This window comes from Zophobas morio, unplaced genomic scaffold (genome assembly GCF_036711695.1).
Source record: "Zophobas morio isolate AGI-343-1 ecotype UQ-CSIRO unplaced genomic scaffold, CSIRO_AGI_Zmor_V1 ptg000058l, whole genome shotgun sequence".
Taxonomy (NCBI): domain Eukaryota; kingdom Metazoa; phylum Arthropoda; class Insecta; order Coleoptera; family Tenebrionidae; genus Zophobas; species Zophobas morio.
In genome coordinates this window covers 5,770,077-5,842,165 of record NW_026972163.1, presented here as the reverse complement: position 1 = coordinate 5,842,165, position 72,089 = coordinate 5,770,077, and the positions used below count along the sequence as shown (strand labels likewise).

At 33.5% G+C, this 72,089-nt stretch overlaps 2 long non-coding RNA genes and 1 other non-coding gene across 3 annotated transcripts; all 3 read left to right on the top strand.

Moving 5' to 3' along the window:
* Nucleotides 1-18,351: 18,351 nt before the first annotated feature.
* Nucleotides 18,352-19,196, top strand: LOC135143341 (uncharacterized). The gene is made up of 2 exons (XR_010282760.1): nt 18,352-18,421; nt 18,512-19,196. It is a non-coding gene; the product is annotated as an uncharacterized LOC135143341 (long non-coding RNA).
* Nucleotides 19,197-35,577: 16,381 nt separating this feature from the next.
* Trnas-gga (transfer RNA serine (anticodon GGA)) lies at nt 35,578-35,651 on the top strand. The gene has a single exon. It is a non-coding gene; the product is annotated as a tRNA-Ser (tRNA).
* Nucleotides 35,652-63,288: 27,637 nt separating this feature from the next.
* Nucleotides 63,289-64,059, top strand: LOC135143327 (uncharacterized). The gene is made up of 3 exons (XR_010282752.1): nt 63,289-63,512; nt 63,565-63,794; nt 63,867-64,059. It is a non-coding gene; the product is annotated as an uncharacterized LOC135143327 (long non-coding RNA).
* Nucleotides 64,060-72,089: the final 8,030 nt, after the last annotated feature.

Genomic DNA, 72,089 nt, shown 5'->3' with positions numbered 1-72,089 from the left:
CTAACGAAGTATTGTAATCAAGATTAAACAGATAATCTCCGAAACTACTAGACTGATTGTTGTCAAATTTTGTATGTGTATTAGGAATGTCGTGTAGATCGTAAATCGCTAACCAAAATTTGGATAATCATCCATACCAACAAGAGGATGACGTCATCTCCAAAATTTACATTAGCAAATATTATTTAAATTTTAGAAAATAAGATACTCCTTCGCCTTAGACAAAAATGGACTGCTATGAAATATTGCAAATATTTTATTATTGGAAGCATCGTAAATCGTAATTAAAATTTGGCCGTCATCTTACAGTTTTGCCGGATAAATGTTCTTCAAATTTTTATGAGTATTTTTGGGAAAAAAATTGAGTACGCTTAATCAATCAATCCTCTCTTAATCAGTCGTCCCTTCTGCGTTGAGGAGACACAATCAAACAAATTTCATTCTCTTTTAACCGCCGATACTCGTAATCTGAACGTGCTAATAGTCGAATTCTTTCGAAGTATAAACCTAAACAGTCAAAGTTCAGCGTGCACTGACAAATTGAGAAAGTCAATATTTTTGTGCGTTGCTTAAAATATAAGTATTTCATATTGTTCACGCTTCTGCGGACCGCGTCCCCTTGGAATTTGCGCCCCCGCAGCGGAGAGGGTGTTAACTGCGTCACTAATTTTTACTTTATAGAAGTTATCACAAAACGGAAATCGAAAAACCAAATTTTAGATTTTTTTAAAGAAGCGAGATTTGTCGGACTATAAGAGACTTTAAGAGCGAAGCAAGTTCTGTTGAAATAACCTTGGACCAATTTTTTTATTAACTAAATCAGGAACAACAGTTGCTTACTCCATTTTCCTGAAAATTGAGGAATCCAATACTGTCATTATTACTATTACCTATTACACTTCAGTTATCCAAACTGATATACGTCGTGTCTTTGCAAAAATGTCGATGACGTCATCACAAAATTTTGAAAAGGAAAAACTCACTTGAAATACGCTCTTTTTGCATATATTGATTCAGTAAAGTGTTGAAGTCATCAACTTTCTAGAAAGGATAAACAGATAAATTTTACTAGATGTATCGTAAAAAACAGATTAAGCAAATTTCTTATTAGGTTCCAGTATGTAAGTTCTAGGACAAAATGTAAAATTTCATTTAGCAAATTTTATTTTTTTATAACAACCTGTAGGTATGCATACGGTATTAAAATAGGAACACATTTTTAAACCACAGCTGAAAAGCCTAATATAAATGTCGTGGAGGAATTTATTTAACCAAATTTTTAGATGACGTGTTCAAATTTTTACAGGGATTAACACAAACATTTTTGTTAGCGTTGTAAATCTAGGCGGTACAGATAAAACTTCACAGTGGTTAGTCCAATCACTTCGAAATTTGTTTCACCTTATTACAGGTCCTCAGCTTATGTAGCAAAAAACTTAACAAACACACCTTGTAAAAAACTGCAACACATAGTTTGTTAGCGATAAAAAACCGTATAGAAATTGATTTAATACAAATAAACAATGTTCTTCCAAATTCACAGGGGGCAATTCGTTTCATTATCATATAAAAATTCTGATATCGAGAATTTCAGTTCAGTTACTCTGTGTGATAGACTCCTCACTTCAAAAAAACTTTCCAAATCACAGCAGTGAGTGATTTATAAATAAAACTTGACAAATTGAACGTGAAAATATATATTTTGTGAATTTTTTTGAGAATCTGAAAAAATGTTGCGCTCTCCCCACATTCTCTCCTTTCTAGTCAGCGCCTACGTAGCAAGTATTTTGGGCTGTAGACCCGCTTTTTCATTATAAATGATTCTCTTATTCATAATAGATAGAAACAGATAACATAGTGATGTAGCATTATTTTTAATCTAATGAAGAGTTCACACGACTGCGGCGCCTGTGATCATGGCTTATCGATTCAAAATCAGCCGTGATCCGCCGCATTAATCAGAGCCTACGATTAGTGAGATATGAATCAATGTGTATCGATAAAGGAAATATCGATTCTCTTTCAGATTGTTTCGTGTGATCTTGAAGGTGAAATATTCGCATCTTCCGTGTTTCGTATTACCTGAATAACAAAACTGCAAATTTTCGATACTGCGTGATGTAGTATTAAGTGCGAAATTTCTTTCCCGAGCGCTGAGTGAAATGCTGCGGAATGTATCCATGGCAATTTCTTGTGGGCATTAGTTGATGTAGTTGATGGATACGAAAAGGTAACGCGAATAATCACACGTGATTTTCATTGTCACGTTCGAGTGACATGGCTAACTTGGCGAATTACGGCAATCCAACACAATACGTGTGGCTTGTCAAGGGTCACATGATTAGGCATGGACGAACGGAGGTCATGCTAGCACGATTAAGCTGAAACGTGTGTCGACTTTCAGTTGAGAAGAGAAATTTGTAATTTTGCAAATTAAAAAATATACATATGCTGTTCAATGGCGCTCGATAATTCTAGTTAACATATTTAAACACTGTAGCTGTACTTTAATGTAAACGAAACGTCTCAAAACTAATGAATACAATATAAACCCAAAGATAAGTGTTACAACAAAAAGAGAACCGATCTGTACTATGTTTTGTTATTAAAGAACCAGCAACCTAGCACATTTTTCCGAAATATAAGTGGCAACAGGGGAGTTCTCTAAAATAGAAACTTGTGCATGATACAGATGATAGAACTGATGACTGTCGTCTGTAAGCAAGACAAGTGTAAAATTTCCACTTTTGTTTACATCAACGCAAGTGCAATCGAAAAAACGATTTAAATTCTAAAATGCCGAATAAAAATTTCTCAAGGGCCTTTAAGTGGACTCAAACCTGGAAACCGATGAAACCCGAAAATTAACTACTTCTCAACTGCAACGATTAGTATTACTTGAACATTTACAGCTCATTCGGCTGCAAAGGCAATGAAAAAACGAAGTGTTAGACAAAATACGAGAAAAGGATAATTTTAAAGTAATAAATAATGATGGGACAGAATATAGTAGTTTATAAGCAGTGTTTGTTAATTTTTTTAGATAAAAATCATTATCGAAAATGGTAGACTATTATATTTGCAATGTCGTCTCTTATTTGTCGTCTACGTCTTCGAAGAATTAATTCTGTAGGTTCTATAACTTTTCTTTCAGCTTTTTGTCATCACTATTTTATCGTCTTCGATACACGGAAACTTCTCCTTTAGAACAGCACAACTAATTATCACCAACTCACATTTATCTAAGGCCACACATACACCGTATAGTAAAATCGGAAATCGTTGCTTCAATTTTCCAAAACATCTTTCAATGATTTCCACTTTTTTAATAAACGTTGTAATATGCAGTTTAACTTGGTGTCATAAGGTTTTTGAAGGGCGTAAGTATCCATGGTGTGATTCCATATCCTACAACCCTTCTAACATCCCACAAAGTGACTGTATATTGTTCATTAACATATATAAATTCAGCGTTTAAGTACATGGTTATCATATATAGATCTTGAGCCTACATAAATCCCTTCTTAAACGATGCCTCCAGTATAAAATGAACATTCTCTCCAAATTTCAACTGTCTATCATTAGCGGTTTGGGCTGGGCGTTGATAGGTCAGTCGGGACATTGCCTATAAAGATTATAAAAAGGAAAGATTTGATTGTTTGTTTGTATTGAATAGGCTCCGAAACTGCTGAACTGATTTGAAAAATTCTTTTACCATTAGAATCCTACATTATCCCTGAAGAACATAGGCTATAGAATATTTTCAGAAACGTTAGGGATCCGTATGAAAACTTCGATATTGTAACCCAACGTGTGAAAAAAATACCAAAAAAAATCCTTATATCGCGTACGCTGCGGAAAGTATTGTCGGGATACCATATGTCTAATTATTACAGTTATGTCACACCAATGTTAAAAAATAAAGTGTCGGCTCCCCACGTAGCGGTCGTGTGCGGAATCGAATAATTTTCGCTTGAAAATATTTTGAATTCACTTTAAATTCGTTTAGTAGATATTTAAACCCAACAAAAAAGTTCTTTTTATAATTAACCAAAAGTTCTTTTTAACGGAGTTCTCAACGAGACCTATCAAGCAGCTTGCCGTGACAGAGGTTTGCTACAAAACGATGACCATTGGAAAAATACTCTGAGAGAAGCATCGCTTCCGCAATGTCCAGTACAACTGAGAGAGTTGTTTGTAGTCATACTTTATTTTGTCACCCATCGGAACCATTAAAATCATGGGACAATTCCAAAGACGATTTATGTGAAGATATTAGACACAGAATCAGACAGCAAAATCAAGACTTCGCCTTACCATGCAGTGAAAACGTTTATTACGAAGGTTTGATACAAATAGAAAATAAACTATTGTATTAAATGACAAAAGCCTAAGTGATTTTGGATTACCTTCTTCAGTTTGTACAGAAAACAATGCTACAGATACAATAGCACATCACTATTATAGTACAAATGATTTGACCGCTTTTGTCAATGAAAACCTGCCAAAATTAGTGCCAGATCAAAGACATGCTTTTGAGACTATGGTTGATAGTGTGAATAATAACAAAAGAAAAATTTTTTTTGGATGCGCCAGGTGGCACTGGAAAGACATTTCTTGCAAATTTGATACCTGCTAAGATAAAACAATCAGGGAAGATAGCGATAGCAGTTGCTTCGTCAGGAATTGCTGCAACTCTCTTAAAGGATGGAAAAACTGCTCATTCTACTTTTAAACTTCCGCTATCCGTAAATCTTTAGCAACAATCTACATGTTCTATCCGCAAAAATGGGCGTCTTGGTAAATTACTACAAGATTGATTATGTGGGATGAATGCACCATGGCCATAGAGCACATATAGAGGTCGCGGACAGAACCTTAAAAGATCTTAGAAATTCCTCTGCTCTCATGGACGGGATTACTTTTGTATTTGCTGGCGATTTCCGACAGACTCTTCCGGTCATTAACAGAGGTACGCGAGCAGATATCATCAAAGCATGCTTGAAATCGTCTCCCTTATGAACTTCGATCGAAAATTTAAAATTACGGATGAATATGAGAGCTCAGCTTCATGGAATCACAGATAGTAATTTCCCACAACAACTGCTAAAACTTCCCACTCCCAATGTAAGCAGAAATTGTGACATCCATCTGGATGAGTTTTTAGGCAAAGTAGTTCATAATTTATAGTCCATAATTTAGAAACTTTAATCGATGCAGTATACCCTGACATCGAGAAGTTGCACGAAAAGGACTTTCATTGGTTGTGTTCTAGGGCAATAGTGTCACCTAAGAATGATACTGTCAACGAAATAAACAATCTAATTATTCAAAAAGCCCCCGGCCAAATAAAAAATTAGAAATAACAAATCGATCGACACCATCACTAATATTGAAGACGCAGTCCATTATCCACAGAAATGTTTAAATTCACTGAACCCTTCTGGACTGCCACCACACGAATTAACGTTAAAAATCGGAATTCCAGTCATGCTTTTAAGAAATTTAAGCCCCCCAAGCATGTACAATGGGGCGAGGCTGCTTATTAAGGAATTAAAAGACAATTTAATTGTAGCGACCATTATCACCGGCCCAGCAGCTCGCTACCTAGCTCATATACCGAGGATACCGATGATCCCAACTGATCTGCGAATCCCACTTAAACGGCTTCAATTTGCGGTAAGAACATTTTTCGCGTTAACTATTAACAATATTAAGTCCCAAAGCCAAACCTTCAAATTAGTAGGGATCGACTTACGAAAAAAATGTGTTACTCATGATGGCCGATTGTATGTTGGCCTATCGCGGGTCGGAGCTACTGAAAATCAATTTCTTTTGTTGCCACAAAATAAAACATCAAATATTATTTACACGGAAGCTGGACCCAATAAATTTAAAGGCTTATGTTTTGTAGATATGATAGTTTTACAAACATTAGAAATAAAAATAAAATAATCAAATATTAATATTATTATCATAATGTACTCTTTTTTAGTAACCCCCGACGCAAGAAGAAGGGTGTATATGTGTGTGTTAAAATTTATAATTTTTGAAATTTTTATTAAATACCCGTGCAAAGCCGGGGCAGGCCGCTAGTTTTCGATAAACTGATAAAGTTTATGAAAATCGCGGCTATAATTGTTTGCCCTACTATTATTTACACCATCCATTGGAGTTATTTTTCAAGCACTGAAAACTTGAGGAACCAACATGACGTATGACGTTAGGAGCATAACCTCTATTATTCTGTTGTCGTCATAGAAAATCCTTACCCATGTTACCAGTTGTATTTTTGAAAAATGTGCAGGGTTGCTGGTTCTTTTGTAAAAAAAATTTAAGAAAGTTATTTCGAGAGGACTTCCCTCGCCCCCGAAGTGCAGTGCCACAAATCCCGCTTCTTTGAAAAATTAAAAAACTTGATTTTGCGACTTTGTATTCGTGATAACATTAAAATAAATATAGATAAGTAATACCAATAATCTCCTAAGAAGGTAAATGACATCATATAAATTCGTTTTGATACCCTATAATTTTTTTTTGTTGCTCTACCACATATCACTTATTTTTTAATGACACATTATATATTTTTTAGAGATCTTTTAGAGCTTGTTTTTTTTTAATTTATTAATGTATCATACTTTAATCACCCATATCCCGCTACTGTCCACTGTTTAGCATTCCAACATATTATGTTAAGAAAAACACACTTGTTTATATTTGGTCGGCAACTCTGGAGTGACTTGATCGTCAACCCATGATAGGAACCGAATTAACAATTACTCTAAAAATATGAATGCATTCATAAAGAGCGATACTATACAGGGTGTCTTTGAAGTAGAGGTGGAACGTCACCCACGTCTTCAGCAAAATGCGTAGAAGAAATCTTTCACAAAAATTTTAATTCCCACACTCAAGACATATTCCCACTCAAGAAGCTTTGAGTTTAGGAATTGATCTTTAAGCAAAACTCTCTCAGATTAACAATATTGCCAGTCATAAATTGAATTTTGTCATTTGAATCTAACATCACTATTTTTGCTTCCCCACACTAGTTAATTTTTTTCGCTAAGTAGGTAATTTTCTTTTAATCAGAGCTACAAGAAGAGGAATCCGTTTAATATTTGTTTCTTAATAAATATTAATGTTCACTGACAATCAAAATAAATTCTTTTGTCATACAGTAGTGGTTTGGGGGTAGGTAGTTTATACAATTGTTTTACCAGAAAAAAATTCAACATTATGAACCAGTGAGGTAAAATGGTGACGGGTGATATAACGTAATATCTAAGTAAGTATGGATATTACTAAATACATATTATTTATACCGAATGGCAATACGATTTTTTAGGTGATATGAGCTTTCAGTTTGGATTAATCTTGTTCTTATGTAAAACCTACTACTGTAAGATAAAACATCGTATATCATACGTGAGCGAAATGCCATAAGCTCGTGAGATCAGTATCATTCCGCACTAGTGCACTCGTGATCCTAGATTCTCACCTACTTGTAATAAGTTTATCAGGTCTTTCACTTTTAACTGAATTTTTAGCCTCACTTACCAACCGTTTTAACTAAAATTTTATCCACTAGTGGAATAAACTTAGTTTATTCCACTGTCATAAAAATGGAAGAATAATTAATACAAATAATTTAACTTTACTGAATAATTACTTATTGACATTACAATAAATAACTATTTACTTTACGAGCATAAGCTAAGGAAGTATTGTATTATGGTGCATCCGGTAAATGGCTGTTTCATGTTTTCTTGACGTTTCATAACCCCAAGAATACGAAAAACTAGGTCCCGCGTTTCCATCTGCCTGTGCTGGCTCCGTCCTCTGTCAGTGTGTGTCAATTTTTATTAGACAGATAATTTCCGAAACTAATGGACAATTGAATTGTAATCAAATTTTATATGTAATATTATGAATATTTTGTAGGCGGTAAAACTCTAATCAAACTTTGACTATGTGAAAAATCAACCCAATCCTCTCGATCAGAATCGTCAAAACAAGTCGAAATATACTTCAGAACTCATAAAATTTGACCGACATTTTTTATATTGCAGTAAATCTGTTTTAGTTTACACTGTTCTCTTATAAGGTAAAAATTAATTTGTCTAATTCTCTTATGAAACCAATTTAAACTTCTTTGTGGTTTCGGATATACTATGATATATTTGAGTGGAACGCAATGATAAAAAGTATCTTGTGCTGTGCTGTGCTGGTTTATAGAATTAAAGTACTGTATCTTACTCAACTCTATACAGCTTTCTGTGTGGCCTATAATACCTTGATCTGAGCCAAATCTATCAGTGAAATCACCAATGATTAAAATTTTCATATTATAACCATGTTGTTCAATTGTACTTTTTAATTTGTCAAGAAATATGGAAAAGTGCCAAAAGGCGAACGATAGGTATACAGTTATTCTGTGCAGGTTGAATACTGCCACATAGATACCACATATTTTTTTCTTCGAAGAATTCAACCACATTGTCTGTGTCTAAAACACCTTAAAGAAGAATATATAATAACTACTAAAGTTCCTCTCTCTTTTAGAATCGTTCTACTGAATGAAGTGCCTAGAAGAATATTATTTTTTAATTTACAAAGAATGTATTTCAGAGTTTGTCAGCCCGTGATCACATATATATACCACAGTGAAATAATTATCTAGGTTAACCTCTAGTTCGTCAGTTGTATTCCTCAGGGACTGAGTATTCATGTAGAAGTTTTTAACTTATTATACGGTTCCTTCTTAGTCACATGATTTTCGCTTTTTTGGCTGGTGGATGAAAAAAAAAAACTGTTATGTAAGTATGTTCCACAGCGCATAGATTTATATTAAAGATTTTTATAACTCACAAATTGTAAAATTTACCGCATTTCCGCTGCCACAAATCTTACACCAGTAACCAAAAAAATATCTGAAAATGTATATTAAAACAAAATTTTTATTCCAAGAACTGTAGAATGGTAAGCATTTTTCTTTTATCTACTTCTTCGGGAATGGTGTGAAAGTACTGGTAATACGGCCACGAAATCTCCCATATACAGTGTTATTAAAAAATTCAACCAGAAATACAATTTCAAAGCCATCTTTGATATTTCATGCCATATTTAAAAAAAATTAAAAATAACTATCTGTTTTGTGTACACTGACGTAGTGTCGGATACTATTATGCTAAAACTGACATTTTGTCAGAATTAATACTCTGTATTACAGAGATATTAATTCTGACTGATGTAATTTTGATATATGGTGAATGGGACACGGTTGTGTAGCGAACATTATCTATACAGGAGATTTCCAGACGAGTTATTGGTTTGAATTCGTGAATTAATTATCAAAATAGATAACTATGTTTAACTTAACACAGAAATTATGGTAAATATCAACTACTGCCATTAAATTGTACTGTTGGTTGCGTTTGGAATTTTTCAGGCGTAGAGCTTCTCGTGAATGCAGTATAGTGAATGCATTGCCTGCTCACACATACACTGCCAACTAAACACGAACTGGACTTTGGATGTACAAATCTTATGAACTCTTTGTGCCTTTGCGCCACTTTATTATCATTTATCACTCTATAATATTCCTTTCAAGAAGTGACCAGGTCATAGGTATGTAACCAACATTACTGTAAAAAATTAATTTGATTTGAGTAACGTAATAAATAATACTTAATTCATAAGAGAAACCTATTCGCACTAGTTCTAAATATACCAGTATCCTATTTAGTTGTTCGTAAACTTCATGTGAACTTAGTAGGTAATGTGTGCGTTAATAAAGTAATCAATGATAAAATAAAATCTCCAACAGAATTTCAGTTTGTTTTCTCCATTTATTTAATGAGAATTTTGTACCGTAATTAAACAAATTCGAAATAGTAGCGACGTAAGTTCGAATTATAAAAAGAACTGCCAAAGTTTTCATTTTTATCTTAAGCGAAAACAGAACTGCTTCATTGTTTCCCACGTATTTATTTGGTTCAGCTGTCACTCATTTTATATTTTAATTCATGAGTCACAAATGGTTCATCACACAAGCGGTTTCTGGAGGTGTTTCTATTGTATTCGAATAAATAAGGCTAAAGCGAGCAGACTTCCTACGCATTCTTGTAAAGTTGCAAGAAATTTAATCTCATGAGCGCCTTTTCATCATCATAGTTGTGATCTAATTGCTCAGAAATATATAATTAAATCACTTCAGAAAGTTTTATTTCATTTATTACGAACGCTTTGTGTGTACGGTAATTATTTGCATTCATGGTGATTATCAACGCGCCGCTTGCAAATTATAACTAATTTTCAGTGCCTTTGCAAGTGCTTTCATTAATGAGATTTAGCAGGTTTCAGCTGAAATGCAAAATGATGAAACAAGTTTTAGAGTTTTTTATTTTTATTAATAGGTGTGCATAAAACTTTATTCAGTGAATATAAATAATTACAAAATCTAAACTGACAAACTCTAGTCAATAGTTAAATGGATGAAACAAAAACAAATACCTAACAAGAAATAAAATGAGAACGAAACTAAAACATAATGAAGTTGAAAAGTGACCCATCAGTGTGAGAAATGAATCTTTAAATTTAATGGTATAACATTAAGTTGTAAACAATTTGTCAGATGGGCGATAATTACTTCTCTTGTTATCTAAACGTAAGATTATTCCATCAAAGTTAATTATCACGTCAAATTTTAAACTTCACTCATTCGTTAAGGTGTCTACGATGAATACAATTACGTCAGACACATAAATACACTGACTTAGTCTACATCTAGAACACAAAGAATTAATGCATTGTATAAAAGGTCATGAAGATAATTTTAACGTTCATGTTAGTCAGTTACCGTTAAAGTAAAGGTGAATAAAGTAAATTAAATTTGGCAAAAGAAATTAGGGTGACATTGTAGTAATTAACAATTTATTTAATGTCCCCGACTGTTGACTTAGTTTCATAGTTGTCAAAATTATTGGTCGATAATATACCTACTCATGTGTTTTTTAGCAGCTATTATTTCGAATTTTGGACATATTATTTTAAATATAATACCATAGAATTTAATTTGTTTGTACTAACACTCCGATAAAATTAAAGTACACTAACAATTATTTTTATGTGTAATCTGGTAAATATTATTTTGCTAAACGAACACGTAAATTTCAGAACAAACCGCCTGTGAGTCCAGTAAAAAAATTTTACAATAATATAAAACGCCATTTTTTTGTGGGCATAGATTTTATATTTGAATAAGTAATAATAGCACATTAAAAAATTAGTCTAAGTTTATTTACGCAGAACTTCTCTCGCCCCTAAAGTAGAGTCCAATAGATCAAGTTTTTCCGAAAAATTAAAAAAAAATATTTTGAGAATTTTATTTTTTTATTATGATCCCGATAAATTTAAACAAAAGTATGTACCTATCTATGTTTCCAGTAAGTTTTTCTGTTAAAAAATTTTGTAATGGCGTCGTCAACATTTTAACCAAGACACACCAATTTGGATAGGTGTAGTGTAATACTAATAGTAACAGTACTAAGCAATTGTAAAAAATATGAATGCATTGATAAAACAAGTATATATTCATAATATTTTAAATATTTTAGAACAACTTTACTCGACAAAACTTTAAGTTGACGTCAGACAGACGACAGAAGAGAAACGAAAGCGGGGAAGCTAATTTTTCATACTCTCTAGAGTATGAAACATCGATAAAACATGAAAGTAGTCATTTGCCCTATGGACCCGTTTACAGTACTTTCTTCGTTAGGAGTAGTCAGTAGTTCGTTGGGTAAAAAAAATTGGTCTAAAAAGTTTAGACAGTACTTCCCTCGCTGTCGGAAACGTGACGACTGCATGTCTATTATGTTTTTTTTCGCAGTAGATTTAACAGCATTCAGTTTTTTAGTTCCTGAGTAAACCAATAAAATATATTTACGCATTCATTATTTTTTTTAATCACCCGGTATATGCAAATCCAAAAAATATGAATGGAATGATAAATCACAAGAAGAGACTCATCATATTTTGTACATTTTAGATAGGATTTATTCAGTAAAATTTTGTGGTGACGTCATAAAATTTTTAGGGGGATAAGCAAATACATCTTGATCAGAAACTTACCATGCTTATGACAACTTTAAAACATCTTCAAGAATTCAAAGCATTCGGTTTTGTAGTTCCTGAGTAAATCAATAAAATAAATTTACGCATTCATTAATTTTTTTGAGTCAGCCTGTATATGCAAATCCAAAAAATATGAATGGAGTGATAAATCACAAGTACAGCTCATCATATTTTGTACAGTTTAGATAGGATTTATTCGGCAAACTTTCAAGCTGACGTCATCCATTTTTGGAGGGGATAACCAAATATATTTTGACTAAAAATTTATTATGCTCTTTATAACCTTAAAACATTTGCAAGATTTCAAAACATTCTGTTCTGTAGTTCCTGATTAAATCAATAAAATATATTTACGCATTCATTAATTTTTTTGGGTCATCCTGTATATGCAAATCCAAAAAATATGAATGGAATGATAAATCACAAGGAGAGACTCACCATATTTTGTACATTTTAGATAGAATTTATTCAACAAAATTTTGTAGTGACGTCATAAATTTTTTAGGGGGATGAGCAAATACATTTTGATCAGAAAATTACCATGTTTATGATAACTTTAAAACATCTTCAAGAATTCAAAGCATTCGGTTTTGTAGTTCCTGAGTAAATCAATAAAATAAATTTACGCATTCATTAATTTTTTTTGAGTGAGCCTGTATATGCAAATCCAAAAATATGAATGGAGTGATAAATCACAAGTACAGACTCATCATATTCTGTACAGTTTAGATAGGATTTATTCAGCAAACTTTCAAGCTGACGTCATCAATTTTTTGGAGGGGATAAGCAAATATATTTTGACTAAACGTTTATTATGCTCTTTATAACCTTAAAACATCTGCAAGATTTCAAAGCATTCGGTTTTGTGGTTCCTGATTAAAACAATAAAATAAATTCACGCATTCGTTAATTTTTTTGAGTCACCCTATATATGGAAACCGAAAAAATTTGAATGGAATGATAAATCACAAGAAGAGATTCATTATATTTTGTACATTTTATATAGAATTTATTCAACAAAATTTTGTGGTGACGTCATAGTTTTTTTTAGGGGGGACGACCAAATACATTTTGATCAAAAATTTACCATGGTTATGATAATTTTAAAACATCTTTAAGATTTCAAAGCATTCGGTTTTATAGTTCTTGAGTAAATCAGTTAAATACATTTACGCATTCATTTTTTTTTTGAGTCACCCTGTATATGCAAATCCAAAAAATATGAATGGAGTGATATATCACAAGTACAGACTCATCATATATTGCACATTTTAGATAGGATTTATTCGGCAAACTTTTGAGCTGACGTCATCAAGTTTTTCGAGGGGATAACCAAATATATTTTGACTAAAGATTTATGATGCTCTTTATAGCCTTAAAACATCTGCAACATTTCAAAACATTCGGGTTAGCAGATTCAAAATTAAATTGCAAAATGTGTTATAATTTTGATTTTTTTCCAAAAATCTGGACGTTTTGGGTACAAACTCAATTCGGAGTCGTAAACTACATGTGTAGGACTATGTTATTTTATACAATTTAAAACCCATTTACTATGTATAATTTTGAAGTGATGTCATCGTATTAGTGGTGGGGATCATTAGATAAATTTTGGTTAGCGTTTTGCCATCTACATGATATTCCTAATATAAGTACAAAATTTCACAACAATCGGTCCAGTACTTTCGAAGATTATCTGTAATCCGGGATGGCAGACAGACGGACAGACGAACAGACGGACAGACGGACAGACAGACGGAAATGGGAGACCTATTTCTTCGTCTTCTAGGGGTCATGAAAGATCGAGAAAACGTAAAAGTAGAGAGTGGGCCGACGGACTCGATTACAATACTTCCTTTGCTTACGCTCGGGAGGTAAAAATCATGTTTGTTCTTTTTAATGCCTCTTGTTTTACATGCAAATATATACACCGTGTATTAAAAATGGCGCACTAACTGAACACCACGGAATAGAGCAGAATATAGTGAATAAGGGGTAAATTATGTAAAAAATTGTAATTGACTTAATCCTAGGTTTATAAGGCTTTGAATATATGGAAATGTGGCATCGCTGTTAGTATGTTTTAACAATTAATTTTCGAAAACTAACAATAATAGGTAAATGTTTCCATCATAATATTCAACAAATGTCAAAATGACTTTTAATACGGTAAAACAAATAATAGGAACATAAATAGTGGAAGTGGAGTAACTAGGTAATAGAAAACCATTATGATTAAGTAGGTAGGTAGGCACATTAATAATTACAACAAATGATAGTTATTCGCGAAGTCAAAGAAGTCTGAAAAACTTATTTTGTGTTATCAAAATTATAAGGGGAAAATTAACCCTTATCCAACCTTTTCAGACGCTACTGAATGATAAATAGGTAAAATTAATTATTATTTTAATAAATCCTAGCAAGTGTAACAATAAAACTTTTGTCAAGACTAAATGTTGCTATAGAAACGAAAGATGATCTTTTTATCAGAGGCGTACAACGAATTTGGACATAAATTTTAATAATTTTCATCTCTAAAAAGACAACACTTTTACCTGAACTTTCTTTTACTTTTTGCACTCATACTTCGAGACCAATTGCCGATTTTATTTTGTACATACCTTTCAATAACACGCTGTATATCTTGTTCGAATACTCTGTTGCTCATTTTCCAACATTTCTTCTGTAACAGTTGCTACAGCCGCAGTGATTCTATTCCGCAGATCTTCTTCATTTACTGATAGAGTGTCATACACTCTACTCTTCATAGTACCTCAGAATGCTCAATGCTATGGTCCTCCTCGCCCGATTCAACGATTGTTAAAATTTGTATTTAGCCACCGTCTGACGTCTACAGCAAAATGTGTAGGGGCGCCATCAAGTTGAAACCACATGTTGCACTCTCTGGCTAGTGGAATATCTTCTATTAATTTTTGGTAATCGTTGTTTAAAAAGAAGAAAACTTTCACCAGTTGGGTAATATCTGTGGTCCAAGATGTTGATTATTAATTATTCCAGCCCAAAAATTAAAAGCAAATTTATGTCCTTTTACTCGTACAACGTGTGGATTTTCTAAAGCCCAATAGTGATTCTTACGCATGTTGAAAATTCCTTCCCGCGCGAAAGTAGACTCATCAGTCCATAATACGTTTTTTATAAAGTCGGATGGAATAGTATATTACATATCGAGGGTGGTAAGAAGCTAATTACGAACGAAGTTTATACACGAGCGAGCGTAGCGAGCGAGTGATGTAATATGAGTTCGTAATTAGCTTACCACCAGAGTTGTGTCATATACTTTTTCTACGATCTATAATGAAGAATCGTTTTCAGAAGAAATTTTTTTCGTAAAGCAAATATTTATAGTTGCTATGGAAACTATTCAAACAGGCACGTAATATACAGGGTGTTATTGAAAGGTACGTACAACAAAATGGACAGTTCTTCGCGAAGTCTAAGAAGTCGGAAAAACTTATTTTGTCTTATCAAAATTTTAAGGGGAAAATTAACCCTTATCCAATCTTTTTAGACGCTACTGAAGGATACATAGGTAAAATTAATTTATTTTAGTAAATCCTAGCAACTGTAACAATAAAACTTTTGTCAAGACTAAATGTTGCTATAGAAACGAAAGATGATATTTTTATCAGAGGCGTACAACGAATTTGGACATAAATTTTAATAATTTTTATCTCTAAAAGGAGAACACTTTTACCTGAACTTTTTTTAACTTTTAGCACCCATACTTCGAGACCAATTGCCGATTTTATTTTGTACGTACCTTTCAATAACAGGCTGTATATATATTACGTGCCTGTTCATTCATTACATGCCAGTGGGTGTAACTATGGTTTTACTATGAGGCTAGACAGTTCGTAATTCATGGATTACTATGTGGGAGTAGAAAAATTTTTTTTCTTTAAAATTTTTGCACTAATGTAAAGTGAATTCCAACATCTTGTGCAACTGGTCTTGTGCTTCGGCGGGGTTGATTTTCAAAAATGTCGATAACTTGTTCTTCTACTCTTGGTGTTCTTGTTGTTCGGGGACGGCCTTTGTCGTGGTTACTCACTTGTGCAATGTTTCCAGTTTCTCTCAAACGTTGATTAAGCCTCACAAATATATTTTTGTCTGGGTGGCGTCTGAAGGGTAAGGGAAAGCGTATTTTCTTGCCGCAGCTGTAAAATTTCCATTGCAAGCTCCCAGAACAGAAAACATATCACAGTAATCATTGATAGAATACATTTTGAAATTTAACGACAGAATTGTCACAACTGGGTACTGACATTATTTATTAATTACTTTGCTTCCATTGTTTGTTTAATGTCATAACCATGGTAAGGCACCCCAAAAATGAAAGTATATCATTACCTTCTAATAATGTTGCCATTTAATTTACAACTAATTTCAAGGATTTTAAGGACCTTGCAGATTCTTTATTTTTAAAGCTTAGATATTCTCGGTGAGTAATCTTTTTTTTGTGATAATATGTACGATTTAAGGTAATTTGAAACAACATCAAATGAATAGATTTTTAATTATATACATTTTAATGCCGTGTTTAAAGACCAGTAAAAATAGGTGTCTTAGAATTTTTAAAATATTTTTCTAGTGATGACTGTAGTCCCTTTTAGTGGTGGAGCTCCATTAGTGTGCCATTTTTAATTATTATCATCTAGATGATAATCAAAAATTCTGATTATGAATAATGTAATATTTACAGAGGAGCATGTTTTAACTCCTCAAAAAGTTGAAAAGGTATATATAACTAATATTATATAGTTTTAATAAATTCTGCATTAAGAAAAATTATTATAAGATAATGTTACGAATATTTATTTATATTATAGTACTATAATATTTATTTCTGGATATTAAAAAAAGAGTAAATGCGTAGTTTCTCAATTATTGCTAACAATATTTAGAATTTACTTAGAATTCATTGTTTCATTAACGAGAAATTTCCCTTTAATTTAGTATGACAGGTAAGTATGTAATTTTAAATACAACAAAAAAAAATAAAAATAACATATTTAAGGTAATACGTAAAGGAAAAAGAGAAGAAAATAAAAAATTTAAACTGAAAATGTAAAACTCTGCACAATGTCTTGGAGCATCGCAATAATACACCAGAGAAATCACAATCCATGACAATTTACTTTTTGGACCAGCTATTCATGCAATCCATAATTGGTCCTATCGAGCTGGGTGTAAAAAGGTGATTAAAACCAAATCAACTGCAATCAAAAATACCATTAAATAATTTATACAGGGTGCCGCATCCAAGTCTGGATATAGGGAATTAACATGCGAATTGGTTTTTATTTTATAATATCTCCCCAGATCACTTTAAAGCTATTATTGAGTGATGGCTTTGTGGAGGTCGAAGAGGGCTATCGGCCAGTATTTTTTTCAAATCGTTGCATCGCGCTCATTCACTGTAAAAAGGTTTTAAAAATCGTATTTTGAAATTCGCGCCCGATCCGAATTGTCGCGAAGTGTTCCGTCGTACTGTCGAAGTTCGGCGATCGCGTATTTTCATTATCCATGCAAAATTCAAATGTCAAAGTGAAATTAGAAATTATTCTCATCAGAAATCAACGAACAAGTCAAACTGAATTATTTTATCCAGTGTGATGATTATTGTAGGACAAATTAAACGGAATAAATGCACAAATTGATCCATTCATTCGTCATAGTGCGCGACCCCGTCAAACGAGCCATCTCGAACTACAATCAGACCGTATCCAAAAAGCCCAAGATGAAGACTTCAAGACTTCGAGCAGCTGGTCTTCCTCAAAACCCCATCAAAGCCCATCGGCAGCATTGCGACATTTTCTGGGAGCCCTCAAGCTAAGAATGTACTCGGGCTGCCTCACTCAGTAATCACTGAACGACTCAAATTGAATTATTTTATCCAATATGACGATTATTGTAGGTCAATTTAAACGAAATAAATGCACAAACTGCACAAAATATTTTATTAGGTTATGTTGCTGGTGCTGATCGAGTCTTTATTACTAAAATCTCATTAAAATGCCATGTTCTACTGCGATTAGATGAAAAAGCGAGGGTCCGCTTTTCTTATTGTGTGATGATAAGATTTACCATCAAAATAGCTGGCGCTTTTGAAGAGGACCTTTTAATGAACCATTTAGATAACTACAAATAACAAAACTTAACAATTGTTGATGAATGAAGTAATGATATATTGTACGAATCTGGAGAAGTATTGCACTATTTTCAAGAATTGCTCAAAAAGACTGCTCTCAGCAGCTGTACAGTAAGTAAGCCAATCTTCAAAACTCCTACGCGTGTTGATCAGCATTTTAGTTGAAATCTGAAGACAATATTGCTGGATTGCTTGTTTCAGCGCTTCTCTGTTTGTATAGCTTGTCTGAATGCAGATGGTCGTGAAGAAATCCCCAAAGAAAAAATTCTCAGGGGTTTATATCCGGCGATTGCACAGGCCAATGGGGCGGTGCAAACTTTCCATTCCAACATTGCGGAAAAATACTGGTTCAAATAAACAACATTTATGCGAACTGTATGGCTGGAGATTTTGTCCTGGATGTAAAAGACCTGCTGCAGATGCCGCACCCTTCGAGTCCCAGGAAGTATTTGCTGAGCTAGCATATTATCCTACTTCTGAGCATTCAATCCGGATTCGATGAAAAAAGGTGCAATGACATGATGTCCTAGAAGCCCCAGTCATACACTGACAATTGCACGCCATTGATAACGAAGGTCATGGACCACGTGAGGGTTGTGTAATGCTCAAATTTGATCGTTCTGACGATTATAACTTCCCTTAAGACCAAATGAACGTCAGTAAAACAAATTTTCCTCAAAAACTCTCCATCAGCCTAGATTCTCTCAAGCGTTCCTTCGTAAAACTCTATATGTGAGAAGTAGTCCCCAGGCTTCAATTTTTTGTCATGATGCTTTTTGAAATTCTTCTATCTCATCTGTTTAAGACCCCTAGAAAACGTCGTGCCCACCTGATTTTATGTAATTTTTATCACCTTTGAAAATAAATGTAACTTTATTTTGCGAAATATTATTTTTATTTTTGTTGTTGTTAACACAATAAACAAATAAAACAGTAATACAAAAGTTTCTGAATCCCAAAACACATTCGTAATAGAGAAAAATACTTTAAAATGTTGATGAGTCAATGTTCTACATTTCTCTCTCAAAAATTTCCTGTAATGAAGATGCTTCCTGGAGGCAAAAAATCCATCCCTGCTTAACGAATGTAAAATCAATTGACTTCCAATCTTTAGTGATTCCAAAAAAAAGGGTGAAATTTATCCAAATTACCTACTAATTAAATTAACTGTTGAAGAACATGCAGGCCCCCGCTTTTTCATCTAATCGCAGTAGAACATAGCATAACCTAATAAAATATTTTGTGCAGTTTGTGCATTTATTCCGTTTAAATTGACCTATAATAATCGTCATATTGGATAAAATAATTCAATTTGAGTCGTTCAGTGATTACTGAGTGAAGCAGCCCGAGTACATTCCTAGCTTGAGGGCTCCCAGAAAATGTCGCAATGCTGCCGATGGGCTTTGATGGGGTTTTGAGGAAGACCAGCTGCTCGAAGTATTGAAGTCTTCATCTTGGGCTTTTTGGATACGGTCTGATTGTAGTTCGAGATGGCTCGTTTGACGGGGTCGCGCACTATGACGAATGAATGGATCAATTTGTGCATTTATTCCGTTTAATTTGTCCTACAATAATCATCACACTGGATAAAATAATTCAGTTTGACTTGTTCGTTGATTTCTGATGAGAATAATTTCTAATTTCACTTTGACATTTGAATTTTGCATGGATAATGAAAATACGCAATCGCCGAACTTCGACAGTACGACGGAACACTTCGCGACAATTCGGATCGGGCGCGAATTTCAAAATACGATTTTTAAAACCTTTTTACAGTGAATGAGCGCGATGCAACGATTTGAAAAAAATACTGGCCGATAGCCCTCTTCGACCTCCACAAAGCCATCACTCAATAATAGCTTTAAAATGATCTGGGGAGATATTATAAAATAAAAACCAATTCGCATGTTAATTCCCTATATCCAGACTTGGATGCGGCACCCTGTATATAAATCAGTCTTTAAATACTTACTCTCCAGAATTTCTAGTAAATTTCTAATTTTCACGTAAGTAACAATGAACTATCCGATAAGTGTCAAAATCGAAGTCTGACAGAGACCTATTTGTTAAACCTTAGCGTTTTAGATGCCTAGTTTGTTGCATATGTTGAATAAAACTAAATTTCGAATCAAATATATTTAACCTCTAAGTCCTTTATTTTGAATACTACATTTAAAACTGTATTTTCAATAGAATAATTAAAGTTTTTGTATTGACTTGTTCGAGAAAATGATATTATGTAATATTTGTGAAGATTTAGCTCCATGTCATTCTATTCACTGCATTGATGACAATATTGATGCATAAGTTCATACTTCACAGTGTTGTATAGATAATACTGATCTGAAAAAGTTTAAATCATTTGCAAAGAAAAGCAATTTAGAGTACCGTATCGAGGCAGATAGATATTAATTTAGTAATGTTAATTTAGCTTTACGTTGTTTGTAATTCTTTTGAAATCTATAAATTATAATATTAACTAGCTGACCCGGCCACGCGTTGCTGTGGCTAAAGTTTTTGTTATATTACATTATAGTAAACAATGTAAGAGGAACAATAAGAGAACATCAGTCACGGAGTCCACTATGCTTTTTCACAGAGATGGTATTTGTAAAAAAATATGGTGATCTCCTTATTTGACTTTCTACTACTATAACCCTTTAGTACAATGAAATTATTTACGAACAAAGACGAAAATGTTGATGTTGGTATACAAATTCACTGGATTGAGATTTGAAGGGGAAGTACGTTGAACACAATATTTCGTTCACTACAAAATAAATTTAATTAATTTTATAGCGTCAACAACACGTGGTAATTATGCTGTTAAAATGTAGCTTATATGACACGTTCGTAGATTTACCATAGCAGCGCCATCTATTGATTACTTACTCAACCCAGTCGAAAGGTATCGACATCTGTTAGAATCATTTGGAGTTAACAGATAATTGTGACTGTCAAATAATAACAGACAAATAATTAGCAATAAATTAAAATTGCGACTATAATTTGAGATTTAAACTATCCTATCTCTCAAGTTGGATCGAACTGCACATGGTGTGCGAATTTTATTATAATCGGTTAAGTGGTTTAGGAGTCCATTGAGGACAAACATTGTGACACGAGATTTATATATATTAAGATAAAGCTTCAAAAAATACATGCTTAGCAACGATTCACAAGGGTGCAAGCTTCTCTCCAAATATATTACCATTCCTAATAAAATTAGCAGTAAAATTTAACACTTAATTAGACAGTGAGTTACCCGATCAGTCCGTGCATACAAATTAAAAAACTGTTGCTCTTTCATGGTGGCTTTGTTATTTGACCCTCAAAATCTGGTTGGTATGATCTAGATGCCCTCTAAATTTTTGTTTAAAATTGAAAAAAGTTGGTAAAGAACTTACTGACAGCAAGTCTGCACTATCAGCCCTGGACAGCTGTATGGTTCGATCCGGGCTGGTTTGGGAGTGCAGACAAACGCTAAGGTATGTAACGCAGAGGAATAGTGTAGAACTTTGTTGGATCAAAGGACACAGTGGTAACTAAGGAAACGAGAGGGCAGATGAGTTGGCAAATCGAGCCGCGCGCATGCCCTTCTTGGGACCCGAACCGACGCCCTATCGAACGAACTCGTAAAGCAATATACCCATAGACGCCATGAGAAAATATGGACGACGTTGAGCAGCTGTCGGCAAAGTAGAGCTTGTATGGCGACACCAGACCGTAAGTTGACGAAATTTTATGTCTCACTTTCAAGGGACAAATTGCGTAAACTGGTAAGATTCCTTACGGGACATTACCAGTTTAACAAACATCTACATACGATAGGACTGGTAGCAGGCCCAATCTGTCGTGGATGCAATGAAGAAGAGGAAACAGCTGAGCACATTCTTCGTGAGTGTCCAGCCCTAGCCCCCTACAGGAAATCCATAGTAGGGGAGGAGCGGGAAAACACCCTGATATGGACTTGGGGAAGGTACCGTGTGCCCAAAGGCGAGGCCTAAGTGCCGGCTGGCTACGGTGAGCCCTCATAAATTAAAAATCCAGAATCCAGACCACCTCTAAATTCATTCACCCAAAAATGAATACTTTTTGACACTAGTCATACTCCCCGCGAATTTCATTCAACTTGGCTTTAATCTGCGCCGTCGTCCACTGCGTTAAATAATAGTTATTTATATTTCAAGGGAGCAAAGTGAAACATTTCCTCCCGCGGATTCAGGTTGAGTCCCGACGCGTAGCGGAGGGCCTTAAGAATCCGAGGAAGGAAATGGCACTTTGCTCAAGTGATATATATGTATATAAGGCATATATATAATTTTTTCTTCGAACTAACGTTTAAAATCAATTTTATAAAAGTTTAAATGAAAAAACTATTACCGCAATAAACTAACTCATCTAGATAGTTTCTATGACAATTTTCAAACAAACAAAAAATTAATCGCATTTGAACAAAGCGTCTCGTGAATTGTAGTTTTGTGTTCCTTAAAACGCATTAATTTTGGAAAAAATGGAGGATTTGGATGAAAGTAGTGCTTCAGATAATAATTGTACATGTCCGGACATTTTAGAAGAAGCCAGTTTATAAATTTATAAACGTCATTTTTGACAAAAATGTACTTTAGCTTCCGGCGGGAGCCAAAATGTTTACCTCCCGCCAGGAGGTAAAGTGACACTTTATGCCCTTAAATGAGGGAAGAAAATCACATTATATATATATAGTGAGTAAAAAAAATGTTTATTCATTGCGTGAAACTCTTGTTTTTCAATTTTTGTAAAAAACGAAAAATTCATCAACTCAAATGGATGCCACACTTAAACTACACATTCTCCAAGGTTAAAATTTGACAACAGGTTCTCTAACGGATCAGTCTTGGTAACTGCAATGAGATTTAGCGGATTATCACATTGCTTCATGTAAATTTATCACATTTCTCAAACAGACCTTGTAAAAGAACACTACGCGTAGGTCACTGTTTAACTGCTCTAGAGTTGCAATATCTATAAGGAAGATACGTTTGAAGATTATTGTTACGAAATAAACCCATACGCCTCCCCGGTACGACGCCTATGGCACGTCGAGAGCTTTCTCGTATGTACGGCAACAATGACTCATCATAGATGACGGCGGCTAGCGATCGCTAAAGAAAAACCTGGAAGTGGAAGTCGCGATGGGCAACCCAGAAAAGCCTCGAAGCGGAGTTCTCGATCCATCGAAAGGAACACGTAGGTTTAAATAGAGGCTACCGTCGGGAACGATTATTATTCAGTCAAACCGAGTCCAGTGATTGTTAAGAAGGGACCTTCGAGTTGTGCCGGAATTATTTTGTAAATAATCGCTGTGCAGTTAGTCGTGTAAACTTGAGTTATTAAGAAATAAATTGTATTTTACGCACGCCGATTTTATGCACCGAGCAACGTAACATTATGATATACAGAGTCTGTGACCAAAGAAGTAAAATGTTCCAATAGTGTCAATTAGTCAGTTATATTAAAACTCTAGAAGACGGAGAGATTTTAAATGCCAATATCAGTACAGATCATGTGGTCTGGTATTACAACAATTGTGCAGTGTATGAGAAAAGGGTAAATAAACAAAGCATTATGTCTTTGGTCTTCTGATAGCAGTCACAGTCTTGTATTTTGCTTTTACCGAACTTTTCGTGTTTTCATTCCTCTAAGTAATGATAATGTAATAAATGTTTTGAAAAATAGCCAAATAACAAATTCTGATAACCCGCCTAAAAGCAACCTAAGCAGTAAACTGTAAACTGTATGAGATGTGGTAAAGTTTCAATTTACTACCAAAACGTTCGCGGATTGAGGACAAAATTAAAAATTCCTTCTTGTAGCTTAGTTGTTGTTACATATGGCATTCTCATGTATAAAGAAACATGGTTGACTGACGACTTGTTTAAGGAAGAACTAGGAATGTGTGATGATAATATTAATCGCCAACATCGCAGGTCTTTTCATGTTATTTATTAAACATATTTTGTAGTGTAGCAGAAGTAATGCGAGTAATTCTGCCTTTCAGTTCTTCTATGGTGTGAATGGAAATTTTAAAAATAGTGTTTTTTAGATGACCGAACAAGAAGTAATCCAGAGGGGTGAATCTGATGACCTTGGGTGGTACTCAGGAACTGAATGTGAACAAACTTATCAGTCTATCATCAAAGAATTCACGTAAAAAATTCTAATTGTCTACTGTTGCATGTGCCATGGCACCGTCATGTTGAAAGAATCCGTCTTGGAGTTCATCATCCTAATATCCTATAACTCTCGAACAAAATCAGTTAGGATATTGTTTCGATATCTTTGTGCTGTCACAGTTTCCTCAAAGACTTTGGGTTCAATGATACGTCTGCGAGACATTGCGCACCATACACCAATTTTAACAGGATGGACTGATGTTTCACGAAAAACATGTGGATTTTCAGAACTCCAACATCTCATATTTTGAGAATTACCAAAACCTACAAAAAAAATCTCGTAACTGTGATTCCAAATTGACACAAACTCAGCACCGGAGAGATGAAACCAAGCTTCATCGGAAAAATGTTAAATACAGCACGTTATCATCATTGAGATGTTCAAGAAATCATCTGCAATGGGCAATACGTCTATTAAAATCAGCCGACAAAAGTTCGAGATATGCATGAAGTTTGTACGGAAAAAGGTAGAGCTTTTTTTTACAATTTTATGGCATGTACCCACGGAAAGTCCAACTTCTTGCAACAGATGCCTCAGTGAAGTTGATGGATTATTTAGCCATGTATTCTTCAACATCTTCTATGCCTTCATTGGTACACAATGTTGGTCACACAGTGTTTCTAACAACGTTGTAAAAATCAGCAACGATAAAATTACAGGCTGGAAATTGTTGTTGGAATTCTTGTAAAACAGCACCACTGTTATAATGCCATTCGCCTTCAATGGCAACTGGATTTCGGAAGTAGGACTCAATCATGAATGTTTTATGTTCCACAGAGAAAACCATTTTGCATTTTTATTTTTTAAAAATTCGACAGTTTTACGTTTCAAACACCAACGCGGCTGAATGTATCAAAGACAAACAGAATCTGTCCATTTACAGCCTCCGCTGATCTAAATAATTAATGAACGCACCGGATAATTGTCAGTTATAGGATGTTGTTATCGTAGTTTAAGTCATTTCTATGACGGAGTGTTTGATCAGCGTACAAGTATTTATACTCCGCCTAAATATAAATAAAACAGTTATACTCCGGCGGCGTATAAATAGAATACGTTTGTGCGAAAATGATTGTGGTTGTCAACCATTATAACCATTGTAAGTCAATGCAAAGCAATTTTTTAATGAAGCAAGGAGACAGGAAATAATCATTTTAATCGGTTGAAAATAAAATATTGTATTTCACATCAGCTAAAATCCTAATAAAATAAATATCTATTGTACCTATATTTAAGTCTGAAAATAAACCTGATTTAAAAAATTGCAGACAAATTTGTTTATTAAGCACTTATTCCTAAATTATTTCAAAACATATTAACAGACCATCTGTTACTCCTATACTGCGGTGATTTATAACAGACGAAACATTTTTGTTTCAAACTAGGAGTAATAAATTTGCAAAGTTAAATTTTCTAACATACGTATGTAGAAGTTTTAATAAATGCTGTAGAAAATGGACAACAGGTGATTCCACAATGCCATACTAACTATGAGGCGTTGTTAATGACTCTTTATTAAGCAACAAGAAAAAAAAATCCTTGGACCCAAATGTAGAAGATATAAGCGTTCAAAACTACTTAATAATAACCGAAGTTTCATTATTCAAAATAATTTTGGAAATAACATATCTTGTGCTAGAAAGCGAAGACCGTGAAAATGGTTTATTCTGTTGAACAAGACATTTTCATGGTTATGTCTTATTATCACAAAGGGACATTTGTGAATGGAGAGGTTGTGTATTCTGTAACCGCTTGTAAGCAAGAATCTGGTCAAATACCGTAATTTGATAACTGAAGAAACATCGTTAAGGCTCACATTAGAGATGTAATCAACAGACTTGTTTGAACTGGCAGTGTTGACAAAGGGAAATCTCCTGGAAGACCTTCGGATCTGAGGAAGTTGTTGATGGTTTGAGACGACTTGAGCAGAATCATCAAACATATTTGACAAGATTTCCTCAGCAGACAGGAAAATTGAACAATGGGTCCAAAGTATTGACGAAAGGATGTTACAGAACATTTTTGAAATTAAAAAGAGTGAACATGTGCTTTCAACAAAATGGTAAATATTTTCAATATTTACTGTGATGTTTAACCACAATAAATATATTCAGTGAATTACATAGTTTTATGTTTTAATAAGATATGAAGCACTTGGGCAACCAGTACAGATGCGTGTGGTATTTGTCTTGAATATTTGGGCATTTACCAAAGTCCAAAACTGAATTTACAATAGTAAATGTTATTTAAATTTTATAAAATAAAATACTTTAGCACTTGCTGTTTATGAATCCCTGTTGAGTTTTTACCCTAACCATCCAGAATTTTTTAACAACACTTTTTAAGATAATTTTGAAATTCATATATTTGTAGATTGATAGATATTTCTTAGAATTACTTTTAAAGCGTGACTAAAAATTTTTATGAATTATGTAATCCATTTTATTGAACAAATAAAAAACGGTTCACACCATTTTCGTGAAAATGTGTGTATACAATACTATTATTATTAATATTCCACTGCATCTAATCAAAGTGATACACAGTTTGAGTCGCTAACCGCGCCCTCCTGGATATCTCAATAATTATTGGAAACAGAAAAAAAAGCTTAAGACTAAAGTCGTATATTTCTTCGAGGACCATATACTAAAGTTATTATCAAATATATAGAGATAGAGTGTTTATCAAAAATAAATAAATTATAACTGTTTTCAGATACCAATGCACATTTCAGTTTTTTCAAATAGAACACCTATATTTTATTACTGCATCTTTATTCTGTTTGTTGTTTGTTCCCTTTCTTTTTTGTTAAGTATTTTCTATTTTTAAGCTGTAATGTTTTTATATAATATAAAAGTACAAAAAATGTCACAAACCTTAACATTTCAAAATTCAAAAGTTAGTGTCAAATGTTACGGAAATATAAAAAATGTGTAAAATATAGGAAACGTCTAAATATCGAACGTATTAGAAACGTCAAACATTTTTTGCGTAAAACGGTAAAAATATTGTTTACAAGCATTATTAAAATTATTATAAGAAAACTACGTAAAACACAAAAAAATTAAAATAGCATGAGCATACGGTCCAACAGAAATTTTAAGTTTATGCAGAAATAAAATATTGGTCAAAATTTGTCTCATCATTCTCTTCAACAATTGGAGGGTAGAATTTCCTTTTTTTTAAGTAAATCATATTAATCAATATCATATTGATCATATAATTTTTTTAAATAATACTCAAATAAAAACAAAAGTGTTCACTATACAAATTACTTTAGAAACTACAAAATCGAATGATTTGATCATTTATTTAAGAACCTGCATTTGTTTGATTGTACTTTGGCGGCGAGGAAAGTTCTCTCTAAATAACTTTTTTAATTATTGCGTCTATCGTAAACGCAAGACGCAAGTCGATGAACTCTTTGCAGCAAGGTGTTATACTGGTGCTTTATATACGTAAAAAATCATTCACATTGGAAATATCCGTCCGGTCTGATATTCCGCATGCATACGAAATCAGTTTTGTTATAAATTTTGATGCATCCTCGAGAGAGAAATAACGAATAATCTATATCCCCAACGCATAGACCAACAAATACCGATGCACCTTGACTCTCAATTAATACCTGTATTATACGTGCGGCGTAAGCTTATTTTATGTCTATTTCAGTTGCCCATTTTTGTCTTGATGTAAATACAATAAAGGCTAACTCAAAACCAGTTGAATAGTTTACTGAGCCACTAGCCACTTGCACTCGCGCCGAACACGTATGCATTGAATAGGGTGCTTTATGCCTTCTAAATTCAATGACCGCACTAGTACAGACATCTCTTCTCCAGTGTCAGGCCACCGCTCGCCAGCATCGCAATCCATTTAGAAAATCCAATGATTAATTGCATCAGATATGCGTGCCCTAAGACAAATTGAGGTTAATTCACTACAACACAATTCTCTACGATATTTTAGAAAAACCTTGTATCTTGTGATTTTTAAAATATCTACCCTTTCAAACTTAGTGATAGTATTGTTGGATGTATATTTCTTTCTGCAGTTCTATGGAAAATAGCTGTCTCAAAATGAATGTTTTTTCATTTCTGCTATAATGATTGACATCAAAATATTCAACTTTTAAAGACAATTATTTAAACTTAATTAAATAGTTAATTAACATCATTTAAAATCGGATGATCTCTAAAATGGTCCTCAATGATGGTGAAAACGAACACCTTATTAAAAACATGATCTGGTGCACGTCCGTCAGAGTTTTTCTCATTCAAATTTATATGTCAACAAATTTTTGTGAGAATTAGGGGTGGATTAATCTAGATTGACGGATATTATATTACACATTTCAAAATAAAATTTGTTTAGGAAATTTCTGTCGTAACGTCATTAAAATCTCAGTACGGCTGGATAAAGCAATTTTTGTTAGGGATCTATCAGCTGATGACAACCCCAAACATGTGCTGTAGGTATTTCAGAACACCCGGTTCAATAGTTTCTACGATAAACTATAATTTAATATTGTGTTCCAAAAATTTGCATATTCAGCGTAAAAAAAATATGCGTGCATTAATAAACCGCACAAGTGTAGACGCATAATATTTGACACATCTCAGAAAGGATTTTTTTCGCAAAATTTTTTTTAAAGCGCTTGCAGAGTAATCGGTTTCCCATCATCTGAAATAAATGGTAATTTCGACAGAACTTTCCTCGTTTCGGTGGACTAAATAAACCCCGCAGCCCCAATTCCAAAGGGACGTGATCTGCACAAGTGTGGAAAATATGAAATACATATATTTAAAGTAGATAACCAACGGGAAACAATGTATTCTTAATACCTAGCACTTGTTTAGCTTCGACGGTTTATGTTTATACTTCAAAAGAATTAGACCATTACCACGTTCAGGTCGTATTAACGCCGGCTTCAAAGTACGCAGTGCCGACATCAACGTATGTGTTAAAAGAAAGTGAAATTTGATTGTTTTGTCTCCCCACACAGAGCCTCCGGTAAAATCTGAAGACAGATTCATTAAAGTGCAGAAGTAAGATAATTTATAAAATTTAAATCCTATTTATTATGAAAAATTTTTAAGGGCTGTCATCACATTGGTGATATAGATGATTAGGGATTTTTTTTCAATATCGGTGTGGCAGTTTCGTAGATTATTTGTCTTATGAAAATCTGGATAGACGGCAGACAGACAGACCCAGTTTTTCGTGTTCCTGGGGGCATGAAACGTCAAGGAAATATAAAAGTAGTCAGTCGCTCCATGGATTCGATTCCAACACTTCTTTAGCTTACACTGAGGAAATAAAAATGAGAAAGCGATGTCCGAATTTTCTAGAAATCAAAAAATCATTTTTATTTCCCGAATGTAAGCTAAGGGAGTATTGTAATGGTCCGTTGGACGCTAACCAAACTTTGTATAATCGTCCCCACCAACGATTGAACATAGTAAACGTTATTTTGATTTTATGAAATAATTTACTTCTACACGTGTAACTTATGATTCCGAGCGTCAGCTAAGGAAATATTGTAATCGAGTCCATCGGGCGACTGGTTACTTTCATATTTTCTGTCTGTCCACCGTCCGTGTGGATTTTTGTTTGACAGATGATTCCCGAAATTAACAGACCCATTGTTGTCAAATTTTATATGTGTATTATGAATGTGTAGAATGTAGATGCTAAAACGCTAACCAAACTTTTCCTAATCTCTCCTACCAACAGTATGACGACGTCATCTCAAAATTATACATAGTACATGGGTTTCAAATTGCATAAAATACCGTAACATCAAAATTGTATAACAACTGGACCCCGTTGCACGAAGTTGCGTCTGTTGGAACCGCCTATGACAAGTTTTATGAAATATTGATTAATTTATTCGAAATGACAGTTCTGAAATATCGTACTAGCAAAAATTTTCATTTATATCCACGTTGGTTCAACACAGAAGTCATTAGTTGTCTACATACGAAATTCTATTATTTTAAAAAGTACAAAAAGCATGACACTAATCAGTTCTACGATATTTTTAAGCAAGCCACATCAAAAGTTTTAATTGACGCGAGTTTTACGGCATACATTAATAACATGCAATAGTTATTTATGTACCAAGGGCACAAAGAAGATGTTTATATTCGAGGGCAACGTTTACAAAATCGAGGGCCAGAGGCCCTCGATTTTGTAAGTTGCCCGAGATTTATAAACATCAAGTTGTGCCCGTGGTGCATACAAACTTTTATTTTTCACGAGAAAATCTAAAAAAAAGACTAATTTAAATAATTAATTCGTAAAAAAAAAAATTACGTGGCGTTGATTTTGTTGTCAAGGAGATTCTATGTTTATTGCAAACACGGCGTCTATTCACGGTGTCAACACGTATATTTTCGACCGCGGAAATGAATGAGGAAAATTGTGAAATTCCAGAAAACATTGTGAAGAAAGCGCAAAAAGCCAATGAAAATGTGTTACCTGGAACATCAGGATCCATATATGAAAAAGAATACAAAATTTTCCTTAATTGGAAGATTAAGAAGTGGCTTACTTCCAAGAATTGATGAGTTATTCTGTTTATAAAATAATTATTTAACTGTGTTCTTCATTTTTAGTCAGAAAAATATTCACCCAGTTCCTTATGGTGAAAATACTCGATGGTCAAGACAACTTTAAGAGTAAACGACAACATAGACATTTCTAATTATCATCGTTTGACATATTTCTATAAAAAACCCAAAAGGTTATGTGGCAAAAAAATCCGGAGTTTTGACTGGCGAACAAGTCATGCAATTTCTAAAAGATGCTTCCGACAACAGATATTTACTTCAGAAGGTAAACTAAGCTATTTTTTGATGATTGTAATTAATTTAAATACGAATGTTTTATGCTGTAAAGGTAGTTGGAGGATGAGTGAACACAATTCAAGATTTTTATATAATACGTTATTCGGTGCTAGCAGAATGGAAGCAGTGGCAGAAATAATTCCAATAGAGGCACCTCCGAAAAGTTTAAGTTTACCTGAATAGTTTGGTATGAATAGCAAGTTTGTAAATTGTAATTTGTATCTTCGTTATTAAATAAATTGTCAAAAAATAAATAAGTAGTTAAAAATAAACAATATTTTTTTTAATTTTTGTTTAATTCGGTTTAGCAAAATAGGGCATAATGAGAGGGCGTAATAACTCTTTATGCCCGCTCATTGTGCCCCGGATATAAGATGCCGCTTTACGTTTATCAAATCATGAATATAAAACAAACATTATATACGAGTGAAAAATAAAATATATTATTATCAGTTGAGCCAAAAAAATGTTGGAGCTTCATTCAGCATAAGAAGGGATGTAGTCGAATTTCTGAAATGATGCAATTCAAGGATAGCATTCTAAACACATCGACAAAAATTGTCAATGGATTTTTCAATATTTCAAATCTGTTTATGCACTACATAATAATATAAGACATTCTAATAAGATTTCAGTAGATACTAACACAAACATTAATATGGCTGTTACCTAGTGTCACAAATGATGAGGTCTTCCAAGCTCTAAAGCAATTCAAAAATAGTTTTACAGCCGGAGCTGAAGGAATTCCAAGTTTCATACTAAAAGATTGTGCAGTAGCATTGACTGAACCTGTAACGTATGTGTTTAATTTAGTTCTCAGTAATGGAAAGATACCACCAGCCTTGAAAAAATCTGTCATTTGTCCAGTTCTTAAAAAAGGGGATGCGTCAAATATTGAAAACTATCGCCCAATAACCCTCCACTCTAACTTCGCTAAAGTATTGGAATCTGATATTATACAACAGAATTTATGCGTCCATAAAATATACTATCTCATCAGTGCAGCATGGCTTCATGAAGAATCTATTAACTTCAACAAGTTTGTTATGCATTACACAAGACATTTCAGAGACACTTGATGATACTTCTCGAAAAAAATGCGTCTCTATGAATTCTCTGACCTGCTATTATCATTGTTTGGATCATATTTGATAGACCGTCAGCAATGCGTAAGATATCATAATTCTTTATTTGAAACATTCGTTCCCACCTCCGGAGTTCCACAGGGATCAAACTTGGAGCATTGCTGTTCTTGTTATTTATCAACGATTTACCAGTCAATATATCGTGTGATAAACTGTTGTTCGCAGACGACCTACAATTGTATTATAAGATATCCGCAATAGATGACTGCCGAACTCTTCAAAAAAATGTTAACACTTTATATCTTTGGTGTAAAAAAAATCAAATAATCTATACTTATATAATAAAGCTGAAGTGTTTGTTTAATTGAACGCGCTAATCTCAGAAACTACTGGTTCGAATTCAAAAAATCTTTTTGTGTTGGATAGTCCATTTATTGTATCTACAAATAGACTATATAACATCACGCTACGATCAATAGGAGCGAAGTAGCAATGAAAATATCGGAAAAACGGGAAAATTATTCCTCCTTTGACAGCTTCCGTTGCTTACGCTGCTTAAACGGTTAAAGTTACGTAATAATCATTTATGACGAAATTGTTTCCCTCTAAAAGTTCTAAAGAAAAGTCCGCGACAGCATATGTCTATCTTTTAGGGTCGACTCAGTATAACTTTTTTTATGGTAATGAAATTTGTTCTAAAATAATAATACATCTATATAAATAAAAATTAATCGCCGAAATGTATGTACGCACATAACTTCAGAACGACTGCACCAAATTGGATGATTCTTTTTTTTTATGTGTTCCTTATTGTCAGGACAAGGTTTTTATATAAGAAAATTTATAAAAAAACGAACAGCTAAAAAATAAAAAATTCTACAAATTTTGTGTGGGAATCGTCACTTCGAATTAATTTCAATACTTGGCGTTCCTGACGGACCTGTCGTCTAACTGACGTGTCATACAAAACTATTTCTTTCGTGCGATTGTGAAAAGTATATTGCATTTCAGTTCGTTCTTTGTTTTTTCGTAAAAAAAAACGTCATTTATTTTAAGAAGTCTTGGTTAAAGTGAATTTAGTTACACATTGCGAAAGTTTCTTATTAATTTTGATCTGCCATTCTATTTACCTATATTCACTTTGTCGGTTTCGACAAAACCTCAGACTTTACCGTTATTCGAGGATTTAATTTGAAGTTTTCAATATTTTAAAATTCTCAAGACAAAATTTACAGATTTGATTGACTGTGAAAATAATTCTGTGTCGTTTTATGAAGTTCATTACAATGCCGAGAAAACGACAAGGTGACATGGGTCCACGAAGTCAATCCGCAATGATTTATTTCATGGATAATTCGGATATGGAAGTTGATCAGCGTTGTACTCATAATCAACATAATCAAACATTAAAGCGAGACATTGGGTGGTCTGAATAAAACTGAATAGATATTCATTTTCGAAGTACGAAGTACCTACTTCATTGTTACTCTTATATACCTGAGCATCTACTCTATGTACTGAGTACCTACTTGGAAACATTGTATCTCCCCGGATACAAATTGAACATCTACCTACGCGTTTTGTGAGCATTTCATCTAAAAATGAGCATCCGCGTGGCAAATGACTGAGCTGTCTGTAAAGCAGCTTAGAAAACGTGTAGGATCGTTGTAAGAGTGAATTTTGACTAAACATGGAGACTTTCATGAACGTGGAAAGTCGTCAAAAGGTGCATTCAGTTTGAAAAACACATTAGGAGCGGGAATATCGAAAACTTTTCAGGTAATTAACTTTTATTTATGCATAAATTGTGCAGTGCGTTTTTTCTAGCACTGGCCATAGAGACTCCCATCTCAAGGTGTCTGTCTACCCCATACGAACTTATATTTTGGTGACTCGATTTTTGCCTTGATGGTTGAACACTGTCACTGTTTTCCTTTTTTGTTGCATCATATAGAAAAACTAGAAATATTTTGATTTGATATTCGAGTAGATACTTCGTATTTCGAGTATGAGTAGGCTACTGAGTTTTATTTATTTCAACCATTGTTAAAAAATTGATCGACTGTTGTTTCGACAGAACTTCCTTCGCACCAAAAGTATAATGAAACATATTCAGCATTTTCGAGTTGAGTCTTTTCTTCACACAATTTTGTGATGACCTAATCAACATTTACGATCAACACGTATACCACCTTGGATTGGTGCAGTGTAATACTAAAAATACCTGTATTGTATTCCCAAAATTATCTGCGAAAATCGAGTGAGCCATTTCATCAATTTTTTGGGGGGAATAAATAAATATTCTTAACAATTTACCATGCTTACAAATAACTTTAAAACGTCTGCAAGATCTCAAAGTATTCATTTCTGCAACTCTTGAGTTATTCAGTAAAATAAATTGACTGATCCATATATTTTTTTTAGAGATGTACCGACTGTAGGTCTGGCCGACTAACCGACTAGCCGATTATTCGGCCAGTAAAAACCGACTAGTCGGCCGACTGTTCGGCTTTGCTAAAACCGGTTTACAAATGCGACAGACAGTGTGTTTTTTTTTCTATTTCTCTGACTACCTTAAAAATTTATTTTATTTTAATAAAAGGAATAACTAAAGTTCCTTTGTTTTCCAAAAAATGTGTTAAATTTGTTTGGATAATTTTAACATTTAATTTTTTTTAGTAACTCAGTACAAGAATAAAAATTAACACAATTTAGGGCCAGTTTATACAATATTTTAACTGAGATTAAGTTGATCGCACATTTAACAAGGCCATTAGCGAGATCTAATTGGCGTAGAGTCGGTCACATGGTACTTCAGGGCGGGGTTAAAAATTAAATCGCAATTAAATATTTAATTGAGGTTCTGTAAACCAGGTTTAATTGTTTTATATACTATTTTAATTTTAATAAAAAAAGCCGACCGATCGGCTGTTTAGCCGACCAGTCGCCGACTGCAGCCGACGATGAAAAATGGCTGAATAGTCGGCTTATCCGACCGGTCGGCCACTAGTCGGTACATCCCTAATTTTTTTGAGTCACTGTAAAAGCAAATCTAAAAAATATCACTGCGATTGTGGCGGCACAATAACACGTCGGTAAGCAGAGAAAGATAAGTGGCTTCGTGGTCCAGTGGTTAAGATACTTGCCCGGAAAGCATAGAGACGTGGGTTCGACTCCCACCGAGGCACAACGTTTTTCTGTGCTTACCTACACAATGATAAATTACGAAAATATACTGATGATATATATTTTGCACATTTTAGATAGGATTTATTCGGCAAAATCTTGAGATGACGTCATCAAGTTTTTGGGCTTGATAAACGGATATATTTTGATTAAAAACCTACCATGTCAAACAGTAACTTCAAAACATCTGCAATATTTCAAAATTCAGTTTTGCAATTCTTGATTCAATTAATAAAATAAATTGACTCAGTGATTAATTTTTTTGAGTCACCCCCTATAAGCAAAACTAAAAAATGTGAATGGAATGATAAATCACAAGTATAGTCTCATCCTATTTTCTACATTTTAGATAGGATTCATTTGGCAAAATTTTGGATGCCATAATATTGCATTCGTTGATTCTTAATAAGTAAGTGGCACTGACAATATAACACAAAGTGTACACACTACTTCAAAATATTGTCGAAAAGTCAACAATTTATAGTAAAGGTTATTCGATAAAAATTTCATGATCGGTAGTGCTACTAAATGCAGGTTTGCTTCCTGAAGCATTTTAGGGCGACACTAAATTTTTTATAAGTTATTATAACCCTCACATTTTTATCACAATTTTAAATACATCTCGTTTCTCTTGCAACTAACTATGATGTCAATTAAAAAGTCATCAACTGGCGTTGTTGTCCATATTGTTGTGTATAATTGGCATTTGACAAAGTTATTGAAAAGCGTTAATTGTAACTATTATAAGAAAAAGTGAGAATAAGGTTGTATCATTCCGCGTTGTCAGCTGTCTCAACTAAACTCTAGCTTAATTGTAAACATACTTCACTATGTTCACAAAAATTCAACATCAACTTGATAACTTTTTTCGATGCAAAAAACAATAGACTTTTACCTCTGTCCAATTTTCACTAATAATGATTTGAACTAAATATTTTACTGCTTATGAAACATTGTTTTTTTTATTTGCAAAGTGTTTTTTTACCGAAAGCTAAAAAACACTTTGCAATTTAGAGGAACGCGGGAAAATCCGCAAACGTGGCGACAGCAGTGTAGATAGGTGTATAGTTTTAGAAATTGCATTCTACCCTATAAAATTTTATAGGCAATAACGAGGCGGACAGTAGTACAATGGTAAGAAATATTTATGGCTCATACCAGTTCACCCGAATTTGTCGGAGAACATTTAGCAGATAGTTGTACTCATAAAATAATGTTCATTTTCGTTCGTGAGTAACGATGGTCCCTGTCCGAACCTGGATTATTCTGCTTTCAAACATCTGGGAATTACCGGCACGCGACAACTTTAAGTTCTAAATATCTCTCACTATTGATGTATTGTGCGTTTCGTTATTGCCAATAAAATTTTATAGGGTAGAATGAAATTTTCAAAACTATAATTCAGCGTCCGGCGGGGCTTTTGTCCGGGAAGTAGCTGTTTCCGTCCTCTGACTGGTTGGTTCCCCAAATAGCGCGAAAGTACGACCTTTCGGCACAGTGCCAGTGGTACAAACGTAGGTCGCCACACTTTCATTTCACTAACACATTTTTTAATTCTTTTTTTGTTGTATTCCACTTTTTCTATGTGTTGCTTATGGATACTTTGTTATGATGTTATAATTTAGGATATCAGTTTTTATTCATAAAAACGGAAAACATGTTTTAGCTATACATTCTGCTGTAATCGCCATCATTAGTCTCTGATCAGTCATAGAAACCACTGTAATCCCGACATTTTTTAAATAGTCCTAGAGCTATTGTTTCTAAATTGAGGTAAATTTTATTAGTCTTCTATAAATTATATTTGATTAATAGTATAAGTGAATCCATGACATTTAAAGTCATTCAATCTTTTTATATAAATTATAATATTATAGTCCTGAACCGCGTGAAGATGATGAATGATTCAACCGTTAGAGGGTGTGAGATGCATCCTCTCAATGAACCACCCGGTGAGTGACTATCGATCAACACTTACACATCCATGGTCATGATTAAACTATGAGAAGAATTTACAGTACTGTTTGATTCATCGTAATCACATTAGTTTCCCTGTCTTACTTATTTATAATTTTGATGCGTGATATACTGTATATTCAAATCAGATGTCAGTTTTTTCCATTACTAATTAATACTTCAAACAACATATAAGTTCGATTATACTTGCTCAGCATTAATTATAACTGAGTTACCACGGCGATCTATGTTCTCTTTTCATGCAATAAACCGTAGGAGGGTCACAGCATGATAAATCTTATTATAACCTGCTATTATATTTATCTTTAATAATTTGGTTAATTTTTAAATTTAGATAAAATAAAAAACTTGTTCCTGTGAAAAATAATAACATATGATAATCCCCTAACTTTATTTATTTTTGGCGAGTATATTTTTCGTTATACTTACATTTACTAACAAATAAATAACATCAAATAAAGTGCACCGCATTTATACTATGAAGTGAAAAGTAAATTTAAGTATGAGAATTTTTACGATATTAGTAAACAGCATACAGTGTAGAAGCTATTATTCACTGCTTAGAAACCATTCATATTTCAGAAAAACGCAGGACCGAGAAAAGTTTTCTTAATTGTACCTACTTTTTGTAATATCATTAATTGTTTGAACGATGACTCACATGTTTTTTTAACTCGATGATACAGAAGAATTTAGAACAGTTTTTACTATAGTGCTAATTTTAACAATTCTCCAGGTATTCACACTTATACGCAATTACTACTTATAGCGTTTGTTTTCACAGGAATGAAACACCTCAAAATCACGAAACTCGACCACAACTTAGCGTTCGTCCCTTCAGTCAGCGAAACGTAAACAAATTAAAAAACTGGATATGAAAAGGTCTTACACCTCTAAATAAATCTTTCAATGAGTTCTCGACAACACGAAGAAGAATGTAAAAAAAAGTAACTTACTTGGAAAGAATGCAATAATTAGTATTGATCAAACTACTAAATGTCATTTATGACAAGGTTCCAGGAGCACATGCCCGTTCCAAAGACAGTCAGGTTTTTGAGGAATTCCGCATATTTCAAATTTCACGCTCCAATAGTGCCCTCTCGCGGCCGGTTCAACAACTCTTATCGGAAAACTTAATGTGCATATGCATTTACTACGTATAATTTTGAGGTGACGTCATCAGTAGTCATCACATTGTTGGTGGGGATGATTAGACAAAGTTTGGTTAGTGTTTTACCGTCTAATTGGTTCCGTAGTTTCGGATATTAGCTGTCTGACAAAAATTGTCATAGACGGCGGACAGACAGACAGACAGACAGACAGACGGAAACCGGAGACCCATTTTCTCGTACTCTAGGGGTCATGGCCCATCGAGAAAATATGAAAGCAGCCAGTCGTCCAATGGACTCGATTACAATACGTCGTTAGCTTAAGTTCAGGAAGTAAAAATATTAAATTTCGCATTCGTGCACTCTTTATTAGCAGCCGTTCCTACACATAACCTAACTTTTTATTGTCAGCAACGCGCGGAGCCGTAATGTAGAGTTTTTAATGGGCACATGAGTGCTTCGCACCTTGCAACCCACTATAAAGATACTCGTAAAGATGGAACTTCTTGCTCAATGGATCACTTTCAATGATTAAAATTTGTTGCGAGTAAAAATGCGTGTGTATTTGGGAACCTATATTTGGCGCAACTAATAAAGTGCCAACCAAGGTGCGAACACAATTTTTTTTTTCTGACACTAGGAGAACACATTTTTTTTTTCTGACACTAGGAGGTATTGGAACAACATTTGAAGGTGAGGAACGTGGTCACCCCCGACCACGTCCCTCACCTTCAAATGTCGTAGAAAAGTTTGGGCAAACAGTTTGTGCGAATTCGAATAATGCGTTTTGTAAAATTTCACCGATATTTTTTTGTTAAAAAAACTGAGAAAATGCAAATTTGGTTGCAGATGTGTTGTGATTTTAATTCCCGAGCGTAAGCGTTTACGTTTCTCGACCTTTCATGATCCCCAGTGTACGAAGAAATAGGTCCCCGTTTCGGTCTGTTTGTCTGTCCGTCTGTCCGTCTGTCTACCGCTCGGATTTGTATTAGGCAGATAATCTCCGAAAGTTGTCAAATTTCGCATTTATATTAGGAATATCATGTAGATGGTAAAACGCTAACCAAAATTTGTCTAATCATACCCACCAATAATGTGATGATGTCACTTTAACATTGTACGTAGTAAATGGATTATAAATTGTAAGACTATAAAATAACATAGTCCTACATATACTAGACACAAGAAGTTGTTATTGCTAACTCAACACAAAATAGCCCACTTTCAAAGAAGTTTACATTTCAATTGTTGCAAGTTTTTTAACAACCTGTATAAAATAAAATATGCCCCTAATTTGAGGACGTTCAAGGCTAAATTAAAAATATTTCTTTTAAATAGAAATTTTTATGATTTTAATTATTTTCTAGAGAAAGTGTGCAGCGTTTATTAGTTGATTGTTCATTGCAAGTATATACTATCGTGTATTGTGTAGATACCATCTTTTGTTTTTTGCACTAGGTATTTTGGTGTTATATATTTGTTGTGTTATTTTATTTTGACAATCCCTTCTTAAATATTTGCTGTATTTTCTGTATAGTATTTTCTGAAGGTAAATAAAGTATTAGTATACGTATTAGTATTAGTATGTAGTTTATAACTCCGCCTTGAGTTTTTACCCGACACGTCCAAATTTTTTGAAAAACAATCAACATTTTGCAATTTAATTTTGAATCTGCAAAACCGAATGCTTAAAAATCTTGCAGATGTTTCAAAGTTATGACAAGCATAATAAATTTTTAATCAAAAATATTTGCTTATCCCCACCAAAAAATTCAGGCCAGCTCAAAAGTTTACCCAATAAGTCCTATCTAAAGTGTCGAAAATATAATGGGTCTATACTTGTAGTTTATCATTACGTTCATATTTTTTGGATTTGCTTATACAGGGTGACTAACAAAAAATAATGAATCATTCAATTTATTATTGATCAAATTAAGAACGAGCCACTCCATTTTTCGAAAATGTGAGAATACGCTTGTCTTTATAACAACAAAATAATGATAAGATAAGAATTATAGTAATAACATTCAAAATATTTTGTTCAATTGAGGCTTATGAATAATTTTAGTTATCTGTTTTATTCAAATCAAACAAATGTCTGCGTGACATTCTTCCGATGTATAGACATTAACATTTTAAACACTGCGCATATTGCTCAGAGACCATTATTCCCGTTGATAATGTGCTGTAAATATATTTTACAATGTCCGTACTTGTGCAGAGGCGGTTTATACGGGTATGCTTCTGATGCTGGACCATCAGGTCCCCGAAGTTTAGGAACCCCTTCTGGCCTAAATGTAACGGAAAATAAAATGTATTTATTTTTAATTTGGTTATTAAAGTTAGAAGAGATACTGGGGTTCACTGATTCATATTGCGACATTCATTTTTTTTTTAATCTTATAAAAGTAAGTAATTCTAAAACGACATATCAGACCCATTATATTTTACACATTTTAAACAGGATTTATTCGGTAAAATTATGTGATGTCATCAACTGAGGGAGATAAATTTTGATAAACGATTTACCATGGGTTAGTATAAGCCTTAAAAGGTTTGCAAAATTTCATGGCATTCAGTTTTGCAGCTTCAAAGTTAAATTGTAAAATACGATATTTTTCATTTTTTTTCCAAAATCTGGATGTGTGAAGTAAAAAATCAAAATGGATTCATAAACCACAAGTATAAGAGTATGTTATTTTATAAAACTCAAATTATATTTAGGTACAACACAACATTTAGAGGTGACGTCATCACTTTGTCGGTAGGGATGGTCAAACAAATTTGATTATCGTTAATATCTTTAACACGATATTTCAAAATGCATATACAATTTGATAAGACAACAGTCGGTCTAGTAGTTTCGGAGGTTATCTGTTTACTAAAATCACAGACAAACGACAAAGAGACGGAAACCGCAGACCTATGTTTTCGTATACTAGAGGTCATGAAATGTCAGGCAAACATGACAGTACCTACCCTTTTATCGGATGGACATGTACAGGGTTATCCACGAGAAGCTCCAGACTTGAAAAATTCAAAACGCAACCTACAGTACAACTTCATATCAGTCATTGATATTTACCACCATTTCCGTTTTAAGTTAAATATGGTTAGCTGTTTTGTTTTAATATATAATTTGAAAATAAACGTCAACTATTATTAAGTTAAATTTGAAAACAAACGAATTCAAAACAAGAGCTCGTCAGGGAGTTTCCTGTACTGTTTTGTGCGGATGATGTTCTCAGTACATCCGTGAAGCACTTAATCAAAATCACATCAATCTTTTCATTTTTTGAACACATTCTGCATTAATTTTGATAAAATGTCAGTTTTAAGATGATAGTATCTCACATCACGTCAATGTTATTACACAACATAGATAACTGAGACAACTATGTTTTATTTTTTTAAATATTATATGAAATATGAAAGATGGTTTTGAAATTGTATTTCTGGTTGCGTTTTATATTTTTTAGGCGTGGAACTTCTCGTGAATAACCCTGTATGTGCTATATTTGCACTGTGATTAAGCTTCCCCCTTCAGGCTAATAACAATCGATATAGACCGTCACGTTTTATTTGGGACACCTGTATACCGGGAGAGCCATAAAACAAGATCAAAGGCAGCCATGAATTTTTTAAGATTTGTCTTTGCATGGCCGACTAGTATAAAGATTATGGCCTGTCCAAAGGAATGCCAAAGGTACCATACGTGCTGCCATCTATTAATAATTCAAAATCGACAAAAGAATTATTAACACGTTTTGAAAGGCACAAAGGCATTCATACCCAAACAAACCACCATTACACGTTTTGAAGTCCCATAATGTCAAGTCAAATTAAAATTTTGCTAAATTATTAAGTGTAATTATTAATAGATGACAACACGTATCGTACCTCTTGGACAGGCCATAATCTTTATACTAGTCGGCCATGGTCTTTGATGCAATTTTCGTCTTGTCACATTACTGTCAATTTGATTGATGCAAAACATTTTTACTAGAATCATGCTTCAGAAATGGACATATTTTCAGTCAAACGTGGGTGCCCCTGATCATATTTTTATTATTCTCTCAGTATTATGAAATCAAATGATTTAACTTTAAAGTATCTCACCAATTTAAAGATTTTAAACAGATCGCACACAGTTCGCGTGTAGATATAATTCCGTAAATGTAATCACTGTGAAATACACAAAAAATGATTATGTACAAGTGCTTATTCGTAAAGTTATTACTAATTTTTAATTTAATGTGTTAATGTGTGCTTTTTACTTCCACAGACGTATGTAATTGAGGTAAATAATGGAACATTTAACGTCATTTTGACAACTTATTTATTTTTATATTTTCTTGACGTCTTATAACTATGTAGTAAAATAAGAAAATGCAGCCGCTTCTGTCTTTTGTTCTCATTTATAATCAGACTTATAGATCGATAAACCTGAAGAATTAATAAACAAATATTGTGTACAGAATTTAACAGTACCTACACTACGCCGAAGATGGATAAAAATATACTCTTTATATTCTACATTATTATACTTACACTGAAATATATTTTCGAAAAAATAATCTTGGACGAACAAAAATAATCGCTATTTATCGCCCCCGTAAATTCCAAGTTTATCGTGGTAACGATGCCATTTTCCTGTAATGTACACCGCGTCTGCGTGTGGTCACTAGATCTCATGCTGCCTGGCTGCAGTTCCACACTAAATACCTGACAATTTATATATATTTCTATTGCATTAATAACTGCCTTTAATATCGTAAACTTAGGATTTTGCATAGAATGTTCATTTATGTTGAAGTGTGAGCATAATAAACTCAGGGTTTTAATGGTTTTATTAAATACGCGAACGCCTTCGTATTTAACATAAATTTTATTTTTGTCCCAAGAGCAATAATCTTTATCAAATTACAAAAAACTCTTATTTTTTTAAATTATTATATTTAATAAAAATGTTAAGACTTGAAGTTTCATAAAATAACTTTTATCTAATCAAAAACAGACTGATAAACTTGGTTTGATCAAAAAAATGCAAAAAATAGAACTAGCTTTATGGTTTGGAATGACCATATATACTTAAATACATAAGGGTGTAGCTTTTTGTTCAATAATTAAACGTAATAATTTATGCTCTACTTGTATAGTTTGGCATTAGTTTCTAATGCAAATAAGGTTATTACCTACCACATAGAATCAGTTGCTTCTCACTGACAAAATTATTAAATTCAAGAAAAAATAAATAAAAAATATGCATTGCGTAACCCAAGGACATTTAGAAGAAAATACAATAAAAGCTTCACACCACATTGTGTTATCTATCATCACTTTTTTCTTTTGGGTATGTTGATATCTTCTTTAACAGGATAAATATAGGAATTTAACATAATTAACAACAATTTAGTTTCTTTGAAAAATTATAAAATTTGACATACATATCAGCAAACCAAATTCAAAAGATGTGATTCTATGCAAAAAACTGGCAGAAATATCACTGACGGGCGCACGACAAAAGCAATGTAGACAACTTGATAATCACACTAAATTTAATACTAACTGAAAAATAGCGGATTATGTTACACTGACAAGTTGTTTTTACACAACAAAATTATTAATTATAGGAAAATATTTCCGAAAGAAACCCACTAAAAACTTGGAAACAGGGTAGAACAGAAGACAACACTCTTACAGTTTTTTTTTGTATATGTATCAAATGAAACATACAGTAAAACTTATGCACGTTGGGTCGAAGAAGCCGTTTTTTACTGCAGGTCATTTCCGATAAAAAGTTGAGAATGCTTTTAGTACGATTTATAGAGTTTTGTAAGCTGAAAACAGTGGTAAAAGCCGCGTTCCAAAATTTGCTTAAATAAATGAGATATTGAGTGATATGCATAAAGTTTAGTAAATACTAAATACTGAAATTTACAAGTAAATACTGACTTTCGTATGAAAAATAATAAAAGCTTATAAGTATTTACTTATTACTTGGTCTTGAAAAATTTTCTAGATTTTACTTAATTTTCCAGTAAATATACTACTCGCCGAAAAAATCGCAACACCAAGAAGTAGTGTTTTGATTTTAACTAAAGTTTGTGGGTGTCATTGTCTTGACAAAAGAAATGCACCATAACATTTGCAGTTTAAAATTCGACGAACAACAACAGTAAAAAATTAATAATGTGTCGGTCCACCCCTCGCATTTACACATTCTGCAACTCGCCGTGGCATACTTCTAAGTAAATTATTGATATCCTCCTGAGGCAGGGATTCCCAGGCAACCTGGACTTCATGTCTAAGTTGAGCTAGAGTCTGTGGATACTGTGGTAATTCACCTAGCCTTCTGCCGATCATGTCCCACACATGTTCAATAGGTGACAGGTCCAGCGAACGAGGAGGCCAAGGAATAATTTGCACTTGGGCATCTTCTAAGCACCTCAAAGAGACCCGTGCAATATGCGGCCGGGCATTGTCCTGCTGAAATGGGGCATCTTCGATGGTTTGAACAAACGGTATAACAACCGGTTCCAGGATTCCATCAACATATCGTTGAGCTGTCATAGAGCCTTGAATCATGACTAAAGGTGACCTGCTGCCATATGCAATAGCTCCCCATATCATTATGCCCACAGTTCGAGCCACATGCCGTTCCACAGAAAAAGCAATATTCCTTCGTTCTCCACGAAATCTTCTAACCCTTTGCCGACCATCGTGCATGCCTAAACAAAAGCGGGATTCATCTGAAAAGACTACTGAATTCCACTCAAGATCCCAGCCTAAACGTTTGCGGCACCATTCCAAGCGTTGACGGCGATGTTCTGGAGTTAGCGGTAGTACCAAATGGGGACGATAGGAACGTAGTCCAAAAGACTGAATGCGGGTGTAAATTGTTCTCATCGCAATCGGCCGACCAACCGCCGCATACCAGTCATCTGCTATCCTGCGTGTAGACACATGTCGGTTTCTTACTGTCAATGTTGGTAGGTACCGATCTTCACGTGGATTCGTGCTCCTCCTGCGCCCAGAACCTCTAGCTCGGTGACCTCTACCTTCCTCGTGCTATGCTCGCCAGCATCGCAATACAGTTGAAACATTTCGATCCACGCGAGCAGCGATTTCCCGAAATGACAACCTGCTTCGCGAAGTCCCAAAATGCGACCTCGCTCTAACAGACTTAGTTGTTGAAAATTTCGACGTCTACGCACACGAGACATTGTGACAGTACTAATATTGTCAGATAGCACAATAAAACACAAATTCCCATGGTGAACAGTAATGCAAAGAAATTATCAGTGGCAGAGAACAATAAGAAAGAAAAAATTTTATAAGCTTCGGTTTTCGGTAAAATCTGTTGTAACTTTTATCAGTACATTATCAAACATAGATACATATTTCCACAAAGTTTCATTAATAAAAAACTGCCACTTCTTGGTGTTGCGATTTTTTCGGCGAGTAGTATACTTCAAGTTGCATGCATAATAACAAGTACTTACTTGTACTTGCAAGTAAGTACTTAAAATTTTTCAAGCTACTTTTTAGTAGACTAGTGATTATGCTTAAATTGAATTCAGTCAACGTGCAGTGTGTCTTAAGAAGGTGATTGACATTTAAAGTTTAGAACAGTTTAGAATGGCGCTATTTGTTCTTCCTTTTCGTCAACAGAAATTATATAAACCCTGGAGACAAGCCTATCCGAATACGTACAAGGGAATGTACAGATTCGAGGAAGAAAACGTGCAGTATTTAGCGGATGTATTTTTGCGTGATCAAGCTGAAACTCGTGGGGGTGCTTTATCGGCAAAACAGAAAATGGAAATATTTTTAAGATACATGGGCGATCCGGGATTTCAAGTGGGTGTTGGGGAAGATAGTGGTACCCATCAAAGTACCGTCTCAGGGACAGTTCACGAAATCAGTAATAAAATTTACGACAGCGCCCATCAATGGATAAAATTTCCAGCAGAACAGGGAGAAGTTGATGCAGAAAAACAGGAGTGGTTGGAAAAATATAACTTTCCTGGTAGATGGTGGATAATGGGATTGCGGTCACCACTATCCAATAATTTTATGAAATCTTCCTCCCATCGTTTTAATTTAATTTGTTTATTTCCTGTTTTTTTTTCAGTCGGTTCTGTTTTCATGTTGTTGATCTTTTTTAATATTTTTGGTTCCGTCATAGATTCTCCATAATCTATGGCGTATTGGCTTGCGAACTTACTTAGAGCAGCCTTTTTTTTCCCTCGGCTGTTTGGTGTTTGCGATTTGGTTAATAAGAATATCGGCTATTTCTTTAAAATCGAAATAAATTTGTTGTTTATTTCAGTAGTTTCAACACTTTCTTCACCGGTTTCGGAGTCTGAGGAACTCATGTTGCAACCAAATTCGTACGTATGACACAAGGTTAGTTAATAGAGATTAAATGACTGCGTATGACACAAATATGGACACAAATCACAAAATTATTTTTATGACAGTTACGTTAATCAGTTTTTAAGTATTTACTGGAAAATTGCAAGTATTTACTTATAAGTATAAGTAAAAGGTTATGCATATGAATTTCAGTAAATACTTTTACTTGTAGTAACTACTAATAAGTAGATGCTTTTACTAAAAGTTTTTACTTTTAGTAAATACTTATTTTTATGCATATCAGCCAATCTCTTACATTTTCAAAATTATGAACAGGTTTATTGTAATAAAATTTTAAATGTAACCTGTCAACAGTTTTCTCTGTATAACCTAAGGATAGTTTCTTTAAAACAAGTTATCATCTTCGTTATGCATCCTTAAAAAACAATGGCTGATATGCATAAAAATAAGTATTTACTAAAAGTAAAAACTTTTAGTAAAAGCATCTACTTATTAGTAGTTACTACAAGTAGAAGTACTTACTGAAATTCATATGCATAACCTTTTACTTATACTTATAAGTAAATACTTGCAATTTTCCAGTAAATACTTAAAAACTGATTAACGTAACTGTCATAAAAATAATTTTGTGATTTGTGTCATACGTACGAATTTGGTTGCAACATGAGTTCCTCAGACTCCGAAACCGGTGAAGAAAGTGTTGAAACTACTGAAATAAACAACAAGAAGGAAAGATTTATTTAGATTTTAAAGAAATAGCCGATATTCTTATGAACCAAATCGCAAACACCAAACAGCCGAGAGAAAAAAAAAGGCTGCTCTAAGTAAGTTCGCAAGCCAATACGCCATAGATTATGGAGAATCTATGACGGAACCAAAAATATTAAAAAAGATCAACAACATGAAAACAGAAATTAAAAAAAAAGACCGACTGAAAAAAACAGGAAATAAACAAATTAAATTCAAACGATGGGAGGAAGATTTCATAAAATTATTGGATAGTGGTGACCGCAATCCCATTATCCACCATGTACCAGGAAAGTTATATTTTTCCAACCACTCCTGTTTTTCTGCATCAACTTCTCTCTGTTCTGCCGGAAATTTTATCCATTGATGGGCGCTGTCGTAAATTTTATTACTGATTTCGTGAACTGTCCCTGAGACGGTACTTTGATGGGTACCACTATCTTCCCCAACACCCACTTGAAATCCCGGATCGCCCATGTATCTTAAAAATATTTCCATTTTCAGTTTTGCCGATAAAGCACCCCCACGAGTTTCAGCTTGATCAGGCAAAAATACATCCGCTAAATACTGCACGTTTTCTTCCTCGAATCTGTACATTGCCTTGTACGTATTCGGATAGGCTTGTCTCCGGGGTTTATATAATTTCTGTTGACGAAAAGGAAGAACAAATAGCGCCATTCTAAACTGTTATAAACTTTAAATGTCAATCACCTTCTTAAGACACACTGCACGTTGACTGAATTCAATTTAAGTATAATCACTAGTCTACTAAAAAGTAGCTTGAAAAATTTTAAGTACTTACTTGCAAGTACAAGTAAGTACTTGTTATTATGCATGCAACTTGAAGTATTTACTGGAAAATTAAGTAAAACCTAGAAAATTTTTCAAGACCAAGTAATAAGTAAATACTTATAAGCTTACACTTATTATTATTCATACGAAAGTCAGTATTTACTTGTAAATTTCAGTATTTAGTATTTACTAAACTTTATGCATATCACTATTATTACCAAAATAAACATATTGAAGGTTTTTTTTACATTAAAATGTTGGATTTGACATACATATCAAATACGTGGTAAACAAAACCTCTTCAACTTTAAAAATAACGGTAATATTTAGCAAAACAGAGAAATCGGACACTTATTTTGGGACAGAGGATTTCTTTTTTATTAATCGTTATGGTTCTGCTTAGCAATAAATCCCCTCTCCGATATCCTGAACAGCTGCAATTATGGGTTCAATATAAGAATTAACAAACAAAGAGAAAACAGAATAAGTCACTTGCTGTATATGGATCACATAAAAATATATGCAAGTACACAAAATCAGTTAACAAACCTATTATGTATTTATAATAAAAAATTGAAAAAAAAAATCAAATCTGACTGAACAGTTTTCCGGTGATATTGGTATGTGTTTTGGTATTGAGAAATGTAAGACCCAAGCAATCAGAAAAGGCGCCCAACACCAAGTACCACATATAACCCAGAATAACGAAATAATCGAAGCCCAAGAACGAAATGATACATACAAATATCTGGCTTTCTGTCAATCCTCCCACATCAATCATACCAAAACGAAAACACAGTTGAAAGATCAATACCTAGCGAGATTAAAATTAATATTGAAGACACAGTTAAATGGAAAAAATTTAATGAAAGCAGTAAATACATTCTGCGTTCCACTGCTAACATATTCTTTTGGAGTCATTAAATGGTCCAAAACTGATCTTGAAAATTTAAACATCGCAACAAGGAAAATCTTCACACAGTATAGAAGGCATCATCCAAAATCGTCCATTGAAATATTCTCATTACCAAGACAGAATGGAGGAAGGGGTTTCCAGAACCTAGAAAACTTATATCAGAGACAAATCTCAGATCTGAAGAAGTATTTCTTGAAACGAGCAGAAAGAAATGAAATGTTTCGCACCATCACAAGGGCAGATTTGAACTACACACCCTTAAATCTGTCGAACACCGAAGAAATCCACACCCCCCACACAATAGACAAAATAATAAGTGGGCTAAAACAAAAACAACTACATGGAAAATTCTACAAAGACTTAGAAGAAACTCATGTCAACAAGAAGATGTCATTGATTTGGTTAAAAAAATCAAGTTTGTATGCCGAAACAGAAGGATTTGTGTTTGCTATTCAAGACTAAGTAATCAATACCAAGAATTACAGAAAATACATCATCAAAAATCCGAATATAAGAAACGACTGCTGTCGCCTCTGCAAAGCAAAACCTGAAACGATCCAGCACATAATCTCCTCCTGCAGCATCCTGGCACAAACTGACTACAAAGCTAGACACGACAACGCAGCCAAAATCATTCACAAAGAATTAGCAACACTTATGAACTTAATCGAAGATACGACACCCTATTACACTTACATTTCATCTCCGTTCCTTGAAAATAACAAATACAAATTATACTGGGATCGCACAATACTTACAGACTTAAACATTACAGCTAACAGACCAGACATCATACTTATAAAAAAACACACGAACGAAGCCATTCTCATTGACATTGCTATTCCTAACACAAACAACATTATTCAAACATACCACACCAAGATTTCAAAATATCTGCAATTATCGATAGAAATGAAATCCATGTTGAATCTTAAAAAAATTTCAATTCTACCCTTAGTTATCTCTAATGTAGGTGTAGTCCCAAATAGCTTAGTTGAGAATTTAAAGACTTTACATTTGAATGATTCAATAATTGTCAAAATTCAAAAAGCTGTTTTGTTAAGAACATGTCATATTGTTCGTAAGTTTCTCGAACAGTCTGATCATGTCAGTCAGACACAATTAGATTAGCACCAGTAGGTCAGAGTAGTGTAGGTCACTTTCCAAGTGATGCGCGGATAAATGATCGGTAGTTACGCTAGACTTTTGGGGATGGGGCAGCCCCGTAGCTACGGGGGGGCAAGATGGGGCTGAGCCCCCCCTAGCAGTTGTGGTTGCCCCCCCCCTGGAATACTTAGACATTATAAATTTCAAATTAGTAATAAAATTTCAATATAATGCTGATTGCTAAAGCATATTTAGTAGCCCCACCTGGCCACCCTTTATTTTCTTACAGGGTATGTTATTTGGCAATATATACGAATTTTTAGATGCAGTACAGCTGTTTGTAAATCTACATTCTCTGAATCGATCGCAATGACGCATCAAAGATTGGCAAACTTGGTTTTTCTGGCTTTTGAAAAGTACCGTACCAATTCTTTGGTGTTGGACAGGTTTTTACGAAAATTTAATAGCGGAAAAAACGACGTTTACAATTATTTTAATGAAAAAATAAAGCAGTTATCTGAGTGCATTATTGAAATACATATATTTACATGAAGCCCCCTCTGTCGACAAACTTGCCCCCCCTGAATAAGTTTTCTAGCTACGGGGCTGGGATGGGGTGAGATTAGAGAATAATAGCAGACTAATTTGTATGCTGTAATTCTAGAATATCGAAAGTTGTTTTATTAATCTAATCAATGCATATCATTACTTGGTCTTAGTACCCGTAATGATAGAAGCCTTGCCTGAATGCCGGTCATTTCCGGGTCAGTGGTGGGTCTTAATAATAATAATAATATTCAGAACATCTGACTCGATTGTAGCTTACTCAACAATTTTAATCCTCTGTTTTGAGGCGATGAACTCATTCAAATCAAAATAATTTCTACGCATAATTCTTCTGATATATAAACAAATATTTTCAAGTTATTTTACTTATCTGACGTAAGATAAGGACATATAGCAATGGAGTCCATCGGGTAATCTAGTAAATTACTTTCATATTTTCTCGATATTTCATGATCTCTAGACAAGGCCGTAGCTGAGCTTCCCCTAGAGAAATTTTTGTCTCCCCTAGACCTACACAAGCTATAATTAACCAAATGTGAATTACAATATCGAAAATCAAAATAAAATGCAATGTTTTATTTAATATGCGGAAGTCAGAGCAATAAAAAAGTCTGGATCATCGGCATTGTGATCCGGTTATTGCAATTCGTAGAAAATATCTTTTAGTTTAGTTTCTCTGTTTTACTCTTACGTATACAGTTAGACTCTGGACCAGTGTTATCGCTATTTGTCTTAAATTACAAGTACCATAAATGATTTTCATTTCAGTCTTGAGTCGCACCTCTGCTATTATTGTTTCGTTATTTTATTGCTTATAAGTTATAAGTCACGATTCAAGACGGCTCACTCCATTTTTCCGAAAATTTGAGAATACAATACTTTTATTATTAGTATTACACTGCATCTAGTGATTTAATCGAAACTGACATAGGTAGGTGTCCTTGATGACGTCAACACAAAATTTTATAATAAAAAAAACTCACTTGAAACAAACGGGTAGCACGTTTCTTTACTTTTACTTGAACACCACATACACCTTATTGTTGGCAAATTGGCAAAATAAAATCTTTTAATTTTTCGAAAGAGCTGGATTTGATATACTGTACTTTAGGGCGAGGGAAGTCCTGTCGAAGTAATCTTCGACCAATTTTTTAAGACAGTCGTCTTCTTATTCAAGTGTGTTTTTTTTAAATTCGCATCTTTTTGCGTGCAAATCACATTATTCTTCAATCTTATAAATAACTAATGCCAATTAACTTAATAATTTAACATCAAAATTATTGATATGAACCAATAAACTTTTTCCTACGACTGTTATGGGACATTGGGTATTAAATTATAAACTACCTATCAAATTCGACGTTGTAACTGAGGTTAGCAGCGGGAAAACCGTATCGAGTGTAACTTGATCATGGTCCTGAACAGTTACGAACATCTTCCTAGAAAAAATTTCTTTTACGCACTCCGTGTTGTAAATAAATATTTTTGTCGTATACCTAATCGAGGGAGAATTAAACTGCGGACGTTTCACATAATGAGCGAATCATCATTGTAACCGTGAAAGTGCATCATAACCTTGGTCCAGTTACCTCTTCCACGACCTGTAGTTTCCCACATTAATGCAGTTCAAGGCGATCTTTTCGTTCATTTTGAGTACGATATCTAAAAATTATTCTTTTCTAATGTACAAAATTTGCCATACGAACTATTGATCTTGACAAGCCTGTATAGGTACATTCATTAAAAAATTTCACTATCTAATTACACTGTCAGTAAACCGTCCACATTTTAAATTTGTTGGTTGCAAAATAGAGGAGACGTACTAAGTAAATCATTAATATGGATGATTGCACACAAGTTACGTCATTTTAAAGATAGCGTACCCACTAAAAATTGTAGGTGTTTGAATTAAATTGCAAAAACACAAACATTAAAATAAGAATGATTTACTGACATGATTTCATGGTTTTTCGAAGGTCACATCGATTTACGTTCCACTAAATTACTCACTTTAAGGAAACTATAACAGGATGTAGTGATCATCATTATGTTATTGCTTACTTGGATTATGAAACAAAATAAATGAAGTAAATAGAATTGTTGCAATTTTTGTGTTGTGTTACATAATGATCATTACATCGCATTGTATTCCGTCAAGAACGTTTAAGATTATTAATTTTTACGTAATTGTGTACTAGAGTAATAAAATTTCTGATAAAGCAATACTTTTAAAATCGTTAGGGAACAGTAATTTATTCTTGAATTTTTAACCAAAATATTCTCAATCAATGGTGTCAGTTTTTGTCACATGAAATCAACAAACAAATTATCTGTACCACTTCTTTAAGTTTGCGGACCAAGCGTATTCATTTTTGAAAAAAATAGCCTGAACGTTGATGTTCAAATTTAGACTAAGTAAATTCAAACGGGTCTGATCTGCGTCATGTAGAATTTTTTTACATAATGTTAATTGAAAGAGAATCTGGAACGTCTTTAGTATCAAAAATGAAAGTAATTTATCCATGCAATGACAACTTAGACAGTCTGTATAGGAAACCTGAAGTGCAGAGTGGTTATTTGCTGTCGAAGAGGATTGCATTATTATTTCTTCCACCTTTCTGAAATAACGGAATAACTTAACATGATAATAATTTGCCATTCCGGGATTGACGTTTCATTTGAACTAAGTGACAAGCATGTTACAGTTTCATCAGGTGCTCACGTATGATTTGAAAAAAAAAATCGGTTTCTAAGTGACAGTGAATATTGAGCACATGACTTACTTTTGAATTCTTTATCGGTCAATACCAATAAAATAATACTATTTTATTGAACAAATGAATAAAGTTGGATATTTGATCGATTTACTGACGAGTTCAATTCAACGTTTTACTCAACACCTCAATTATTAATTTAGTCGTAAATCAAATAATAGTATATTATTAACCAAGGTTACCAAGGTTGTGAAGATCATTCTATAGCGCAAATTAGAACCCGAGACGCGCAACGTCGAGGGGCCTAAAGCGCGAGGTCTAGAACTGGCTTCACAAACGTGGTTAATATAATATTTTTCACAAAGAAAACCGTCTACATTAAACTTACGTATTCCTTAATTAATTTTATCTTCCACTGTCTACCAACTACTATGCGTATATTCAAGTAATGATAGTTGCATACATTTATTCATTTTAAGAAATAATTACATCAAGTATTTCATACATAACCTATATCTTCTTTTTTAACTTCGGTTGTAAAGTTAAACTTCACTACCTACCTCGAAACAAGTCCACAATTGCATGCTTCATGGCTGCTAGTGAAACAATTTTGTTTCACATATATATGCAGTTATGCACAGAATAGTGTCTCATTTATTGCGAAAGCAATTGTTGATTGTTCCCAGTGTAAATAGTTGACAAAATTTGGAAAATTAAAGGAAATACTAGATGACGGAAAAATAGCAACTCGTCAGTTATTATCTTTAAAATCTAATGATAAGTACGAAAAACAGTTCGCATTATTAAACTAGTGGTGGAAAACAAAGAATATTTGTGGGGCAAACGAGAAAATTGTGTTAGCGTATTTCCACCGGATTACAAAAGTATGTAAAGCTTCTTCCTCGTGGGCAGCCTGTTCAATTTTGGAATCTACTTTGAAGTGTTGTACAATTCAATAAAAATGTTGACGTTTTTATTTGTTATTTGAGTCGCATTGTACTAAATTCTCTAGTGAGTTATAGGGCACTTATGAAATGGGTGAATTTATTGTCATTTTACTATTAGGTGCTGGATAAATTTTAATAAATATCATTAAAGTTTTATTTTATAATCTACACAAATTCTACTTATAGTTTCCAAATTCGATATCTGGCAAGGAGATCAGTCCGATCGGTGCTACAGCCTAATGTAGGTAAGATACCTTCTATGATCTGTTATGATCTGATGGTATTTAAACAAACACAGAGAAAAAACCTAACATTATTAACAAAAATATCAACAACAACATATGAAACATCATTGTAACAACGACACATATTATTTAACGGAGAAAAGTAATGCTGATTGGTTCTACAAACATTAAGTGAAAAAGTCACCGAATGACGACTATTCAATCGTGGCACATGAAAATTTAGACTACACGTAAACTATTACTAACAATGTACCCATGAATCAGTTTAAACAAAAAGAATATATTGGCGTAGGTTTTTCTATTTTTAAGAGACAGTAAATTGAAATCAGCCAATAAATGTTCATAGGGATACAATCTTGGAGGATAGCTACCATATTTTACAAAATGCAAAACTTTACAAAAGGAAGCTAACAAAAATCTTTAATTAATTTCTACAAGTCACCCATAAAATAATAAAAACATCTTTTCACACCTACTAACTACTTCTTTTGATTATTTTTTTATAATTTTTCAAAAAAAAAAAATTTTTTGCACTCGCCGAAGTAGACATCGATTTCTATGACCGCAAAATCTGGAAAGAAATACTAGCATTTGCTCTCTAGGGAGAGAAAAAGAATATTTGCTCCCTACGGAGAGAAATACATAAACAAAATTCCATGCAAAATTTTTGTCATATCTGTCACAATTAAACAAAAGAAAGTAAACTATTTATTTAATAACATTAAAAGTAAAAGATACTTGACAATTATTACAGTTAATATTCGTAATCATATCAGAAAATTTTCATTTTGCTTTGTTAAATTGGTAATTTGCATGCAATTGGTGGTTCGGATAAATTTCTTGGAAACATTGTCATTTTGGGTTGCTAAATTGGCAGTTTGGATCTAGCTGCTTGATCTCCGAAGAACTTAATTTGCTTTATAGTGCATTTATTCTCAACTGATTCTTTAATGTACACCTTCAGACACCGACGTAGTGGCCGATGATCTACGAAGAATGGCCTGTGTATGAAGTAGGATTTGGTAATTCTAAAAAAGTTGCTATCATGCTTGGTATTTTTCCGAATGTATTTTTGCCAATAGGTTGCACAGTACATTTGCCCGCTTTATAAAACAAGAAGAAACGTTCATGACTAACCGTAGCCGGACGTAGAGCAGTGTACTTTCGGTACAATCCCAGCATGTCGACTTTGTCATCATTTATGATAACGAACGTTCTTGGTACTTTGGTTTTGGTGTTGGTTATTTTGATAAATCAAAGATACTCCCGCGTCTTGAATATCTTGCACTTTTAAGTTGACCAGCTCCTCACGTGTCTGCAACTCTAACAATAAGAGCAACCTACAGAACAAATTATTAAAATTTGAAATAGATAATCAGTCAATGTTTTTACCTTGATTATGAGAAATTCGTTGTCATCAGCAGTCAGTAAAAAAGTCTCAATTTCACTTCTTGTCAAAACCTTTGATTTTTTAGCCTGATATCCGCCAGAATTTCGTTTCAAAAACAAAACTAGTTTAGAATACCTGCTTATGTCTACGTCGTCGTTTACTTGAATGCAGGCTTTTACCATGGAGTACTATGCCCACACAGTAGAGGGTTTAAACAGTTTTGCCTTCTCGCTGAAGTACGGCAACATTGCATTCTCTATGTAGGTTTTGACTTTCTTCTCATCGCACCACTATCTAAATCTCCGATACGCTTTATCGTATAGTTTTCGCGATTTAGGAGGCAACAAATTCAGTACAGCCGCTTCAGCAGCATCACGAATTTCTTGCGGATCTTCGTGTTGCATTTTGGTTAAAAAAAATCACAATTATTGTTTAGGTTTTTTTTTTTTTTTGTTGTCATGACACAAGATCCAAAGGTTATTATGATTACTATTTTATTAATCACATCATCTTTGATCAGTTGAAAGAGTGTGTAGGGGTCTCTGCGAGTGAAAAAAATTGTATATACACCTCAGGAGCGAAATGCCATTCATCATACATTTCTCTCCCTCGATGTATATTCTACTATTTTGCACCCCCCCCGAACTGAAGTAAAAGTAGGATATTTCCATGACAACAAAATATCAAAAATGCACTTTGACATTTTAGTCAACTTCTGCTGCCTATGTGACATTCGAATTTATTTTTACAATTTATGGAGTTTTTGTTTAAAAATAAAAATTGACAAAATGTTTTGATTTAAATAAAATATATCAATCCCCTGCAGTGTTGCATGGTCACATTTACCGGCTCTAATACCGTAATACTGTATAGAAAACTCAATTGACATACAGCTTGCAAAACTTTTATGATTTAACCGGCTTATGCCAAACCACCCTTATAATGGGTCCGAACCGCAAGGATTATTACTGTCCATTGTTGCAAAGTTTAAGGTATATGTGAAGTGAGTTAAGTTATACAATAGACAGAAGTTGCTTAAGTCATAAAAGTTTTACAAGGTATATGTCAAGTGAGTTTTGTATAATAACTGATTTACTGGACTCAAATCGACGCCGGGATACTGAATCTACTGGGCAATATGAAATAAATATTTTAAATCCATTAGATACATTAAATTTATTGTAAAATATAATTTTTATGTAATGAGAAATATTTTCCTAGGAAGATGTTCTGTGCGTGGAAACCTCAAATAAATTATTGTTCCTAGTTAAATATTCATGATTAAAGTCTGTTTTCCCAAACAACTTTGTTTTAATATATGTATATTAAAATGTGGTAAATAAAAAACAACAATACCCAATTTTTTAAAAACATTGTTGCCGTAGTTGTAACATTTACTCCTCTAATATTTCCGCTTTTATTGCAGTATGAATATTTTTTGTGATTCAGTGCTCATACCCCAGGCCAATATTCCACATGACAACCGAGACTGAACTTGAGTGAAGTAACATATTATTAACACATTGGATGCTATAATTGCTTTCGTCTGTTTAATACATGTATAGCGTAAAATAGATTTTTTTTTACTAATTGATTAATATGTGAGGACCCTAAGTGAGGACCATTTAAGTTTTGCATCAGTTATATTACCTAAAAATTTACTTTCGTTGTTTTGTCTGATGCCAAAATTGATGTTGTATTTAATTGAAAACCCCTGAGTTCAAAATATTTTATTATATCACAATACTGAGCTTGTTTTCTGTAGTACATATATTATTAGATTTATTTTTAGCTGCATCACCATGCATAATAGCGTTCCTAATTTCCAAATCATTTATATAAATACGATACAATAGTGGACCCAAAACAGATTCTTGCGGCACTCCTTTTTATGTGGTCAGAATGTATATATGTACAAAGTACCATTTTTACTGAATCGGGCGACTGGTTGTTTTTATATTTTCTCGATGGTCATGACCCCTAGAGTACGAAAAATGGGTCTATCTGTCTATCCGCCGTCCGTGACGATAATATCCGAAATGACCGGACAGATTGTTGTAAAATTTTACATGTGTATTATGAATATCATGTATATAGCAAAGTTTGTATAATCATCCCCACCAACAATGTGATGACGTCACCTCAAAATTGTACATAGTAAATGGGTCTTAAATCGAAATTTAAATTAAACACGTGTAGCTTATGAATACCTGTTGAGTTTTTATCCCAAATGTCGAGATTTAAAAAAAAAAATAAAAATGAGCCTTATACTTGTGATTCACAATTGCTTCATATTTTTTAGATTTGCTTATACTAATAAAAAAATTAATGAAATTAATGAATGATGAGTCAATTTATTTTATTGATTAAATCAGGAACTACAAAATCGAATGCTTTGAAAACTTACAAACATTTTGAAATTATTGTAAAAATGGTAAGTTTTTAATCAACATATACCTGTTTATTCCCTCCAAAAATTGATGACGTCATCGCAAAATTTTGCCTAATAAATCCTATTTAAAATATGTAAAATATGATGAGTCTATACTTAGACTTTAGGTTTGTTTACAACTGCTGGCTCAAAAAAATTAATGAATGTGTCAGTTGATTTTATTGAATAATTCAGGAACGGCTCACTTCATTTTACCGAAAATTTGAGAATGCAGTACTGTTATTATTAATATTACACTGCACCTATCCAAATTGATATACGTGTTCTTACAAACATGTTGATGGCGCATCACATAATTTTGTAAACTAAAAACTCATTTGAAACATACGCGTAGCAGATTTCTTTACAGTTATGTTAACACTGCATACATATGTTTATTTCAACTTATAGGAGCTCTCATAAAAAACTAAAATTCGCAAAATCAAATTTTATAATTTTTCGAAAATGTTGTATATATTTCATGTACTTTAGGGATGACGGAAGTTCTGGCGAAGTAACCTTCGACGAATTTTTTACAATGTTACTGATGTTATCTATATTCTTTTTATGTATATAATATGATAAAACCAAATTGTATAATTTTTCAAAGAAGCGGGATGTGTTGAACCGTAATTTAAAGACGAGGGAAGTTCTGTCGACATAACCTTCGACCAATTGTTTAAATAATTTATAGATCAGCGCATTGCTAGACACGTATTGCATAGTAGAACAGCTTATTATGAAATAGTTCATTGACGAAAAGTTCAAGTCTTTACTTAAATCTAAAAATAGTTGTATGCCCAATTTACGGTATTATTAACGGTAGGTATTTAAAAAACACCTAAAGAATTTTTTAGTACGTATTAAATATGCTACTTTTCTTGTAATTTAACACTTTATCGATATTCCTTTTATTTTATCGGAATAAAATATTAATAGTTGTAGGTCCCGAAAGATTAACGACGAATTGGGATTATAAAATTTGATTTCTGAAAAACACTTGATCATGATGCATCTGCATAATCATAAATAAAACGCTTAAAATTTTGATTGATACCAATAATTTTTTGCTTATTTATGTGAAGTAGGTACACCAGATAATTAGATACTGTTGTTTAAACTGTAATATAATTTTGTTATTTCATGTTTTATGACTTATATAATTAAACAAAGTTTGTACTTCATCACAGTTCATTTAGTATGTGTCGTGCAGTTACAATAACTATCCCCATTTTATTTTAAAATACTGAGAATAACATATAAAGTTGACAAATACCACGAATTCAGCTGTGATGAAATGGCTACAAAATGTCATTGAGATTGATGCCAACTTGAAAAACGTTTCCATGGCCCTTTTTAATTAATTCACTTTAGTTTTGGTCGCACAATAGTAGGCATAATGAATATAAAAATTTTAATGATCACAAATAATTCTCTCTAGAGAAATTATGTAAGATCTTTGATTACACTTGTTTAAAAACAAAATATAATCATACTATATTTTACTTACAATATAACAAGGCCAGATAAAGAATCTAAATAATCTTATTCTATAGAAAAGGATGATACTTCTATTAGCTCATTTATGGAAAGCCAAGGTTATTTGCAGTTAAAACCTACTTTGTTGGTTCAATCTCGTGAAGAGTTGTTTACAATAATGTTTTTTTTTTTTGTTAAATTAACAACAATCAATAGCCTTTGAACTTATTTACGTTACATGCACTTTATTACTATTTTTTAACTGAAAATGACAACATTTGGAATATCACTTAATACAGCATCGTGCTACCTAGAAAAATATTTCTGTAGTTGTATAAATAAGTAACACAAAACACTATCATGAGTCATATAGTAGCAACAACATCTCGGAATTTATTAATTTAAAATAGAAATATTTAACAAAATTTTCTTTAGAAGACGTGATTAAAATAATATAAAAAGTTAACGTAAAGGAAAAACTTAAAAATCTTTATGATTAGAATATACATTATACATATTAGCCATTTATATTATTGGGTGCATAATTTGTATAATTTCAACGAATTTTGGAAAATTTATCTTCAGTGACACAATAATTTAATTGCCTATATTTACGATTTACTACAAAGAATACACCTTACCTTATGAATTTAAAAATTCGAAAAGTTCGTAAGTTCAGTCGCACACTGTATTTTGTAGGTGTATATAAAGAAATAAAGTTAAAATTAATTAAAATAGCATCTTATAAAAAAGACTAAACATATTGATTTCCCATCTCGTGCTACTTTTAATAGTGACGTGTCATGCGATGATCTTTTACGTATGGTTAAATTCTTCATGTAGAAATATTCCAAAACCTAAACTACTAATTCTGTTCTTTTGCTTTCGCCACAGTATATACTTTTGGTATCTAGTCATTTCTTTATCTTTTCTTCTGATTTCAGATAAGGCACAGACATCGATTTTATGAATATTCACTTCTATCACTGCCTTTTGATCACGTCCCTTCCATAAGCTCATGTTCTTTCATTTTAATTTTGGATTCTTAGCCCATGTCGTTAATCCGTTAGTTTGTCCGTCATGCGTCATCCGAGGTTATCGTTCTAGTTCTTCAAGCACTGTTCTTACGAGGGGTACATCGCTGGCTTTGCCCTCCAACCCTTTTTTATCCAGACTTGAGGCTGGCATTGGAAACCATTGGGCTACAGTGATCCATCCAACACCAATGGCGGAGTTATATCACAGTATACATATATTACATATCAAAAGAAATAACCAATGTCCGCTAAGTCAAATATATCATCAAGTTAAATTATGCCCATGAAAAACGTTTAAAAAGCGTTTTTGGTTTTCGTTTGATTGGGTATACCTATTATTAACAAATATAGAACGTGATGATGAAAATTAGTATATTATTAGCCAAGGTTGCAAAGCCAAGCATTCTAGACCAAGCGCAAATTAGAACCCGATACACGCAGCGTCGAGGGTTCTAAAGCGCGAGGTCTAGAAGTGGCTTTACAACCGTGGTTAATATACTATTTTTTTCATTAGCAGGCATGAAGCAGAGTGGAAACTGTAACAGACAATAAATTGAAAAAATTAACCTTCAATTTTTGACGAAAAATGTTAAAAGTTTACAAAAATTTAATAGTAATTTACACAACTAGTTCGGGAAGCAGGCTCACGAACGTGTTGTGTACAATATTTTTTGCAACGAATAAACTTTTAAACTGAAGAGATTAACTGTGAGTTATTTATAAACAACCGCATTGACAGCGCCATCAACAAGTCACAATGTTGACACTACTCGACTATCTTAAGGTTACCATGGCAACGGAAAGTTAAAATGCACGTGTGGGGGAAGTTCGAACTCCCGCACCCTGGTGAATGCGCGAAAGCCATCAAAAAAGGTCATGAGTGCAAAAATTACTATTACAGTACGAGTGAGATGTTTCAGGACGAGGCGACCGGAGGGAGCCGAGTCTTGAATTTCGAAACGAGTACTGTGAAAAGAGTTACCGGACGTATGTCATTATGGATTTTATTTCATACTGTGAACATGTTTTTTTATTCGATAAAGTAATTAGGGGAGTACTATTTTGAGAGAAAGTTCAAATCGAGTCACTTTTTCTGACATTGTTAGCAACCGCTGTTTGGCAAATGTTTAAACACATAATGACACTTTACAGGACTTGTCCTTTTTGGCTCAATTTTACCGAACTTATTCCGTTATTTTGATCTTACTGGGCTCGTTCGAATCCAGTAAATCGTCAAATTTGACACAGGATCAAATAAAATTAATAAACAATTTCTTTAATGAACTATTGATGAGCTTAACAAAATAGAAAAATTTGGTGAATTTGATATTTTTAACGGTAAACTAAGAGATATTAAAAAAGCAGTTTCCCAATATTATGGTGGTGGTACATTTAACTCAGTGTGATTTATTTGATCTGTTGCTGTTGTGTATAACATTTGGTATAATATAGGCATGATTTAAGTTTAATTTTAGTCTAAGTTTATTGTTAGTTTAGAGTTAAAAATAATTGCATTATAGTTTAATATTTTTTATCCTGTAAATGGAATGTATTTTCTGTTGCGCAAATACAGGGTGTTCGCTAAGTTGAGACATTCCTTTTAACACGTAGTTTTATGCCTTGCTCTAGAGCGGTTTAGCTTGTATTACCTTAGTAAAATTTCAATATTTATTGATTTCATCTTTTTATAAATTTTAGAAATTTTTAGAGACGGTCCTGTCCAAAATTTCTAATTAAAGATTAGCGTTTACAAAAAATATCATTGTAATGGATATGAATTTAGAGCGTCGTCTTCGTTGATTCACTATTAAAGTCTCTCCAATCCCTTAAATGTGACATGTGAGGGCGCATACGTCGGGAGGGAAAGGAATCTGTAATGTCGGCTAAATGTCTGTCATGGTCTGACTTTTTGACACAATTTGACATCATGTATTTCGGTTTTTACTCGAAAAAGAGGCAAAATTTCGATACCGGTGCCAAAGTCACAACGCCATGGGCGTGGATGGTCTTCAAAGGGATATGCAGTAGGAAAATTTTTCTTTGAGATGTTTACATTGTTATCGGAATGTGTCACAGGAATTATGAAGTTGCATTCTGGATCACGTTTAGTGCTTGCTGGGTAGCTTGAAGAAGTAGGAACAGGTAGCGGTGACTTGGAACCATGGAGGAACAAAGTAGGAACAGAGCCGGGTTTAAGTCTTTTATTTGAATAATAACAATTTCTCTCAAGAGTGTTTACCACAAATGTATAAATTATTGGCAATATTATCACCTGAAATGGTTTTAATGGCTATACATTCCCTTAGGTAAAAGATTCATGTTGGGGTACCTACTTGTAGCATTAAAAACCTTTTTGCACCACAACTTTTTGTTCACAGTGTTTGAAGGGAATCTGTGCATTATTTTGTGGTCTCTAGGATCCTTGATTACCCCACAAACAGGCACAGAGCAATATTTTTTGGACATTTTGATAATATCAATTCAAGCACAAACTGTTTTGGTGCGTGACAAAACGGATTAATTACAGGTTCCTTTAACTCCCGAAGGGGGTGACATCTTTTGATATTTTCCCTTTTGACAAGTCGGACGATTGTAACTAATTGGAGAGACTTTAATAGTGAATCAACGAAGACGACGATTTAGAGTATTGTCAGAGCTGTCATTCAAATTTATTGACATGGCTCATTTTCAACGTGCTTATCGTTTTGAAAATAGTGAGCTTGTAGATATGTTAATACTCTATGGAGAATGTCACCAAAACGCTACTGCGGCGTCGAGAATGTATGCAGAAAGATTCCTCCGAAGGCATCCCCCTGGGCCTCGTCAATTTACGATACTCGTACAGCGAGCTAGAGAAACTGGAAACTTACAGGAACATCGTGGAGGACACGCCGGTAGACCAAGACTCCAACAGATGTTAGATCTAGAAAAGGAAATTCTAGAATTAGTAGGCGAAGATCCAGCAATTAGTACCCGACAAATTGCTCATCGAGTAAATACATGTCACAGCAAAGTATGGAACACATTACGTGAAAATCAGCTCCATCCTTATCACGTCCAACGTGTGCAATCTTTAATACCGGTCCTCCGATGCTACCTAACCCACCGGAGGACCCGGGTGAGTTAGGTAGCATCGCGCTTGCCTGCCACACCTTGGGTCGTGGGTTCGATTCCCGCCCTGCTCTGGGTGTTGTGTATGTCCCCCGTTACCCTGTATTTGGGCCTCCGGCCTGTTGGGTAACGTTAATCAATAAAATAAAAAAAAAAAAAATACCTCCTGATTATCCCCGAAGAGTACGATTTTCAGAATGGCTTTTGGAACAAACTATGAACCATGAAAATTTTATTAACTAAATTCTGGTCACTGATGAAACAACATTTACTCGTAATGGTACAATGAATTTTCGTAATACCCATGTATGGGCCTTTGAAAACCCGCATGCAATTCGCCGCACAAATTTTCAGGACAAATTTTCGATAAACATGGGCTGGCATTGTAAATGGTATACTTATTGGATCATTTATTCTACCGGATCGCATGGATGGTATACAGTATCTCAACTTTTTGCAAAACGATTTGCCTGAATTACTGGAAGAAGTTCCATTAAACATTAGGCAGAACATGTGGTTCCTACATGACGGCGCACCGCCACATTATCGTCTGGAAGTGCGGAATTATTTAAACTACGCTTTTCCTCATAGGTGGATAGGGCGAAATGGCCCCATTGCCTGGCCGCCCCGTTCGCCGGACCTAAATGCTTGCGACTGCTGTCACTTTCTGGAACGCAAGTATTAAAACAGTCGAACCAATCATTCACCTTAAAAAACAATACATGGCAATTTTATTTATTGGTACTTACAGTTAGCTAAATATGTTATTTTTACCTGCCTGAAAAAAACAGAACATTCCTGCCAAGGTACATCTTCCTGAAAATGACCTTTTTTTCCACATCTTTCAATAGCTTGGGATATAGTATGGGAAAAGAGTTTTGCAGCTAATTTTACTTTTTGGCGTTGGGGTCCTTTCACAGTTAGATTGTCCATAGTTATTTTATACGAAATTCTTAAATTAGTTTCCGTTAATTCAAGTAATTTGATGATTAAAGATTTTCTTTATTTCTTTTCCATTTAACACAAAGCCATAGTCCAAAAATTGTTCCTTATTAGTTTTAGGAAATGCGGCACATCGGCATACACAAAAATTTTATGTTGTTGGGTACTCCAAAGCCAGGGTTTTTCTAAATCTACGCCTAAGCTTTTGTGTAAAGTTTTGTTACTACCACCTAAATCACTGACCAAACCGCAAACGTAAAAACCTGCATTTTCTATATATTTTTTTTTTATATACAGTGCATGTTTTTTAAAAGTGGCCATAGGGATTCCCATGTTAAATATTATACCCCATGTTAACTTATGTTTGAGTAAAGGTTCAGAGTTGAAAGTTTTACTGGATGAAATTTGCGTCATCTTTTGTCGATTTAATTAAAGATTATGCTTTAAATTAAACGACATTTCTTTAAAAAAATTAAATTATTTGGGTAGTTTTGCCGTTAATATTGTAGGCAGCCATGTAAAAATAGACATTTACTGCCCATTCACAATAGACATAAGGCATAACAAGTACATAAAGCTTACATAAATACATAAAGTTGAAACGATGGAAAACGTGTACCCCTGTTCACAGTGGACGAAGGTAATTCTTATGCTTATGAACGTTTTATGTAATCCTTGTGTGCGTACACAAAGTTGAAACAAATTCAACTTTGTGCACGAATTATGTCAAAATTATGTTAAAATCTAGGGACTTTTGAATGCTGCTATTGAATTCCCTTTGACAGTTGGCACTTGGCACTTCACATCTTTGATTATATTATATAAATTATAATCAAAGCTTCACACTGCGAGTCTGTTCTGTTCTGCGAGTTGTCAAGTTCGAATATCGTATGAAATTGTAGGTTAGATATTTTGATTGACTCAGTTTGAGGTTATCCGTTTCTATGTTTACCCGGGAGTTATTCCGTTCTGCGTTTGCGCAGTTTAATAATTCTTACAGAGTTCACTCTGTCCACTGTGAACGTAGATAAGCATAAGCCAGACACAAACCAAAAACGTAAATTATGTTATGCGCTCGTTCTTATGTCTTATGTCCATTGTGAATGGGCAGTTACGTGACGTTTCTAAAATTTGATTACCGGTTTTTACCATTTTTACTGACCGGAATTCGTCAACATGGGGCAGTACACAGTTAAAGAAAAAGCAGAAATGGTCACTGGATACATTAAAGGCTTATCGACAGGAAAAATTGCGCAAAATTCTGCTGCAGCATTTTCACATCGTCCCTTACTCGGGAAAGGCAGAATTCAAACATTTTATAACACATTTATAAAAATTGGTCTAAAGAGTTTAAACAGTACTTCCCTCGCTGTCGGAAACGTGACGACTGCATGTCGATTATGTTTTTTTTTCGCAGTAGATTTCATTTTTTTTTTTGAGTCACCCGGTATATGCAAATTCAAAAAATATGAATGGAATGATAAATTACAAGTACAGACTCATCATATTTTGTATATTCTAGATAAGATTTATTCGGCAAACTTTTGAGCTGACGTCATCAGTTTTTGTAGAAGATAACCAAATATATTTTGACTAAAAATTTATTATGCTCTTTGTAACCTTAAAACATTCGCAAGATTTCAAAACATTCGGTTCTGGAGTTCCTGATTAAATCAATAAAATACATTTACCCATTCATTAATTGTTTTGGGTCACCCTGTATGTGCAAATCCAAAAACTATGAATGGAATGATAAATCACAAGAAAAGACTCATCATATTTTGTACATTTTAGATAGGATTTATTTAGCAAAATTTTGTGGTGACGTCATAAATTTTTTAGGGGGATGAGCAAATACATTTTGATCAAAAACTTACCATGCTTGTGATAACTTTAAAACACCTTCAAGATTTCAAAGCATTCGGTTTTGTATTTCCTGAGTAAATCAATAAAATAAATTTACGCATTCATTAATTTTTTTGAGTCACCCTGTATATGCAAATCCAAAAAATATGAATGGAGTGATAAATTACAAGTACAGACTCATCATATTTTGTACAGTTTAGATAGGATTTATTCGGCAAACTTTCGAGCTGACATCATCAATTTTTTGGAGGGGATAACCAAATATATTTTGAGTAAAGATTTATGATGCTCTTTATAGCCTTAAAACATCTGCAACATTTCAAAACATTCGGATTAGCAGATTCAAAATTAAATTGCAAAATGTTGTTTAGTTTTCTGGTCCAAGAGCGAAGTGTAGATACAGCTGGAAACGGAAATCCTTTTTTCAGCATTATTCTATAAGCCCTAGGACCTGCAGAATAAATTGAAATTGCTTGAGAAATTTCATCCACCGACCATAGAATCCTGACACGAGGATTCTGCAATTTTTGTATTTGCTTCGCTGTAAAGAGGGATCCAAATGCTTGTTGTTGCTTTTCAAACATTTCTATTCGTACCTTCAAAGCAGCAACACTTTCTTCATTAATATCTTCCGTATTTACACTATCAATGATGGTACTAATAAGGCTAAATTCTAAAAAGATTATTAAGTGCAAATAAAAAAAAAATCATGCAAAATAAAAAAATAAAATTCTATCGATAGGTAAGCGAATTATGTGCCTGGAGTGTATGTATACCCAACGGATCGACTCCCAGATAATCCATTGTCAATTTTATTAGTGATACGCATGTCTTCATTGGCAGATTCCATACATTCACTTGTTTCAACTCTGTAAGTTTGTAAAAGTTAATGTACGTAATAAAAATAATATGTAAGTGGCAACAAGTAAAAATCAAAAATAAAATAAAGCGTTAATTAAAAGGCAAAAAAAATATTTTTATTGTCTACTTATTGTCTACTTTCACTCTAGAATAACTTTTATTGAAAATACCTGGTCTCAATATGTAATTTGTTTCACCAGTTTTGTAGAACTCCTTTTCTTATAGACCTTTCTGGCCTATCACTTCCGGATTTTTTTTATTTATTCTTTGGCAGAAAAAGAGTAGGAATTGCATCATCTTACAATAATCTTTTGCCGCCTTTTGGCAAATAATAATTTAACAGTTCGTATTTTAAATTTGTTGCATAATTGTCTGCACAAAAATGTTTGGAACAAACTCTTGCTGTGTCTGCATTAAGGGTGGCTTCTGGTTCGGTTTCGCCCAATACTAAATACATTGAAAACATCGTCGTAGTTTCCGGAATTGCATTTTTAAAATACTGAAATCTCCAACCAAGTCAGAATCTAAGTAAACCTGCATTCTGCTACCGCATCACAGCTCGTTAAATGCCGATTTCTCGTTTCAATAGATTTTGACTTTTCGCGAGTTATTTACCTCAGTCGTGGATATTTTAATATTATAAATGGTATCAAAAGAAAGCTGACACTTTTCCCCAGGGTACCTCCTATCTCAGAAAAAAAAAAACTTCAGCACTTTGTCAAAAAATTAATGTGCCGTTTAAAATGTGATGTAAAAGTTGTTCAACTTTATAATTTTTTTTTTGTAAAAACTGCATACTAGATATGAATATAAATATGGAGGTCCCCTGGACTGAAGTTTGTTAATTCGAAATATAATTTTTTTAAAGCGATATATCTCATATTTTTAAAATGCAACTCCGGAAACCGCGACGATGTTTTCAATGTATTTAGTATAGGGCTAAACCGAACCAGACGCCAGCCTTAAACTTATCCACCCGACAACAAGCAATTTCGCATAATTTTCTGAGAGCATGTTGTTTTGGATAAGTGAAAAATTTGACACTTTCATCACAATCTTTCGACTGATTGTTGTTATTGCAGCCAAAAACTGCGCAGCGCATTTTATTTTTTTGGTAAAACACTAAAATAACTAAAATATAACACGAACCACAAAATCACGCACAAAACCCAATGCAATTGCATTAACGAGTGTTATTAAGGTTCATTCACAATGACAAAATTAGTAATTAGAATTAGCATTAGAATTAAGCTCAAAACCTTGCAAGGTGAAATATCATACAAACATTCACAATGAAATAAATTAGTAATTACTCTTAGCAATTAACGCAGAAGCTTGCAAGCTCCAAACTTTTGCGTTAATTTCTGTATTAATTTTAATTTTGCGCCTGCGCACGAATGTTAACTACAGTGTCCTAACCTACAATAAAATTGAAAAAACTCGGGAAAGAGTCAATTGTCAATAATGGTTTCAAGACGCAAAACATTACGACTTGCTGTGGCAGTGTTGTCAGATTAATTACTTACTATACGCAAAAAACAACGAAGATGGTGGGTAAGTAAAGCCAACAACCAATAATATAGAATGCGATAGACAATCTGCGTGCTGCGATATTTGTATCATAGAGGGCGCTACAAAAATTAGTTTATTAATTTTATCCTTATGAATGTATGTCTTTGGAGATTTTCTGAGCTTAATTCTAATACTAATTCTAATTACTAATTTTGTCATTGTGAATGAACCTTCAAGTTCTCGTCTCTGCGTGACGTCACGACCGATGGGAGCGATCCCACAGCATAGATAACAATCAGTAGGGACGGCTCGCCGTTTTTCGTGACCCGTTTTCGTTGGTGGTCGTTCGCTTTATGACCGAATGAGGGCGCCCAACTGACGTCTAAAATATTTGAAATTTGGCAGTTTTGTTACAATATTTTTGCCGGTTTTGCTTGTTTAAGACTGCTTTTCCAGTAGAATTGTACAAATAGTATAAAAATGTAATTTTCACAATAAAAGGTAAAATCTTCGTCCGATGAATTTTCATACAGGATCCTTGTTGTGCGCCTGCCTTATTCTCTCCCTCGTGTTTGGAATTCTTGGAAAAGATAGTAAACATAACACACTTTTTGTTTAAAAAGTCGTCGCAAACGAACAACAACGGTGGTTATGAAATAAATATAAAAAATTTATTATATATGATTCCGTTGTTGTGGTAAAATTTAATATAAAAGTAATAAGAAACAAACTACACGTAACAAAAAATTATATAAGCAGACCTTCACTCAATAAACAATTTTTTTATTCATCATGTATATATATTTTTTTTTTTTGACCTACACAATCTTGAGTTTTATTTTGAGACGTTGCTTAACCCATAAGCAGTCGCGCGTGGGTAAAAATGACCCAAGCCGTACATTTTGTCAAATATCTTTTTTCGCTTAATCCCTATGGACTTCCGGTTTCATGAATTCCTTAATTATTCTTACCTGCGTCGACCCATACCAATTACCTGCACTTTATGCGAGTCGACAAATATGTATTTTTTTTTGTAATATTTTTTTGAAATTTTAAATGAAGTGATACTTTTTAAATTGGGTGGCGACATCTAGGAATAGTTTAGGCAACGACCATCCATGACGGCCTAAAATTCGGGTCAGAAAGAACAAAGGCGCCGACACGAGCTGTCCCTACTGATTGTTATCTATGCTGTGGCGATCCGCAATGTTTGTATCATGTGAAGCATCCAGGCAACCAGGTGTACAGATGTGTATGGTATTTGTCGTGCGTTCTTGGGCAGTTAGTAAAAAAGTGATAGGTGGCACGCTTCCAATACCTACTTCGACCTTATAATCATTTATAGAAACTCTGTATATTATACCATCGTATGGGCTACTCTCGAAAGTATTTCTTTCAAGTGGACAGGTACCCTTATCGCTGATTTTCCAACTCCTTAATATTCGGATTGAGCTTAAGTTTTTTTGAGTTCAAAAAGTAAGGGCGTTGATTTAAATCCTTGGCGCTCGCTTCTATCATTTTCTGACCCCACCATTTATACAACTAAGTATAAAGGACCAGAGACCCTAGTGAGCTGCACTTTGGATTTTGCGAGCGGTGCAGAATGGGTAGACATCATCGCATAAAATAAGGTTAGCACAAAAAAGACTAGATAGTACGGCAAGGCAAAAACCTGAGAGACCTTTCATCCTCAAGGATAAGAATTCGAATTCCATCATTCGGATTCTTTTCTAACAACTGCAATAAAGGTACTTAATGATTAAATAAAATAAATAAAATAAATAAAATAAATAAAATAAATAAAATAAATAAAATAAATAAAATAAATAAAATAAATAAAACAAATAAAATAAATAAAATACATAAAATAAATAAAATAAATAAAACAAATAACATAAATAAAATAAATAAATATCTAAATTAAAATTATGCTGTCAAAAATGACAATTTAAAATGATAGACCAAAATTTTTTAATCAAAATAATGTTTATTTTTTAAAGCACAAATTAATAGTTTACTGCAAAAACTGGTAGTGGAAATTAAAGCAGAACCCTAACGCTATTTTCACCGCAAAAATCATCTCTGGGTTTTCACAAAAGTTAACATGGAGTCCAAAAATTTAAGATGGGAATCCATATGGCCACTTTAAAAAAGATGCACTGTACATTAGAATTTCTAAGTTCTAGTCACAATTTTTCCGGTTAAAAATAAAAAGATCTTGGTTCATCATTTCATCAAACACTCGGCACGGTTGCACAATCTAAAAATTTAAATGTGACATTCTTTGGTACACATTTGCACTATCTTTT